The 72,089-nt window shown below is 37.8% G+C and overlaps 5 protein-coding genes across 5 annotated transcripts; 2 read left to right on the top strand and 3 right to left on the bottom strand.

Moving 5' to 3' along the window:
• On the top strand, positions 11,341-14,166 carry LOC109947407 (receptor-like protein 12). Its single transcript, XM_020557367.1, has one exon. The coding sequence runs from the start codon at positions 11,341-11,343 to the stop codon at positions 14,164-14,166; it is 2,826 nt and encodes a 941-aa protein (XP_020412956.1).
• Positions 15,910-17,342, top strand: LOC109947406 (protein FAR1-RELATED SEQUENCE 5-like). Its single transcript, XM_020557366.1, has 2 exons — positions 15,910-16,657; positions 17,308-17,342. The coding sequence occupies exons 1-2, from the start codon at positions 15,910-15,912 to the stop codon at positions 17,340-17,342; spliced, it is 783 nt and encodes a 260-aa protein (XP_020412955.1).
• On the bottom strand, positions 23,838-24,536 carry LOC109947405. Its single transcript, XM_020557365.1, has one exon. The coding sequence runs from the start codon at positions 24,534-24,536 to the stop codon at positions 23,838-23,840; it is 699 nt and encodes a 232-aa protein (XP_020412954.1).
• Positions 38,927-40,109, bottom strand: LOC109947404. The gene is made up of 4 exons (XM_020557364.1): positions 39,781-40,109; positions 39,611-39,695; positions 39,437-39,538; positions 38,927-39,337 (listed from the first exon to the last, which is right to left on the bottom strand). Exons 1-4 carry the CDS (start codon positions 40,107-40,109, stop codon positions 38,927-38,929), a joined length of 927 nt encoding a protein of 308 aa, XP_020412953.1.
• LOC109947403 lies at positions 41,305-41,987 on the bottom strand. The gene is made up of 2 exons (XM_020557363.1): positions 41,419-41,987; positions 41,305-41,329 (listed from the first exon to the last, which is right to left on the bottom strand). The coding sequence occupies exons 1-2, from the start codon at positions 41,985-41,987 to the stop codon at positions 41,305-41,307; spliced, it is 594 nt and encodes a 197-aa protein (XP_020412952.1).

Below are 72,089 nucleotides of genomic sequence, written 5' to 3'. Positions count from 1 at the left end.
GGTGCCAGGGATCGAAATAATGCCTTCAAGCCATCTATCCAAAGTCGAGATCCTTCAGGGGTCAACTTCGTAGGAGAGGTCTGAGCCAAACCACACAAGTTGAGTCCCCGGGCAAAGAAAAAGAATGTGCTCCACCGATTCTTCGAAACCTTCACAAATTGGGCAGATGGGGATCCGTTGCAATTTTTATTTTAAAAAGAGCAAATCTGGTTGAGATGGATCTAGATAGAGCTCTCCAAAGGAAAAGTTTTATTTTTGGGAGAGTCTCCACCTTCCATATGGTCTTCCAAACCCTTTCCGAGACAATATGAGAGGTGTGATTATGGCTTGCAATGTTGGTATTTTGTCTAGCATGAAAACGGTGGTACCCCGACTTGACAGTATACGAGCCACTTGAGTTCCATGGCCAAACAAGGCGATCCGGTCTGGAAGAGTGACCAATGGGGATGCATCCGATGCTCTGTAAAAAGTCATTGTTAATGAAGGTGGAGATACTATCCAGCTTCCAGGTGTGGTTCCGTTTGTCCATTAGTTCCTGTACCAATTGAGGGGCTTGATGAGGGATTGGCAACAAAGTTTGCACAGGTCCTGGCTCACAAGAAGGGATCCAGACGTCGTTCCATTTATTCATGTTTGCGCCAATAAAAATTTGGAAGCGTGCTTCTTTCATCATTGCAGTTATTCCCTCAAGAAGGCTGACCCATGCCCATGAAGGGCGAGAACCCTTTGTTGCATGAAGAAAATCAGTTGTAGGGAAATAACGCGCTTTCAAGATCTTAACCCAAGCAGCTTCAGGGTTCAAAATAATTCTCCAACTTTGCTTGGCAAGAAGAGCTAAATTAAAGTTGGACAAGTCACGAAACCCCAAACCTCCCACTTTCTTAGCCAAGCATAATTTTTTCCAGGATTTCCAATGAATTCCAGCATTCTCCTCATTATTACCCCACCAAAAAGAAGCCAAGGCACTGTTGATTTGATTACAGGTACCTTCAGGGAATCGAAAACAAGCCATAGGAAAAGCTGGCACAGCAGTTGTTACAGCTTTTAAAAGAACTTCTTTCCCAGCAAGAGAGAGGGTATTGAGTTTCCACCCATCCATTTTTTTGAGGATCCTCTCTTTGATGTAGCCTAAAGCTGCATTTTTGGATCTTCCCCAGATTGTTGGGAAGGCCCAAATAAGTTCCAGGGTTGTCAACTCCATTAATATTCAAAAGAGCACAAATATCACGTCTAGTTTCCACTAGAGTGTTGGAAGAGAAAAAAATGCTGGACTTTTGAGAACTGATGCACTGACCCGAGGCTAAGCAGTATTTGTCCAGCTTCGTCGGTTGTTTAATTATGTACGTCGTTGTTTTTGAACAGCCATTTGAAACTCCATTTTTTAGTTGTCTAAGGTTGTATTACACGACGGTGTTTTTAGAACCGTCGTCTTTTTATAAACCACGACGGTTTTCACTTAGACCGTCGTGCTTCACTAACCAGCAAGAACAGGTAAGGGGAAAGCGGATCCCCTTGTCTTAGGCCACGGGTTGGTTTGAAGAATTTACCAGGTTGGCCATTGATAATAACCGCAAAGGAAACAGAAATGCAGTTCATGATGAGGTTTATCCATACTCTAGCAAAGCCCATTTTAATCATTACAGCCTCTAGAAAATCCCACTCAATCCGATCATAAGCCTTGTTCATGTCGATCTTTAAACCCGCCTCATGTACACCCCCTGAATTCTTTAATTTCAAATAATGAAAGGTTTCATGTACCATGAGAATATTGTCTTGAATTTGCCTCTCTGGCACAAAGGCATTCTGGTTTTCAGAAATAATGTCAGGGAGAATCGTTTTCAGTCTGTTTGCAATGACTTTAGCCACAATCTTGTAAGAGTTGTTGCATAGGCCGATTGGCCTAAACTGATTGGTGTTCTCTGGCACTTGGACTTTAGGAATCAGAGCAATGAACGTCCTGTTAAGGGCTTCCAAACGGATTGATAAGCATGAATCAAAGTCAATATTCCAATTACACTGCTTACTAACTATTAGGAATCAGAAAGAAAAATAAATCTGATTCTCATTAAAACCGTTTACTATTCTAAAGAATTGGAATCAAAATAAATTTGATTACCAAAATACCCTTCTACAAAAAGAAATTTTATTTTGTTCAACTCCTTATGCAAGTTTTCAAATGACAAAAATTGTGTAATGTAATAATAACCAACTTTTTATATATCATAATGATAAAATAGAATTTAATATTTGTAAAAATAATATTTTTTATAGGTTTAATTATTTACTTCCAATATATCTAGATATATAAAATTATAAAAATAATTAAAAAAAACCAATGCATTCTTTTATTGCATGCAACATTCTATAACAAAAACATGAGATGTCATGTGACAAAATGGGCATAATGGCTGCTATTATTGTGCCTAAAAAAATTTGTTATTTTTATATAAAGGGCTAAAAAAATTTGTTATCTTTATATAAAGGGGTTTTTTATTTTTAAAATAAATTAAAAATTAAAATCTATGTGTGGGGGCAATTAGGGAAGGAAAATCTTATTCCGGTTCACCCTTGCCCAATCCCACCTCCCATATCAGGAATCAAATTTCCTCCATATCATGAATTAGGAATCAAATTTTATTTGGGCCCTACGTTTCTTTCATTCCCAATGTGTAAGTAAACAAAGGAGTAATCCGAAATGGGAATGACTCCCACTCTTTCTATTTCCATTTCGGTTATATAAAAATACATATTTTTTAAAGTGAGTGACATGGAGGGTAATTTGGACATTTCACACTGAATTTGTAACTAGTCTAGACCGACATGTGTGACTTGCAATCGTTTTAATTCAAGCAAAAAGAATAAAAATTCGAAAGATAGCTCTTCTTTGTGGTTACACCACAGTAGAGTTTAACTACCAAATTTGGGATGGATTGGTGTGGTGTTGTTCCTATACGGAAAAGAATTCTCCATATATAATGTCCATGAACAATTGCTCTTGAGCTGGAGTGGCTAAATACAAAAAAATTCACTACAACAAAAAAAAGAAAAAGGGCAGTAGTTACTATATTTTTTGTGACTATTGCCCCTATTAGTTACAATTTTTAGTGACAAAAGCCAATAGTCACGATGCATGACTCCTACAATAGTCACGTAACTTCTGAGCTTTGTTACGAATGAAAGAGTTTGGTGACACAAATTATTGACTTTCTATGGCTGCAATTAAGGGCTGAACATCATGTCAAATCATAATATTTTATTATTTCTGTTGATTTGACTGATAGATATTAATTCTCGTGTTTATATTTGTATTTGTATAATAAGTGGGTGTATAGCTTGTGTATTATATTCCTAAAAAAACAACAATTTCTAATTACCTTTCATTTTCCAAAAAATCATTTAAAAGATTATATTAGCCAATTTTACAACATATTGTTCAAAGTCAACAGTATTTTCATTCCTGAATCCAAATCCAGGCTCTGTCTCCGTGTAAATACATAAGGTAATTATAAGTCCTGAACTGCGAGCAAGTATTGAGCAATTCCATCCTTCCTTCCCACTAATCCTTAATATATATTGAAAGAGATTTTATTCACCCGCTACCGATATCAGTATTTTCAGTTTGGTATATAATGAAGGCTAGGAAAAACAAAGTCTAGAACAAAAATAACTTAACCTTTGAATCCAGCAATAGCAACATATCTGTACATCCATATTATTTCTCTCTCCAGTCTCATCTCATGTCTTCCTGCAAAGAATATATAACAACAAAACATTGAATTTAAAACTAAACATTTTTCTTCATTTTCTCAATAACCAAACAAAAAATAAATCATTTCCCAAACGAAAAGTAGATCTGAGATACATGTGAGTAAGAAAGTCTTAGAAAAGAGACAGTTTAAATGTGTATTGGAAAGTAAAATACATTTCTTAAATATTTTGTTGGGTTTAATTACTCGGGAAAATTGGAAAGTTACTTGGGAAATAGCTCAAAATGCCACCCATTTTATAATTTTTTTGTGAAAATACCACCCCTCCCCCCAAAATTTTAAACCTATCACCTATAAATACATTTTTATTGTCCATTGATTGCACAGATATCGCATTTTTAGAAATTTTGTTCTCTCTCACCTCTCTTGGCTCCATCTTTCGCTGTAGCTCAGCTCTCACTCTCTCTTCGCTCTATCTCTCTGTTGCTCAAGTCTTAGTCCGTCTTCGCTCAGCTCTCACTATCGGTCTTTCTCAGTTTCTCTCTCTCTCTCTCTCTCTCTCTCTCTCTCTCTCTGTGACGCAGTGGTCTTCCTCCCTCAACGGTATCTGTTTATCGAAGCTTAACTTCACTGTTCACATCCAAAAGGTATTGTTCATCATCATTTTCTTTGGGTTTAGGGGTTTCTTCAAAATTGATTTAGGGTTTAGGTGTTTGTCTGAAATTGGTTTAGGGTTTAAGGATTTCTCTGAAATTGTCGGATTGTGATGATTCCTTGTTTGAAACAGTGAAGGAGTGTGTTCTTTGTTCTTCGTTTGAAACTGCTGTTGTTTTGCTGCTGTTATTGGTATCGTATTGTTGTTTTATTGATGTCGGATTGCCATTTCAGTGGTATTATATTGGCATCGTAGTGCTGTGTTATTGCTAGTTTATTATTGTTTTATTCCCGTTCCATTGTGGTTTTAATGATTTTGGCGATTTATGCAATTGGATTATGTGTTTGTTTGTTGTTTTTGTTTCATCCGAAGAAGGGAAATTGTAGGTGTGCATTTATAGTCTCAACATTAAGCACATGAATCTTTATAGCTTGTTTTTGCAGTTGCAGTAGCTTTTGTTGGAATTTTAATATTAAGCAATATTTATTTTCCTATTTCAATGGAAATTAACAGAATTCATTGGACGATGGTGTCCTTTGTCAGTTTGTAGGAAGAGGTATCAAAGCACCTGTTTATTCAATGGATGCATTAGTTGGTTTTTTTATATGGTTTGCAGTATTGGTGATGTGCCACAACAACGTGATGGGTAAACTATGTAAATTTAGTGCAGTTTATCAATATTGTACATAACTGCAGTTCTAATTTCTATACTTATTGATCCGACAATACCTCGTGTGAAATCATAATGGTCAAATTCATTGAGCATCTTAGTGCCGGCATTTCGTTGGATAAAGTTGACCCTTCGAAGATTACATATTACCGACTCAAACTTGCAATTGAGGCTTTAAGGGGGAAAGCATATATAGAGGTAAATATGATAATGTCAGTGAATTGAGTTCGGTCTTCACTTATCACTTGGGAATTCACTGTGCTCCTTAATTATGTCAGGAAATCCTTTATATGAAGATGCAGACATCAAAGCTGTGCTGGAGGTGCTTTATATGGTCATCCATACATTTTAATAGAGCTATTTGGTTTAGGTATTTTGTGTAGCAAGGTGAAATGTAATATTGTACAATCGATGGCAGTGGCTAATTGCCTTACATGGCACATACATTGATTCCATTTTTGGGTTTTGTTTTCGAGTTGCAATCATCGTTAGCCTACTTATTATTTAGATTGTGAAGTTCAACTATTTCGTATTGCTTGATATATAAACATACTTGCTCTTTATGGAGGTATGACAGTTTACTTGTTTGAAACAATGTGTTCATTTCCACTGACTTTTACTCTTTTTTGTCCTTTTTTGACATTTGGTCTGTGTAGTTTTGTTTATTTTTCTGTGCTCAATCCAATCATATACATAACACAAAATTTGCATAATGGGTAGAAAACAGAGGACGTGCATAATTCATTTATGCATAAAACGGAATAAACTAGTGATACAGTGGCGATATAGTGGCAATAAAAGGGTGTTGGAAATTACTGTTTGTGTTTATTTTGGGTTTCTTGTTTTGTTTCATTTCATTTACTCATCTTGACCCATTACTAGTTAATAATAGGATGATTACGAGATTAATTTGTGTCACTTATTAATACAACAATTACATATATGAAGATTAAGCCGAACAACATATCATATCACCAAACATAATCATACCACCAAATACAATCATGCTTTTCTTCAACCCATTACCAAGCATTTGGACATTTATTCACACCATCCTTTTTTTCTAAATAATTTTTTCATACTTATAATTTTTAATAATTATTTGTTACAATGTCTTATGCTGTAATTATGATGCAGTTAAGTGCCTCTTTTTGAAAGGCACATTGTTCCTTTCTCCTCCTCTTCTTGTTTTCGAATAAAGTAGGCCCTAAATTCTAAACCTAATGACGAGTCCTAATCAATATACATACAATAGAACCACAATATTTGGGTAATATACAGACAATCTAGTACAATATGGGGGCAATATAATTGCAATAAGGTAGCAATAACTATCGCTGGGATACATGCAATAGGGTGGCAATTGGAGTCAGAAGTGGAGATGGGAACAGCACATGCCATGGCCGGTCTCCCGAGTAATTGACATCTTCGTTTGGAGGCCGTACGTCCGACATCTTTAACTATTGCTGGGGACAATTGACAACTGCAGTATGCAAAAACAAATTTCAAAGGTACATTCATTCTCACAATTGTATTTATTGAAAATTTGTAAACAAAAATACGGTTAGCTTTACTGGAGAATGTTTGTCTTTGAGTAAGTGCAGAATTTTCCCAAACCTCACATTAAGAAGCTGCCTATGCTTCAGTTATGTATAGAAATTTGTCTATTTTATATTGTGTTCAAGGAGTTAGTTGTATGTCTATATATGACGAAATTGGGTATGTAGTTGGTACATTAAATTGATTGGATTGAAATGTACACCATTTACTCATTAGCTGTAATTTAGAGCATTAGAGCATTACAATAATAGCAATAAAATTCGATTTCAGGCTAAAAATGGATTATGTAACTAAGCAATTTTTGAAAATTTTAAAAACATAGAAAACGAAATTGCCAAATTGGAAAATCGGAAAATTACCTTACTGGGAAATGCCCAATTTTAGAATATACTCAAATCACATAAAGATTGAAAATGACAAAATTTGAAGAACAACGAAAATATAGAAATGTGATACGGCCGAAAAGCAAATACAAAGCACTGCATATAAAATTGAAAATTTGAGAAAATACCAAATTTGTATTACCAATCTGATGCACATCTTCTTTGAGGTTGCCCATTTTCCATTGTAGCAAACCAGAATAACAATTATCTCCATTTCTGACCATGACAAAACAACATTTTATTACCACAATAACTAGGCAATACGAAGGCAATACAACAGCAATATAAAGGCAATATAACCACAATATAACAGCAATATAATAGCAACATAACAACAATACGACTGCAAAATAACATGAACACAACAGCATCCATTACATCAAACGGAAAATCCCAAGTTTCTAGATTCACATATCTAGATCAATCTAAATGCAATTGGTCAAACCCAGATGGATGAGCATGAAGATTCAGAAAACCTAACCGAAAGCAATTAAACCCAAAACCAATTTAACAGAATCCCAAGCAATCAAACAAAACCTATTTCACATAATCCCACAGATATTAAGAAAATAACCATCAACCCTACCTTTTCAAGATGGCCGATCCAGTAGAGCTTCAAGGTTGCAAGCATCTATTCAAAAGACATACCTAAAATACGGGGTCGAGGGAAGGGTTCGCGATTCAAAAGAGAGAGCGAGACAGAGCTGCTCGAGAGAGAGAGAGAGAGAGAGAGAGAGAGAGAGAGACATATAGCTGCGCCACAAATAGAACAAGAGAGGTGAGATATGTGTGCAAACAGTGAACAATAAAAATGTATTTATAGGTGATAGTTTTAAAATTTTAGGAAAGGGGTGATATTTTCACAAAAAATTATAAAATGGGTGGCATTTTGAGCTATTTCCCAAGTTACTTTTAGCTGTCAAGGACAATAAAGTGGTTTTATCTATATATATATATATAAAGCAAAAGGCAGAGAATGGTGAAACATTCAAAATACTAGAAAATGTCCTTGGTTAATTCAAACATTAAGAATTAAAATGATTAATTAAATCAGGATAATATAGTAAATTAAAAAAATTCCTATTTAAAAAATTAAAATTAAAAATAAAATCAGATAATAGGTCCTATTTTTATGGAACATAACTACCTATGTTATCTTTTCTTAATTCTAAAAATAAAATAAAGAATAAAACGAATTGGCACATGCTTGAGCATGTGCTAGGAGCTAGTATTTATTATATTTAAATAATATGTAATCAATAAATTGAAATGTGAGAGAGTTAAGCACAAATAATGGTGATAAGCAAACAAACCCACTGTCACCAAAATCAATTTGTTAACTCAAACAACGTGACTATTGCCTTCTTTTCTTGTAGTGATTTCCCTAATTTTTTTTAAGAAAAGAAAATAAGATTGATAAATAAATAAATAAATAATGATTAAAATAATTTAATACATAGAAGTCCCTTGCCGCTTTTGAATCTTCTTGTTAGGTTAATTCGTTTGTTGCCAACATGGGACTTGGCTCTTTTGGACTGAAGATTGAACTAGGCCACAAGAGGTTTGGGAAGAGATTTAGGGCCAGTTTGGCATTTGATTTGCTCGCAAATAATCATTTTTAGATTTGCTATAAGAGAAATTAACTCTGAAGGAAAGTAGTTTGACGTTTAATAAACTAAATACTAAATAGACAGGTGGAAGAGAACTTTCAAAATAAGTGATTTTTGCAGGTAATAACTTAGGGCTTGTTTGGGATTGCTTCTGTAGGAAGCATTTCTACTCATAAAAGCTTCTAGCAAAAGCGCTTTTATTATACAAATACTGAAATTTTCATAAGAAATTGAAATGCTTCATGAAGAAGCACATAACAGGTGCTTCTCCAGAAAGTGTTTCTACGGCCCAAAACCACTTCTAAAATTTTCTGCTAAACGCTGTTAAAAGCGTTTTTGGTTGTCATAAAACACTTTTAGCCCTTTCAGAAACACTCCCAACAGGGACAGACCTAGGAATTTCAAAATTGGGTAGGCTAAATTTACCTGACGTACAAACCTACTAAAAAGATAGAAAACTCGATGATACGAGTGAATTTCATTAAATTTATAACAAAAGAAATCTAAAGAATCTTTGATCTCTTATGTTTTTTTTATGTTGACCCGACATTATAAAAGTATAACCTATTAAATAATATATATATAAGGCAATATTTCAGCAACTAATTAATTCATTAAATCTCACTGATCAATATTATTCATATAAGCAAGAACACCAAAATTTATAAGAGTTTTCCCTATTTCATGACAATAAAAGCCTTTGACTGATTTTCTCATTGGAACTCTTCTGACAAAATGTAATGGAAGTAATTCTTTTAGCTATAGCCTGAAGAAAAGGAAAGCTAGTGATATGAATGGTTTTCCAAAAAATCTAAAAATAGTTGATCACGTGTCTCAGAATTGATGTAGAACATAATTCATCCAAGGTAAAGTTTCCAATGTTTTTAAAAATAAAAAAATAATTTCAAATATCATCTAACATTAATTTCACACTAAGCGGGGATTTTTTTTAAATTTTATTTTATGTTTACACTTTTTCTATTCTTTGCAAAGATTTGCCGGTCAACCTTCTAGTTAATAGAGGTGGGCTAAATGCAATTTTGAGTTGAAAGACAAGAAAAGTCACCTGGGCTATAGACCAAATTAGTTCCTTACTAGGTCCGTCCTTATTCCCAAACGGGCACTTAATGGTTGCTTTGTAGGAGTAAAATAGGCAATAAGAAAAATCGAGCTTAAAAACTAGGTTCAGTCATCGAAGGAAAGTGTTATATCTTTATCCAAAAAAAGAAAAAAGAAGTATAGTGTTATAAGGTGTAAAAATGGGCTTAACTTGATAAGAAAAAACATATGGGTAACCAATGCTTCAATTTTTATGTCTAATATAATATGGTTTTCACGAATAGCTACGAGACATTTTGTGATATAACTTCACACCTGATTAAGTTTTAAACAAATATCGCCGGCATTAGACTAATTAGTATTTGGTTTGGGATGTTGGCCGTCACCAAGTTACCTCATTAATTTAGAGGGAACAGCTAACAATACAAGGTGTCTAATTTAATTTACAAAACAAGAAGCTGACTAAAATATTTTGGAGACCAACGACAGAGTTTATATAATATATGATAATATGAATGTAGTCCATATACAACAGACAATTTTTTAAGGAATGCTTTGTTTTGATTATAAAATAACTGAATTATATAGTCGCAAGCCAGTTCAATATCAATCACAAAGCAAAACGACAGAACAGCCCAAAACCAAAGTAAACGTGTTCTAACCACACAGACCATTGCAGGCTCTTGCAGCCAATAAAACAATTCTCTGATGACTATTTGGTACTTATATCCATCGCATTGATCTTGATTCTTGATCGATGAGAACGAAAAAAAAATGTAGAACGAAAAAATTAAGGCAATAGTCTATGAACTTGTACCTGAGTTTCTCTTTCGTTCCTTAATTTAATTTCTGAGGTGTTAGTGAGTCTTGGGAGACTAGGGGAGGAGATCTGTAGGGTAGTGGGAGGATGATGTAGGGCTGGGGTCAGGGGACACTTCGGTTGATGAGGCAGTTGGAGTGGCAACTGAACTGTGGTAGGTAGGGGTAGGTGGTTGGGGTTGGGCATTGGTAAATTTTTACTTTTTTTTTTTTTTACTTTTCTTTAGTTTTTCATTTTTAAATCGTGTTTTATGCATCCTTTTTTTAATTTTTTTTTTAATTTTTATAATTAATCATTTTATATACATACGATATTGAGGGAGGAAGATTCGAACGCAGGACATCGAGTACAGGAGTAACCGTAAAGTTATAAGTCCTTTGCACAACTAACCATTTCCTAGACACTAGAATCTTGACACTACGGTAGTGTGTGCGAAACACCACCCCCCTCCCCCTCTTCGTAGTTTACACTATTGCTTGTAATAAAATAAAAAAATAAAATTTCTTTTACCAGTTCTTACTATATTGAAAATATTCTTTTGACTCAAATAAAATATTAAAGCTTATTGATCCCACTTGACTTGACCGATAAAAATTTTAGAAAGCTTTTGTGATTATTTCTGTTTCTTTGTTTGTTTGTTTCTTTTTTATTATTTCTGTTTCGTAAAATATTAAAACTTATTGATCCCTAGCAGCACCCGTATTGTTGCCGACCGCATCTTTCTTGTGATGTCATTGCTCAACAACTTGATCATGGCAGTCCATAAATAGCTAGCTCTCTACCTTTCACTTCCACAGATGTTTATTTAGCTAAGAGTACAGAGATTTTTTTTTTTTTTACCAGAACACTATGGGGTTATCCCATTGCTTATTTAACATGTCGATTCGCATGCTCTCCAAACTACTAGTTCTGGTGCTGTTTCATCTTGTGGTTGCGAACTTTGTAGACTCTTTGCAGCAGCCATCTTGCCATGCCGAGGAGAGCTCAGCCTTGCTGCAGTTCAAGGAGAGCTTTATTATTGACAAATCTGCCTCAAGTTATGGCGGTGCTTATCCAAAGGTTTTATCATGGAAACCAGCTGGAGGAGGAAATAGCAGTTGCTGCTCGTGGGATGGCGTGGAGTGTGACGAGATGACGGGTCATGTTATCGGCCTTAATCTGAGCAGCAGTTATCTCTACGGCTCTTTCGACTCCAATAGTAGCCTGTTCAGCTTGGTGCATCTTCAAAGGTTAAGCCTCTCTGATAATAACTTCAATTACTCTCAAATTCCATCTAGCATTAGAAATTTTCCAAGCCTCACTCATCTTGACCTCTCTGCCTCTTTCTTTTCTGGTCAAGTACCATCTGAAGTCTCTCACTTGTCTAAGTTGACATACCTTGATCTGTGTTGCAATATTGAAGGACCTAATTATGATCCTCAGCGATTGCTGAAACTTCAACCATCGGACATGAGAAGTCTAGTTCAAAATTTAACTAGTCTAGAAACTCTTTCTCTCAGTTTCATTAACATATCTTCAATCATACCCGTTTCCTTGACAAATTTATCATTTTTGACATCCCTTAACATCAAGAAATGTGATCTGTTTGGCGAATTCCCAGTGAGAATTTTCAATTTACAGAACTTAAAAGTTCTTAGTGTGAGATACAATCAAGATCTCACTGGATATTTTCCTGAATTTAATCAAAGTAGTCCTCTCATCTTATTGAAAGTTGCGTTTACTAGGTTTTTCGGAACAATACCTTCTTCGATTGGAAAGCTTAATTCATTGCAAGAGTTGGATGTGGCCCAATGTAATTTTTCAAAAGGGTTGGTTCCATCTGCACTTGGTAATCTTAGACAGCTCATTTATCTAGACATTTCAGCAAACAAATTTGGAGGTCCAATTCCTGATTCCTTGGCAAACCTTACCCAGTTGACTGTGTTTAGGATTAGTACGAGTTATTTAACTGGTCCAATTCCATCTTGGCTAGGTAACTTTACCAAACTAGTTTACCTAGATTTTTCTTTTAATCATTTGAATGGTTCAATTCCCGCCTCATTTTCCAATCTCACCAATCTCGAGATCCTTTATCTACAGTCAAATAACCTGAGCGGTGTAGTGGGGTTTCAAATGTTTCAGAAGGCACAAAATCTCTACCAACTCCAATTGGGTAGTAACAGTTTGGAATTTGTTACTGAACAATTTTCAAATATTATGGATGTAACTGTTCAACAGTTCACCGTTTTGGGCTTGAGTATATGCAATTTAAAAGAGTTCCCATATTTCCTAAGAAATCAGACAAAGTTAGAGCGGTTGGAAATAGCAGGAAACAAAATCCATGGCGAAGTACCAAACTGGATGTGGAACATAAGCAAGGAAACTCTGATATTAGTAGACATTACTGATAACTTCCTTTCGGGGGAACTTCCAGTTGTCATACCCTGGGTTAACTTGCTCTGCTTGAGGCTTTCAAACAACATTTTTCATGGACGATTACCGGTCCCTCCACCATCCTTGCTAGAATATGGAGCCACTAACAACAAATTTACTGGAGAAATTTCACCATTGCTTTGCAATATGAATTCTCTTTTGTACCTTGACTTGTCGAAAAATAACTTGAGTGGCACGCTTCCTCAGTGCCTTGGAAACTTTAGTGATGGTCTAATCCTTTTACTTCTTGGAAGCAACTCTTTTCATGGCATGATGCCTCAATCATTCAACAACAGAAGCAGTTTAAGGATGATTGATGTTAGTCATAACCAATTGCAGGGGCAATTACCAAGGTCATTGGCGAATTGTGTGATACTTGAGTATCTGGTTCTGTCAAACAATCAATTCAATGATGTCTTTCCCATTTGGTTGGGGACTCTTCCAGAGTTAAAACTTCTGGCAATGCCCCATAATGAGTTTTATGGTGTAATAGGACAGTCCAGAACAAATATTGACTTCCCCAGATTACGCATTCTTGATTTGTCTTACAACAGTTTCAAAGGTGAGATTCCACCTTTGTTTCCAAATATTACTGTAAACAAGTCAACATACATGTACACATATGTATCCTATGATCTCAATGGTGTTTCTATTGTACGAAGTGTTGCTTATTCAATCACATTAGCAATTAAAGGTTTGGATTTGCACTATTCGAAGATTCAAGAAGGCTTTGCAGCAATTGATATCTCAAGCAACAAATTTGAAGGTACGATTCCGGAATTTGTTGGGAACCTTAAGGAGCTTCACTCACTCAATATTTCCAGCAACATTCTCAATGGTTCAATTCCATCATCCTTGGGGAACTTAAGGAATCTTGAATCGTTGGACCTTTCACACAACATGCTCTCAGGACGGATCCCCCAACAACTGACGAGGCTTACATTCCTTGGGAACTTTGATGTGTCTCACAACAATCTCACAGGTCCTATTCCGCAAGGTACCCAACTTACTTCTTTCAATAGCACTTCATATGAGGGAAACCCAGGATTGTGTGGAGATCCATTACCAAAATGCGGAATTCAAGAGGCCCCTCAACCGCCACCTTCAACTGAAGAAGACAGTGATTCAGGCTCAGCTCAAATGCTTGAATTTGATTTGAAATTTGGTTTGGCTGGAATTGGAAGTGGGTTTGTGGTGGGAGTGGTACTCGCAGATGTCGCGATCACAAGATGGCATGAGTTGTTCCTTAAGATCGTTGGAATGGTGAGGCTAACTGTATGGAAAAGGTAGAGTTGGGGATGCAGAAATTCAGTGTGTTATAAAGTCATGCATTTGGAGTAGTTTTCTTGTTTCTTTCTTCCTTCTTCTTCCATGTAACTGGGCTCTATCTTTGAGTTGGCCCATGGGTAGAGTGGGGGATGCAGAAGTATGGGAGCTTCTATAGTGAGTGGGAAGTTATAAGGGGTGTTTTTGAGGGGCATGTAAGAGCCGTTGGATTTCATCCAACGGTGAGTTTTTAAAAGAGGGTGCATGTAGAATCGGGTTGAAATCTAACCCGTTAGAAACCCAACTTCAGTTGTTCCCCTCTTTCCCTCTCTGTGAAAAACTGAAGAACACAATCCTTTCTTTTTGAATGTAAAGCAAACCCACAATTAGAAGGATCCAAATCTCCCAAACCTTATAGTCACTCCACTGTCATTAGCTCGTTGGGAGGCCTGCGATCTATGGTATCCTGGGTATTACGAAGAATGGCTCTTACCTAGCTGTTGCCCTGTTTTGATTCTATGGCTCAAGTGAAAACCCCTTCTCTTTTTCATTCAGCTGACAAGATTCCAGATGAAAGCAAAGTAGCATATCTGTTTTTGTAGCTAGAAGCCGCAGCAGCAGTTGTTCCTCGATTTTGGTAGAGATGGAGTCTGAAATACCAAAGAGTCTTCTCTAATGTCCACCACATTCTTTCAAGCTGACTGACTTCAGAGCTCCCGATTGATTTTGAGAGGTAAGTTCACTTGCTGGATTGATTTTATTGGGTTAGGTTTATTTTTTGTGAGGGTGGGAAATTCGTCATTTGTGGCATCAATAATGTGTCATTTCCTTATGAATATTCAATATACTTAGTTCATTGTTGTTGGTCGGGGTGGAAAATTATGAAATGTAGGTAAAAGAACCTAAACTTAGGCTTAATGACATTAGGAGTAAGCAGTTGGAGAGGATATTGGGTGAAGTTCTGTAATTGGTGGTTTGAATTACATTTGTGTTCTTAGTTGAACATGTTGGTTCTAATGTTATTTTGACCAGATTATTTCACAAGAGATGACGTAACTTTTATGAAATTTTGCTTGTGTTTTGTGTAATCGGAAGTTAGACTATGCGTATTTTGTGTCAATTTGGGCAATGTTTTGTGTAAGTGGAATGCATTGATATGTTGTGATGCAGTAATGACTGATTAATGAATGAATAATTGCTATGCAGTAATATAGAAGTGGATCAATAATATACGTAGATAAAATGTCTGGGGGCTCAGAGAGTGATGAATGTGCAACAGCTAATGGGAGGGTTTATATTCCTGAAGTAAGAAATGAGGAAACACCAACAGTTGGGATGAAGTTTGACTCGCTTGACCTCGTTTACAATTTCTATAATAGATATGCATTCTTGGCTGGTTTTGGTATTCGACTTCATTCTAGCTTTTGGGGGAAAAACAAGAAAGAGATTTTGAGGAAAGAATTTGTATGTTGCAAACAAGGTGCATACAGGAAGGATGAAACTCGGGAGAGAAAAAGACAACGGGGAATAAGTAGATGCAATTGCAAAACAAAGATTGTGGTTGTGAAGACAAATGGGAGCAAGAAGTATACCATTTCTCTTTTTGCAGAGGGACACAATCATAAGATGACACCCTCAGAAAGAATGCATTTATTGAGATCACACCGTCATATTTCAGATTCTACAAAAGTACTCACAAAACAGTTGGGTTCAGTTAATATTCCCATTCATCAGAAGGTAAGTATTTTCGAGGTGCAATCCGGAGGAATGGATAAAATCGGTTTTATCAAAAAAGATATCTACAATCTTGAATGTAGTGTGAATGGGAAGCTGAGGAACCACGATGTTGAACTAGTGACCGAGTATTTTATGGCTGAACAGAAAAAAAATGAGGCTTTTTATTTCAAGATTGAGGGAGATGGGCATGACAGGTTTAGTCGATGTTTTTGGGCAGATGCAACTTCTAGACGGGCGTATGGGTTTTATGGAGATGTTGTTGTATTCGATACCACATTCAACACGAATCGATACGACTTGACATTTGCACCAATGTTGGGAGTTAATAACCATGGTCAGACAATTGTGTTAGCATGCGCATTTTTGAGTAAGGAAACGACTGAGTCGTTTGTTTGGATGTTTGAGGAGTTTAAGAAAGCCATGCCAGGTGGGGAACCTAAAACGATCATTACAGATCAAGATGCGGCAATGGCCATAGCGATTTCAATAGCCTTCCCGAGTACATTTCATCGACTTTGCATATGGCACATCACATCAAAGTTCTCTGTTAAGTTACCACGTGACGCTTATAAGGAGTATTGGCCTGAATTTCAGAAAGCCATATGGGATACTGACAATAAGGATGAGTTTGATGCAAAATGGAATATTGTGGTTACAAAGGCTTGTTTGACTGACCATCCATGGCTAAGTTCAATGTTTGATTTAAGGGAATCTTGGGTTCCAGCCTACGCACGACAATTTTTTGCCGCTGGAATGTCAAGCAGCCAAAGAGCGGAAGGTTCTCATGGTTTTTTCAAGCAATACATATCAAGGAGAAATTCGTTGATGGATTTCATAATACGATTTGAGAGGGCACTTTCTCATCAACGTGAAAAAGAGTTAGTTGCTGATCACGTAGATGCATTTGAAGTGGCTCAATGTCTTCTACCGATGCCAATGAACAAACAAATGGCTACCTTGTACACAAGGACAATGTTTCAAAAGTTTGAGCAAGAACTAATACAAAGTACAGCATGTTTCCTAGAGCTCAAAACAGAGGATGCTTGTAAAGTTGTGTTCAACGTGAGCGAAAGGAAAAATTGGGAAACAAGAGTGGCAGAAGTCGTATATGTCAAAGATTCTGACCACGCATCGTGTAGCTGCAAAAGATTTGAATTTGTTGGAATTATTTGCAAGCACATCCTAGCATTGTTCAGAAGGGACCAGATTGAATATATGCCCGATAAATATATTTTGAAGAGGTGGAAGAAAACTGCGAAATCTGGATTGGTGTCAGATGCAAATGGCAATGAAATTAAAGACTGTGCAGATCCTGGCCTTCTAATAAAGCGGAGTACAATGTCTCGACTTGCTTCAGATGTGGTTGAGGATGCATTAATGAGTGAAGAAGGATGTGAGCTACTGTCAGAGACTCTGAAAAGTTTGCAGGTGAAGTTGAAGTTGCTGAAGGATGGACCAAGTAATAACGAAGTTGGAGGGTCCAGCTCTCAAACACAATATATGAAAGACCCTAAGAGAGTGAGGTGCAAAGGAAGGTCGAAAGGAGTAACGGGAGCAAAGGAAAAGGCAATGAAGCTGTCAGGAGTGTGGACACATTGGTCATGATAGAAGACAATGCCCAGCCTTGAACACACCGTAAGATGCTAACACTATTTGTAATAACATCTAAAATATGAAAAGGTAAAATTTTTATGTGCTTGTGTTTGATGTTTATGCAGGACATCACCGTCGAACAATGACGAATCAACTCCAATACATCGTAGTGGCCCATTATTCGACGATTTTGACAGGATGCACGGACCAACTGAATGATTTATATTTGTATTAGACGAAATGTGATTGTTATGAAGATTAATGATCAAGTGAAGTTTTATAGATTCAGTTTTTGAATGTTATTGTGTTTTTGTTCATGTCCACCGATGAGCTCTTACTATGTCCACTGGTAATTGAAATGAAAATTTGCTTGGTTTCATTCTTCCATTAAATTTGGAGACATGTTAATTTTACGTCTTCTCCCTATTTATAAATTTTCATAGACAATTGATCAAGTATGAAATTTGTAGTTATGTGAAGAAGCAATGACTTTTACCATGTAAAATGGGCAGTTTAGGGTGAAATTTGTTTTAACAGAGATTCATTTTTCAAATCCTCACGGCAATGCAGCAATTACAGCAGCCAGCTGTTGTTTCCATTACCAGTAATCATTTCCAGCAGTAGCCACTTTTTCCGACTGGTTATTAGGGGCACGATTTTGTACACTTTTGTAAGTGAAGGATACTTGAAGCACTTTGTTGGAACAGAGCAAATAGAAAGCAGCGGGTAAAAAAAAAACATAACATTCAAAAACTGCATTTCGATACTTAGGTGAAAAATATTAAAGGGTACACTAACTTACATAAATACTCATAATTCCACACACAAAAGAACATTTGATTGCAAAACATATTATGTGCTTCCTCATAGCAATACCACGATCTCCCCAACCAACTGAACAACGGTAGCCACAATCACTGGGTCGTACTCGTCAGCTTCTTCTTAGCAGGTCTCACATGCTTATGGCCACTCATATCCCTAGTGATATACACGAAATAAATCTTCAACAATATTTGGAATTTTATTATATATAAATAAACCATAAACCATTCAGTAAACAATGTATAGCACATGTTATGTTACTTATGACTCACGTGTTATTTTTTTTTGAACACATTAGTACTCCAGCTCTTTAATGTAAATGGACATGATAAGGAGCATTTACTGATTCCCGGCTTTCTGTGATATTGACTGCTTCTTGAATAATATTTCCATATTTGCAAAATATAATGTTAGACATTATAACACATGATGACTTGCAATACATAGTCCCAATAATTATATATGAAGCAAATGAAACTGATATTTGTGTTATTTTAAGTTAGATAATGACATTAAGGGAGTATATGTGCAATACCACGGTCACCCTCAACCAACTGAACAGCGGTAGCCGCAATCACTTAGTCGTATCGGTCGGCTTCTTCCGAGCAGCTTTGACGTGCTTATGCTCATTCATGTCACCCCCATCGTCTAGTATCTCTCTCACAGCATCAGGGGACACATAGTTCCAATCATAACTTGTATGAGTAGTTGCCGCAAATGCTCGGAATTTGTCGAATCCTTCGTTGAATGCCAACTCCAGTTCAGTATGGTGCTGTTCGCATCGCATATGGTTCATCAAACAACCTTTCATTTCATCATTCATTACTGTATCCAACTCCTCAGCTTTCAGCTTCCTGCTATGACTCAGCTTCAAGTACTTGTTCTTTTGGGATAACGCTTTGTTCACCCTAATGTTAAGATCAGCCAAAATTGCCTCGTCTTCAACACATTTCTCGTGCCATGAATTGATCAGTCTGGAATTATAATCCAGCTTGCCACTGACTGCATGTATTGCCTCTAATGGATCATCGGAGTCCCCCTCACTCCCAAATGATGTTGAAAAAGGAAGGGGTCGGCGAGTACAATGTGGAAATAGAACCTGCGACTCCAATTTGTCATGTTCGATTGTGTTGTTGGCGCCTGAAGAGGTTGACATGCTTGAATAATCCTCTTTGTTTTGGGAGGATGAGGATTGCATATGCAATTTCGTTTGAGAAAGGGAACATAGGTTTATAGACCAACATACCAAAGCTTGTGTGTAGTCAACATATGTACTTTTTGGCGGGAATTTTTTAAAAATAGGTGTCAGCTTTTGCTTTTCAAGCATGCCAACCTCACACTCTCCTTACACCACCGATAGTGGTTGAAAGAAAGTCAATGGAAGTGACATCTACTTAGTTAACTCAACCAAACTAGTTAGGATTAAACTTAGATTGTATCAGACCAAAAAATAATTTCTACTTTGTCAACCAAATATTTTTTGGCGGGAACCCTTTTCTTGGTATTACTATCACCCCTTTCATATAAAATCTCCTTCCACACAAAACTCACTCCTCCACCGAATCTGTCTCCATCTACCGATACTCTCTCAAGCAAACAAACTCATTCCCCCCAGAGAATGAGCATAAGCACAACCAAGTTTGATGTGAGCATAATAAACACCTCTCCAAACAAAGACCGGCTTCGACACGCAAGTGAGTCACCAGACAAGCAATGTGACATTGGTAGACAAAATGACCATTTTGTTGGAAGTTTTGAGTCTGAAAGAGTTGTTGCTTTTTGGAAGGAGAGGCATCTTCAACTTGGTGATGAAATCCAAAGGGCAAGGGCACGTTTGGAATTTGTGGAAGGCCAAATTGAAGATGACAAAAGGCAGGCCAATCTGGATAGGGCGAAGTTGCAGCGCATGAAGCGTAGACACAAACGACTTCAGAGTGTAGCTGTTCAAAAATACAAGAACTCATCTAATGCAGTGGAGTCAAAGAAGCGTGTGATGCAAGCTGGATTCGACTACTTCCGATCCTATGCAAAACTCGTCGTACTCGGGTTTGATTGGTCATCTATTACCGTTTCCGACGTCACCAAATATACTCAGCAAGGGAAGTAACCATTTTGGTTCTCGTGTTTGAGCAGAGGCAAATAAGTGGAATTGGAATTTTCGTTACACTCTGCTTCAAAGCTATTTTGATGCTAACTACTATGGAAGATTTAAACCTTAATATTTTGATGTCTTTAATTACGAAAACAGAAGATGCAAAGAGCCCATCTACTTCAGTCATATGTTGCTGCCATGTCCATTTGTTTTTTATCACGTATCAGATTTGGACATGGTTGCATCATATGCAATGTTGCCTTTATTTATTATATGTTAGGACAAGGTTTATGGAAAAGCTTTTGTGAGTGCGTTTGTGACAAGGTTATGGAATTATTATGTACACTTTATATATTATTTTTTGTACTGGTTCATTTCCTACTACTTCTTGCTTTCTTTATATTTTATGTTTGTGGAATCCCTCTCAAAGTTAACATATACTGTGAAAAAAATATTATGCAACTGATTATATAATCACTCATATAGACTAGGACAAATATTCACTAAGGGTTTTAAAATTGCTTCACTTGTGTGAGGTTATTGAGAAAAAGTATGGCATTATTTATGTGATTGGACATGATTGAAAATGTATTACTGATTCCCAATGCGGCGTCATATGGACAACTTATTGAATACCTGTGACGTGTTAATAACTCTAGGTGCAGTTGCATGTGGACAACTTATTGAATACCTCTGACGTGTTGAAAACTCTAGGTGCAGTTGCATGTGGACAACTTATTGAATACGAACTGACGGCTTCAAAGCTCTAGGCGTAGTTGCAATGATGGCTTCAAAGCATGTGCAATTATTATTTATGTACATTATTATAACAAAACATATTATTGTATATAGTGAAACTAAATATTGTATTATTAGAAATTATATTTCGAATATTATCCGAAATATACGTGTTAACGTGAATTTGGGTTAAGAGGAAAGTGAGTTATGTACAAATAATTTTCATTTTCTCATTTTCTGGGCATTTTTTGGATTTTCGTAGAATTTATTACCTATGTCCACAGATTGTTGCACTAAAAAAGCCAAAATAATAGCAAGAGGACACCTGGCCCGATCTCAGCCCGTCACTGATAACTACTTGCACAAGTGTACGTCAGTCAACATGGCCACACCCTCCCATTTTACCATAAATTATTATTTTATTACTTTTCCTTACAAAAATCAGAACTAATTACACACAAAATAAAAAAATTATCCGAAAATTGCTACGAACTCATTGACACTCCATCTCCGTTGCTGAATTCTCCGATTCATTGTTACGCATTTGTAAAATTAATTCCCAACATTAACGGGAGATGCTTGTTGAAGTAGGTTATTGAAGTTGAAGTTAACAAACATCAATACTTAGGGTTAAGAGGAAAGTGAGTTATGTAACACAATTTGGATTATTTCATTGCGAGACGAATGATTTATAGGTTCTCCTAGTTTTATGACGTCACAAGTAGGCCGGAGTAATTTTGGGGGCATTTTTAGGATTTTCCTACTATTTTTTACCTAGTTTCAAAGATTTTTGAACAAAAGAATCCAAAATATAAAAGAAGATGACACCTGGCGCGATCTCAGCCCGTCACTTTTCACTACTTGCACAAGTGTACGTCAGTCAACATGGCCACATCCTCCCATTTTACCCTAAAGGATTATTTTATTACCTTTTTTCTTGGAAAATTCATAACTAAATACAGAAAAATTCAAAATTATTTCCGAAAATTGCTACGAACTCATTGACACTCCATCTCCGTTGCTGAATTCTTCGATTCATTGTTACGCATTTGTAAAATTAATTCCCAACATTAACGGGAGATGCTTGTTGAAGTAGGTTATTCAAGTTGAAGTTAACAAACATCAATACTTAGGGTTAAGAGGACAGTGAGTTATGTAACACAATTTGGATTATTTCATTGCGAGACGAATGATTTATAGGTTCTCCTAGTTTTAGGACGTCAAAAGGAGGCCGGAGTAATTTTTGGGCCATTTTTACGATTTTCCTACTATTTATTACCTAGTTTCAAAGATTTTTTAACAAAAGAATCCAAAATTAACAAGAATATGACACCTGGCGCGATCTCAGCCCGTCACTTTTCACTACTTGCACAAGTGTACGTCAGTCAACATGGCCACATCTCCATTTTACCCTAAAGGATTATTTTATTACCTTTTTTCTTGGAAAATTCATAACTAAATACAGAAAAATTCAAAATTATTTCCGAAAATTGCTACGAACTCATTGACACTCCATCTCCGTTGCTGAATTCTTCGATTCATTGTTACGCATTTGTAAAATTAATTCCCAACATTAACGGGAGATGCTTGTTGAAGTAGGTTATTCAAGTTGAAGTTAACAAACATCAATACTTAGGGTTAAGAGGACAGTGAGTTATGTAACACAATTTGGATTATTTCATTGCGAGACGAATGATTTATAGGTTCTCCTAGTTTTAGGACGTCAAAAGGAGGCCGGAGTAATTTTTGGGCCATTTTTACGATTTTCCTACTATTTATTACCTAGTTTCAAAGATTTTTTAACAAAAGAATCCAAAATTAACAAGAATATGACACCTGGCGCGATCTCAGCCCGTCACTTTTGACTACTTGCACAAGTGTACGTTACCGAACATGGCCACATCCTCCCATTTTACCCTAAATTATTATTTTATTACCTTTTTTCTTGGAAAATTCATAACTAAATACACAAAAATTAGAAAAACGATCCGAAAATTTGTACGAACTTATTGCGATTTCATCTTCCTACTGCATTCCCTGTTTAATGGTTATGCTACATTAGTATTTTATTATTATTTATCCACAATTATTATAATTATTATGATATTACTTTTTAGGCTGTCCATTTGTTAATTATATTTAGTCCAACTTGTTGAAAACAATTTTATTTTCCGTGCGAATAGGCCATTTGTAGTGCTCATCGGTTTCTCTGTTCTTCAATTTGTTAATTTTTTTATTTTTTAGGTTGAAGGGATGTTTTGAAACATAATATGGAAATATACAAGTCATCCATTGTACTCCTTCCACACAAAAAAATAGTCTACGTCATTCACTGTTCAACCCCCTAGGTTAAGAAACGTGTAACCAAATCCTTTCGGATATGCTAAGTGGGAAAATGTCATTCCCAAGCACTGGTGAAAAGACACCTATTTACTCCATGCATGACTTTTCGTTTACCAAATATGATGTAAAATATCTGTGTCAGTAAAATGTCATTCCTAGCCGTCTATGATGTAAGTAATCATTCCGCTATATAATAAATATTATACATTTATATATAAAACGGTTTATGACAAAATACCAACATTTGAACAACATTTAAACTGAGATAGGTATAACGTAGCCAGCCAACCTAGAAGTGAAGAGAAGCAAGTCCACAATGCATCAAAACCGTAAATTTGTACTAAAACTAATGCAAAAATACGTGATTCCCTCACACAACATACTCACGCAGGATTTTGCACCAAAAAATACTCTCACGGTGCCATTTGCATCGGTTGCAACAAGTCCACAACGCAGGATTTATCTTGTCTTCACTAGGCCAGCCTGGAATAACAAAATACCATTCATTGTTGTTACAAGCGCTGCACCGATTGAACTTAATCTTCCCATAGTCAAACATATCTACGATATGTCTTGCAACAAATGCTCCGCGACATCTTCCTGTCAAAGCATCCCTGGTTCCTTTCATATCAATGTTGTTACGTTGATTCAAAGAACACAAGAATTGTAATGCATCCTCTTTTGACTGACCAATTCCGGACATACCAAGTAGTCCAACTACATATGCCGCTTCCATATGGCCTGCCGTGGCTGCAATGCGCATCCCATACAACGCTTCCACCTTACCGTGCCTGAAAAAACCTTGGAATGCTTCTCTAAATATGGACTCAGGGTTATCGCAAGCCCTGCATTGTTGCAAGAAATGCTGGACCGCAGGTCTGGCACGGTACCAGATAGGATGGTATGGGTACTTTGCCATTGAAATGATGTTCCACACTTGTGGACTGTTTGCCAAAGTTCGGAACAATCGGCACACAGATGCCATACGGAAGAGATCTTCCGATGATTCGGTTGCCACGTATAACATGACTTGAAACCAAGCGGACTCCGGGATGAAGGCTTCGGGCATATCGAAATGGACATGCTTCCTTCTCTTTCCTCCGACTGTAGTGAAGTGTTTCGAATTCATTGAAAAGTTTTTGGAATGGAACGATTTGAGGAGTGGCAGAGGGGATAAATGATAATATTTGGGGTACACATTTTGTTTTAGCCTCTGTTTATAGTGTTTTGAAAAGGTGTTTCCAGTTGGGGTTTTTCCAAGTTGACCATTTTGAAAGAAACTGAACCCCAGTGAATTAAAACTTAAGACAAAAGAAGGGAAAACGTCATAACGGTGCATACAGAGTCAGACAGTCAAAAAGTTAATTAAATGGCTATTTGCATAGCCATTTTTGGGTTTATCCCACTATCAAATTCATTGATACAAATGTGATGGATTACTGACTAGTGACAGAAGGTCCCATCATATACTTTTTCATTTTCCCACACCCAACTACCCCTAGTAATGTTATTAAAATGGAACCAATAATGACGGATTCTTATCCAACTAGTTGCCTTAATGAAATATAAATAAATTAATAAAATTGAAGCAGTGTCCCGTCATTATTCAGAAAATATATTTGGTAGTGAAGTAGTTTATATTGCTTTTCGGGCTAAAAGATGTCACAATGCTGACGGTACAGGTGTCGACATCGTGACCAACCCACCAAATGATCCCAAAAAAATGAAATATAACTCGATTTGGGCAGAGATGAGAGAGAGCTGAGTGACAAGTTTAGGGTTATGAGTGAAGGGGTATGAATGACAACTATGAGTGAGAAGGTATGAGTCCGAAGAGGTTTCAGTGAGAAGATCTGAGTGAGAAGAGGTACAACTGAGAAGATTCAACATGTCTTCGTCTTCATCTCCCGCTCAAACAAAGAGGTGTCAGTATTATGGAGCTACAATGGTGCTTCGGGTTTCAAAATCTGACAAAAATCGAGGGAAGCCATTCTGGAAGTGTCTAACCTCCTATGTAAGTTTTAATTTAAAGAATATGTATGTGGGTGAAAAAAAACCTATGTCTAACTCTGACAGAATTATATTCCATATATGATGCCTGCAATTAGGGAGCCACCAGTTGCAATGGATTCGAATGGGTTGATGTAACCTCCGCTGAAGCAGAACATCAAGATGACACGTATGATGCTAGAGTGATGAACATGCTGAAGTCCATTAAGGACTTGGTATTAGTTTTATTAGTTGTATCAATTGTCATTTTATTTGTTCTTTTAATGATCATTTAACTGCACGGTTTAAAAGATTGTGAAAGTTCTCCCGCACAAGACATGTTGCACGCACCACCAATGAGACCCTAAACCCATTTTGTAATATTTGGTAACTGCATGTATTTCGCATGTTATTGAATGTTTATTGAAGGTTTATTGATAGTTTGCTGCATGTATATGGAATATCATTGCCCCAAAATTGGATGTTTATTGGGGCCACAAGTATCACTCAAGTAAGAAAGAAGGGGGGAAACGGACCTTATTCTTTCTTTTAGTAGGAAGAACAACTGTTAAGTTTAATATCCTATTCAATACGACTTCCCTATGGTTGGTGTACTTGGGGACTGAAGTATATTGCATCATTATTGTGGGCAAGGGCATGTCTATTGTGTGTGTTAAGGGAGTATTGTGTGTATATTGCATGTCTATTGTGTGTATATTGCATGTCTACTGTGTGTATATTGCATATCTATTCTCTGTATATGGCAGGCCAAGTTTGTGTATATTGTTTGTCTGTTGTGTGTGTATTGCTTGTCGGTGCGTTTGTGAATTGTTGTTCATTTTGTGTATATTGTCTTTGTTTCTACTTTTATGCTACTGAGCTGCGGAAAACCTTTCGCATGTTTAGACACCTATTATGATGCAACACATTGCGATTAATGGTGGCTTGCATCAACAATGACATATCACTTTGCAATGATGTAATACACTTAAAAAGCCATCTTCAAATCCCAATTCACATATGCAGTCTTAAAATTCCAATTCAATGCAGTTTGGTTAACAAACATGTAAATGTCATGAAGGAGTTAGCGGTAGAATTCGATAAGGACCCGTACGTCTCTATTGTGTATTTACATTAGTTTGAGAATGGACATTCCCAAAACCTTCTCATGTACCATTTGTCATCTTCAACCAATATCATGGGAAGTAAGCATCTCCCCTTGTTATCTCCGCAGCCAATTTCAACCGAAAAAAAGACATGTTGTGCGAGGTGCAAGTAGCTAACGGAAGCTCAGCGCTGAAAAGCTCACACTACTACAAAAAGTGAAAAAGACGACCAGAAAACAACGACGGTCTAAGTGAAAACCGTCGTGGTTTATAAAAAGACGACGGTTCTAAAAACACCGTCGTGTAATACAACCTTAGACAACTAAAAAATGGAGTTTCAAATGGCTGTTCAAAAACAACGACGTACATAATTAAACAACCGACGTCTATTTGAAACAGATTTTCGCAGTGTAAAATCAATGCCAACAAAGAACGGCAGAAGTTATGAATCGACCGACGTAGAAAGTAAAGACGACGATTTCAATAAAAACTGCCGTTTTTACTCATAAAATAACACGACGAGGTTTTCGTATAAGACGCCGTATAATTACAAACAAATCCACGGCTTTAAAATACAAAATATCGCCGTATTAAATTAATTTACAACGACGGAAAATATAAATATATCGACGTCATTCTCGTATAGTTCTACGACGTTATCTTTAAATCGTACAATAAAATTTATCGTCGTATTTATTCATTTTATACGTCGTACCTTTAATTTTAACGGTCGTCTTAATAAGAATTTTTGTTAACAATTTTTTTCTTTGATTTTCTTATCCTACGTCGGTAGATCTACTTAATGACAAGAATTGAAATAACCACGACGGTTTATATAGAACACCGCCGACATAATCAGTTTTGTCTGAGATCCCAAGGGTTACGAAATCTTACCAGATGGAACTCTGTTCCACATCATAATCTTAACAGATGACACAGATTTGCAAATATTGCGTCATGTTAGTTTACAAATTCTAGAACATTAATTTCCCTCATTTTAAATTTCCTCGGGAAAGAAAAATCTATTTATCACGCTTTGGAATTGAAAACTAAAACTGAAAGAATACGGGAAAAAAAACTCCATTTATAATTTAAAATTAAAATCCACGTCGGTTGTAGTACACTTAACGACGTTTAACAAAATAATCTACGTCGGTAATTATAAATCTACCGCCATCGTAACTTAATATAGACGACGAGAAAAGACGACGGTAGAACAGAAAACCGCCGTTGTTTCAGTTTCTTTAACATATCTTTCTGCAGGACTTGTGTAGTTCAAAGCATTGACAATGTCTTCATCATATCTCCCAGAAACTACTGATTCAATTGCTCAAGCTTTAGAGGCCATCTGAAGCCATTTCTATTCTTTATCGCATTCTTGAAACCCATCTTCTTCTTCTGAAGCTCTACGGATAAAGGAAGAGGCTATCACAATAAATCCGACGGATCTTCTTAGGCAAGAAAATCAAGCAGAGGATCAGGCACATCTGATCTTCAGATTTCCCTGAGAAGCGAACTTTCCTTCGACAGCGAGTGGAGGCCAGGCTTGCATCTCTTTTGATGGAAAGCAAGGAGTATTCAGAAGCACTAAGTGTCCTATCAGGCTTGATCAAGGAAGTGAGAAGGCTAGTTGACAAGCTTCTTCTTGTGGACATATATTTGATGCGAGTAAGCTCAATTTCTCTTTGAGAAAACATCCAAATTATTGTCTTTGAGACATGAGAGACTGAGAGAGGAAGAACTTGGAACCTTAAATGTAAACCGAAAATGAATGAAAGCGACAAATTTATAGAATAAATTTTTAAAACCAACGGCAGTCCTTACAAAAAAACCGCCGTTTAAATTGTAAAATCAACGTCGGTATGATCGACGTATATTACAGAAATCCACGTCGGTAAATTAATAAAAACGACGTGTTAAATAATATACCATGACGCGAGTTATTACTTATGTACTTTAATTTTTGAGTTTACTACGACGGTACCTACAAACTACTGTCGTATTTATTTACCACGTCCGAAGTTAAATGTACCGTCGTATTTTGTAATTTATACGTCGTAGTTATATGTAACCGCCGTATTATTTTTTTGAAATGGTTTTATATGTAAGCAACTTTTCGTCTACTTGACTTACACATTTGTTGTTTTTATATTCTTATTTTATTTAAATCTGTCATCCAAAAAAGAAACTTTACATATTGCAGAATATTAATTTCCTTCGTTTTAAATTTCCTCCGGAAAAAAAACTCTATTTATAACGCACTGTAATTGAAAAATAAACTGAAAGGTCACGGGAAAAAAAATTCTATTCATAATTTAAAAATTAAAATCCACGTCGGTTATATTAAACCTAACGACGTTAAATGAAATGATTCCACGTCGAATGAAAAATATTGCGTCGTTTTAGTTAAAAACGACGTAGTTAAATGTAACCGCCGTATTATTTTTTTGAAATGGTTTTATATGTAAGCAACTTTTCGACTTACACATGCACTGTTTCCAAACCCGATTAAAAATTTCAATCTCCCAGAGAAACCTTTTCGTCTTTTTTCCTTGTCAGAGCATTGTCAGAGTTTCTCATCGTCTTCCTCTCGTCTTCTTCGTCGTCTCTGAACTTAAACATCGATCATCTTCCTCTTGCTTTCATTGCACGCAAAAGGTAAGCTTTCATTTTCACTATTTTGGTTACTGTTTTGCATGCTCATACGTTTTTTGTTTGAAAAATCTTTTTACCTTTTTTCTGGCCAAAATCATTTTACTTCTTTCCAAGTTTGATAAAATATACAGACAAAGAGAGAAAGTTTCCAACTTTGAAGACAACTACATCAACTAAATAAGACGACGGTAGACCACGACGGTTCGTCAGTTGTTCTAGCGTCGTCTGAAAATTGACAAAGTTGTTTTTAAAATAATAGTCTTTTTTTATATGCTTGTTTAATTGCAGGCTAGCGTCGTCTGAAAATTGACAAAGTTGTTTTTAAAATAATAGTCTTTTTTTATATGCTTGTTTAATTGCAGGTTTGATTTCGCTGAACAATGGTTTTTGTTTTTCCCTTATTTGATAAAATATAAAGAAAAAGAAACTAGGGTTGGTATCTAATATAGACGATAAAATATAAATAATAGTTTACCACGACGGTGTATTACTATTGACGTCGTGTGAACATATATACCACGACGTTATATAAATAATGGTTTTAAACATTTATTACGTCTGAGATTATTTCATTGCGTCGTCTAAAATCATATCATACGTCGTATTTTTTTAATACCGTCGTTTGTGTTCTTAATGTTTTCCTGAAATATTTTCACTTGCAGTTTTGTCTGTTAAAATGGTTTCTCAACAACAAACTAAGGATTCTGGCTCCAAGAAGCTTGGAATGGTAGCTCCTCAAGACAAGTCTTCGAAGGAGATGAAGTCTTCGAAGAAGATGAAGTTTGCTTCATCATCTGCTGAGACAGAACAAACCAGCTAGACAACAATCTCAGATGATTCAAAGACTGGTCGAGGTATGAGCACAATGCCTCGTGTTGTGAAGAGAAAGCTTCAGAAACTGAGGCCAATTGTTGAGTACAATAAAAGGGGGAAAGGTGTTGGCCAAGCACATATTCAGATGCAGTCGTATATTGGTGTGTTGGCACGCTCCAGGATCCCACTTGTGGACAAGAAATGGTCCCAAATCCCCAAGGATATAAAGGAGCAGATTTGGGAAGCAGTTGACATGGCTTTTGTCGTAGGCCAAGGGGGCAAGACCTCTGTTTTAGCTTCTGCTTCCAAGAAATGGAAGGATTTCAAGTCTACACTAACGAGGCATTATATCCTTCCATACACCAATGACAGGGAGAAATTAAGCCAACCCCCTGAAACATATAAATTCATAGAGAAAGCACAATGGGATGCCTTTGTAGCTTCAAGGCTATCCAAAGATTTTGAGTCTGTGCATTCTCAACATGCACAGATTAGGGAGAAACTCGAATACAATCATCGATTGTCTCGAAAAGGATATGCTGGATTGGAGGATCAATTGGAGGAAACCATGCCTGGGGTAGAAATTGATCGATCTACCTTATGGAAGAGAGCTAGACAGGACAAACATGGTAACATCCCTGATCCAAAGGTGGCAGAGAAAGCAAAATTAATTGTAAGCCTACTATCACTCTGTTTTAAATTTTTATTAAACTGTGAATTATTCTTATTACGTCGTATGTTATATTTTTCGTCGTGTGAATGATATTACCACGTCGAAAAGTTTTTAAAAACGTCGTTAACGGTCTAAATAGGAATCACTACTATGTTTTCTGTAATTATAGCATAAGACGTCGGTGGTTCATTTTCGCGTCGTGTGAATGATATTACCACGTCGAAAATTTTTTAAAAACGTCGTTAACGGTCTAAATAGGAATCACTACTCTGTTATCTTTAATTATAGCATAAGACGTCGGTTGTTTATTCATTTCGTCGTTTTAAATAAATAACCACGTCGGTATAACTACCGTCGTGATAAGTTATAATAACGTCGGTTTATACGTTATTGCGTCGTGTGAAATTATATAATACGTCGTTTGTACATAAATAACCGTCGTGTGTTTTTTTGTTTATCTTTTTTTAGGATGAATTGCAGAAACAAGTCTCGGAAGGCAAAGTCAGAGTAGATGGCAGCAATGATGTGCTGACCATGGCTTTGGGCCCCGAGCATCCAGGCAGACTGAGGGGAGTTGGTGCTGGTGTTTCCCCAAGGCAATATTTCAATTTGCCCAAACCACAGAGGGTGAGCTTTGACGACCGTTTGAAGGACAGTTTAAGAGTTCTCCTTCAAGAAGAGACTAAAAAGATGGAGGCTAAGGCAAGGGAAGAGGCCTTAAGGATGGAGGCTAGGACAAAACAATTGGTAGAGGCTGAGAGGGAGCATTTCCTGAGTCAGCTTTCCCAATTAATTCCCAATTTTGATCCAAGCATGCTTAAACCAAGAATTAGCCAAAGCCCCAAAAATCCAATGTCTGACAAAGCTAGCTGCTCTGGAGGTGATGTGAGATCCCTACATTTGGAGGATGATACTGCCAAAATGGGGAAACATCAGCCAGATGAAGAGAAGGAAGAAGGAAAAAGAGATGAAGAGAAGGAAGAAGAAAAGGAGAAAGAAGATGAAGAAAAGCATGACGACAAGGTATGTTCACATAACTTTGCCTTTTTTATTTGTTTTTCAAAATTTCAGACGTCGATATTTTTATTTAATCCGTCGTTTGTTTAAAACTTAGACGGCGGAATTTTTTTAAGACGTAATAAAATATTTAAACGACGGTTTTTGCACCGTCGTTTAAATGGTTTCAGACGACGCTTTATTCATAAAACCGTCGTCTTTATTGAATTACCACGACAGTTTTTTCACCGTCGTTTAAATACTTTTAAGACGACGTTTTATTACTTAAACCGTCGTCTTTATTGAATTACCACGTCATTTTTTTTATTTCTTTAAACAGGTTATTGAAGTTGGTGCTTATTCAAATATGGAGGCGCCATCTTCTTTAAAAACCCTTTGTCGTTTTGTGGAAACGACACTCCTGCCTGAGGATAAGACACTCCAATTTACAATTGATAAGGAGGTGTTTGGTGGTGAGCGCGATACCTTCCTCCTGCCTGAAGATATTACACAATTTGCAGGCATGGAAGAAATTGGAGCTACTGTATTGGCTGTATATATGAGGTTTGTACTTCTAAAATAATACCTCGTTGGTTTATATATTGCGTCGTCTTAACTAACTAACCACGTCGTCTTAACTAACTACCGTCGTGATAAATATATTATAACGTCCTCATCTATTTCAGTACGTCGTGTGAAATATTATAATACGTCGTTTTTTTATACATAACCGTCGTGTTTGTTTGTGCTGACTTGTTTATATTATTTTATGTATTTAGGTACTTACACGATGTTTTGAAACAAGCCAATATGTGCAGCATGGTTGGCTTTATCGACCCTGCTACAGTTAGTGCCAACTCTGGCACAATAACTGAAAGATCACGACTGGTAGCAGCTCGACTTCAGAAGACAGACGGTGAACAGATTTTCATGATGCCTTACAATCCAGGGTTAGTCTCCTTAGGATTTTGTTTTTATGATTTTCAATAAATGACAGCTTATAAACTAACCACGTCGGTGTTTTATTTTATTTAGTCGTTTGAAACTACTAACCACGTCGGTATTTATTTATCGTCGTGATAAATATATAATGTCGTCGTTATCTACTTTATTTCGTCGTGTGAAATACTATAATACGTCGTTTTTGTAAATAACCGTCGTTTTTATATTAATTTTGTGCAGCCGTCATTGGATCTTGCTGATTGTAAGAGCAAAGAAGGAGACCGTCTATTTTCTGGATCCTCTGCCAGGTCATCGTGTGGTCGACGAAGAGGCGAAAAACATCGTGAACAGTGCTTTAAAAATATATAATACCCACATAGGCCGAGCAGGACGTAAAAATGTAATTTGGAAAACTCTCTCAGGCACACCAAAGCAACCCAGCAATGTCGAATGCGGGTATTATGTGATGCGCTTCATGAGGGACATCATCATGGATCCTTCCTTGGGGTTTGAGAATAAGGTAAGAAGAAATTACCTTCATACATTTCACGTCGTTTTTTGTATTATCAACGACGGTCATGTAAAATTAACGTCGTTGAATGGATATACTACGTCGGTTATGAAAAATATCGTCGTCTGTGATTGAATTTCTTTTTATTTATAAACCCTAATAGTCATTGTTTATGCAGTATGCCAAGGGAAACCAGGAAGCTTCATACCCCCAAGAAGCCATTGATGAAGTCCGGAATGAATGGGCAGAGTTTGTTTTCCAAATTATTAAACAGGGCAATTATTGAACACTTGATATTTATGTATAATGTACAAATTTTCTCTATAATATGTAATGTAAAAATTTGTTGAGGTTTTCTTAAATTAAAAAAAAAACAAACATACAAATTGCTTAACCGACGTGTAATACTTTTCCAACGACCTAATAAAGTCACAAACCGTCGTATTTTGTTGTTTCGTGTTTTAAACAAATACGACGTAAAAATATAGTTAGACGACGTTCTTTGAACAATTGAGTCGTTTATGGTTTACAACATCTTCAATTTCTTAAGGGTTCAGGGTATCATCGACGACGTTTATGTAACGACAGCGGTTAAGTCGTTGATATATATATTTTACGTCGTATAGTTAAATAGCCGCCATGGTTTCTCATTTTAACGACGTCATTTTAACGACTTAGTAGTCTATTACAATTTACAACGTCTACAATTTATTAACACCGACGTGGTTTGTTGTTGTGGTAAGAATATTTTATTATTTTTATATCAAAATATTCAAAATAAATTTAAAATAAATCAGAAAATTGAAAAGTCAACTCCTATGAAGTCATTGATATATTTTCTTCCACATAAACCTTGAAAAAATTCATTTTGAATAACAAAAATTTAAAATGACCATCCAAAACAAAATTATTTTGATGAGTCATAAAATCACTTCTAGTTGTATGGTTTAGGGTTTAGAGTCTAGGGTTTAGAGATTAGGGTTGTTATTTATTGGGGTTTATTTTTAAAGTATAATTTTTGGGTAGTCTAGGGTATATGTTAGGCTTTAAAACCATAAAACCTTTTATAAACTTAATTTTTTAAATTGTATAATTTAGTTTTATGGGTTTAGGGTATTAATTTTTAACGACGGTGGTTGCGTCGTGGAATACATATTTTACGTCGTACAGAAAAACATACGACATGGTTTACGCTTTAAACGACGTCATTTTAATATGTAAGTCGGTTTATATAATTTACAACGTCTTTAATTTCTTAACACCGACATGGTTTTTCAGTCGTCGTTATATAAAAAATTCAAAATAAATTTAAAATTAATCCGAAAAATGAAGCTTCAAAATGAACGGCCTTACGTTCTTAATCCGAAAAATGAAGTTTCCGTCGTGGAATATTAAATTTACGTCGGTACGTGTAGAACTTTCGCCTTGGTTTTTCTTTCGACGTTTTAAAACGCGCGAACTCTAAAAATTTTCGCGCGACCTAAATTTTTTTAGATTTGGCTCTTATACCCTGAAACCTAAAATTTTCAGATTTCGCGCGACATAACATTTCGCTCTCTCACTTATGCTCTAATTAAAAGTTGCACTCTCCAGGCTCCGTCGAATCTGTGAGCTCGTCCAACCTGTAAGTATAAACCCTATCTTCCCCTTGTAAATTCATTGAATGATATTAGGTTGTTTTGTTAAAGGGTTTTATGTGTATGCTTTGCGATCTGTTAATAATGTGCTTATAGGTATGGGTTCATGGATTTTTTGTTTAATGGGTTCATGACAAGATCAAATAAAGGTGTACTTTTGCTGGAAATCAACACAAAAAGACACAGATCACCAACTTCCAAATGATTTCCAGCAAAAGTACACCTTTATTTGATCTTGTCATTTTCCGCTATGGAGAAAATGATGGGGAGCAAATAGTACCTACGAAGGAAGAAACTGATAATGAAGATGGGGATTCGAGTGATGATTCTAGTAACGATTCGAGTTATATTAGGTTGTTTTGTTAAAGGGTTTTATGTGTATGCTTTGCGATCTGTTAATAATGTGCTTATAGGTATGGGTTCATGGATTTTCTGTTTAATGGGTTCATGGATTACATTATCTGTTATGTTGAATTGGGAATGGATTTAATTTTGTCGTATCTTTTAATCACCCTATGTTATGTTGAATTGGGAATGGATTTATTGTTTTGATGCTTGGTTTCATGTATATGTTGGTTTCTTGCTTGGTTTCATATATATGTTGTGTTCTTAATGGGTTTTGTGTTCTTGAAAATAAACTGAGACACGACGAATTTTAAGGCATACGACGACGATTACACGACGGTTTTTTTAAACTACCGTCGTTGTATTACTTATACACGACGGTTTTTTCATAAACCGTCGTTTGTATTACTTATAATAGACGACGTCTGTTGAAAATCCGTCGTCTATATATGCCAAATACGTCTGTTTTTGTTTAAAACCCGTCGTCTCTGTTGTGTATTACTTGCGATTAGATCATTGTATAATCTGCTATAGTGATGGTCATTGCCTGTATTTTCACTTTATTATAGATAATAGGTTATAGTGTCGGAGATGGATAAGTCAAAATAGTGGAGAAGCCTGCAAGGTATGCAATAACTCGTTTGTGCTTCTTCTTCAATGCTATATGTGCAAAGACTGTTGATGTTTCCAAGCTAGATAAGTTGGAAGAAGATGTAGTAGTTACTCTGTGTTTGCTTGAGAAGTACTTTCCCCCTTCATTCTTTGATATCATGGTTCATCTAGTAGTACATCTTGTCAGAGAAGTTCGTCTATGTGGGCCAGTATATTTTAGGTGGATGTATCCGTTTGAAAGATATATGAAAGTTCTGAAGGGGTATGTTCAGAATCGTACTCGTCCCGAAGGTTGCATTGCTGAGCGGTATATAGCTGAAGAAGCGGTAGAGTGTTGTACTCAACATTTATCTGATGTTAGTACAGTTGGAGTGCCTTCAAGCCAAAAGATGGGACTTTCAAAGCCATTATCAGGTTGCACAGTGAGCGTAGTTGATCAGGACCTGTTGAATCAAGCACATCTATATGTCTTGGAGAATACGGAGGAAGTCCTACCTTATATCGAGTACGTATGAGCTTTATTCTTTAAGTTTCCATTTTAAATTATTTCTTATGTTTATCTTCTATATTTAGGACCGTAACGCTTGAATTTTTCGTGTCATGTAGGCAACATATGATTCACATCAAGACTGCTTATCCAAAATTTAGAAAGAGAACAAAGTGGCTGCAGGATAAGCACAATAGCACTTTCATTCAATGGCTACGCTTCAAGGTATATATTGTTGAATAACATATTTCTCTTTTAATTTTCTTCTTATTTATATGTTAGATTGAATTAAGATATGATTAATTTGCAGGTTCAAAGTGAACTTGAGGAAGACAATCATGGCGTATCAGAAAATTTAAGGTGGCTAGCAGCTGGTCCAAACATGTCAGTGCCATTATATAGGAGCTATCTTATTAAAGGTATTAAATTCAATATCAAGGCACAAGATGATGTACGGACAACTCAAAATAGTGGAGTTTATTTACTTGCACATACCATGCAAGTTGCTAGTGCCAAGGATAAAAACCCAATTCTCTCAAATATGGGTTTCTATGGTGTCATTCAAGAAATTTGGGACCTTGACTACCAAAAGTTTACAATCCCAGTCTTTAGGTGTGATTGGATAGATAGTTCTGGTCTTGTAGTCGACGAACTTGGATTTACCCTTGTAGATTTGAGTAAAATTGGACATAGGAATGACCAATTTGTTTTGGCTTCTCAAGTCAAACAAATATTTTTTGTTGACGACCCGATGCATCGTGGTTGGTCGGTAGTGTTATCAATGCCTAATAGAGAATATAATGATGTTATTGGTGATGAAGTCTTAGGTGATGTGATAATTGAGTGTGAGCCATTTACTAGAGGGATGCCAAATGTTGACACATTTGATGAACTGGTGGGTGAGTTAGGCGGTCAAAATATCGAGATGGGTGTGAAGATATATGGATTGAATGATGCTTATGTAATTGGCAGTGTATGACATTAATTTTGTAATATATTGTAATGTGATTTCTTCACTTTCTACGTTCAAATAAAACACGACGTTATTGTGAACCAGTTATTCAGCATATTTACCGACGTCTTAAAGCAACGTAACAATGAAGAACCACGACGCAATTGTGAAGCAATTATTCAGGATATCACGTCGGGGAAGGATTAAGAACCGCCATGTAATTCAAAATAACACGACTCCAATCCCATAATACCGACGTCTAAAAAACGAGATATATAATCTGAACGTTAAAAAATACGACGTCATCATACATTTTCCACGTCGCAAGTTCTTTTATAAACGAAGAGAAACGAAATGAATTCCGACGGAAATTCATTATAACCGCCGTCTAATAACAATCAAACGACGTTATTTGTAATACGGCTCTCATCATAATCAACGCCGTCTATATGTTCTGTAATACGGCTCTCATTTATTTGGAACCGACGTTGTTTAGAAGTTCAACGTCGTCTATATTATTAAGTGCGTCGTGAGTAATGATGATAGATATAAATACAACGTCGACTATATAAATGCCACCGACGTTGTTTCGCATTTCAACGTCAACTGTATAAATACATACGTCGTAAATAATGACACTGACAACTATTTCCACGTCATCTTTTTTAGAAAAATCGAAGTGGAAAATTTATTTCACGACGGTTGTTTGTAAATAAGAGACGTAGTATATTTCAATAACGTCGTCTTCTCATGTATTTAAAGACGTCATATTTTTTCTTGTCGTGTAAATTATATTTAACGGCGTAAAATTTTAGTTGTCGTCGTTGTATGTATATCTTGCGGCCTTTTTCTTTTAACATGTGTCATATTTTTCCTTTTTAACGACGATGATTTGTTTGAGTTGGTCGTCTATTCTCATCCTCGACTATTTTCTAGAACTTTAGCAGACTAAACACGTCTGTTTTTATTGTTTTCCGACGTTGTTTTATTTAACAACGTCTAATATTTATCGTCGTTGTTTGTTTCTGAAAATATGACGTATAAATTTTGTAATACGACTCTCATATATTTGTAACCGACGTTGTTTCGTTTTTCAACGTCTACTCAATAAATACATACGTCGTAAATAATGACACTGACAACTATTTCCACGTCATCTTTTATCGAAAAATCGAAGTGAAAAATTAATTTTACGACGGCTGTTTTTATATATGCGACGTAGTAGGTATCAATAACGTCGTCTTCTAATGTATTTAAAGACGTCAAATTTTTTATTGTCGTGAAAATGATATTTAACGGCGTCGTTTTTTTATTTCCGTCGTTGTATGTCTATCTTGCGGCCTTGTTCTCTTAATATGTGTTATATTTTTCCTTTTTAACGACGGTTTTTTTAGAGAGTTGGTCGTCTATTCTCATCCTCGATTGCTTTTTTAGATCTTTTTGCAGTACAAAGACGTCGTTTTGTATTTGTTGATGACGTTGTATATTTTAACAACGACGGTGATTTAGCGTCGTGGTATATGAGGGAAAAGATGACGGTGGATTCCACGACCATTGAAAAATCGAATACACGACGGTGATTTACCGTCGTCTTTTTGCTTTTTTGTAGCAGTGTCAATGTACTTTAACACAAACATGCCACAATCGCCTCTGAAGCAAAACAAGAACTCGATCAATTCAACTAATGACATTCTAACGTAATTGACAATTGAAAGTAATAAAATTAAATTGCAAGTTGTGCTTACTCATTAGACTGTTGTGGAACATCCACACGCTCTATTGGCCACGGACACCACCAATCTCGGCTGCAATTGTTTACATAAACACCTTCTTCATAAAAGTCGATGGTGTTGAGAAGATTTGGAAGCGTAATTGATAGCGGGCCGAGTTCTTCCTTTACGATGTCATCTGGAATTAGTGAAACCTTCGAATCGTACACTTTGATTTTACACAATACCAGATCAATCATTACAGCCACCCAATGCTTGTACTTCGTCAACATAAATGGGGTATACACCTTATAGACGGTCTGCCAATCCAACCCACACGGAGGAACCTTCCCATTTACAACGTTTAGTAAACTTTTTCTGATTTTCCACCCAAGCTGCTGTTTTTTTCTTTTATTATCCGCAAAGCAAGTACGAATGTGATTCTGTGAAATACAAAACAATCAATGGTTAAACACCTCCACTAGTGTGTGTATGGAAAATGTGTAATTATTAACGGCACTTGGTCAAGGCCAATGACATACCATAAAAAAAACATCGGTCGTTGTCCAGTCCGCTACTTCTACCGAATCTGTCTCCAATTGTTGTTGTCGCTTCCGGATGAGATACAACCCCAAATCAATGTGCTGCAACATGTTTTTCTTGTCAATCTCATAATGTATGTACATTAAAACAAATGCATAATCAATTACACTTACATCTCCTTTCAGCCAACCATCAGCTTTCACGAGGGAAGCGAAGAATTCAATCTCAGCTTCCACGTTGCCAAATTGCATCACCAAACTATGAATATAAAACAGTTTTAGAACACTGTATATAAAAAATTATATACAGTCATGCTTCTATCTTATAATTGCAAGGGACTTACTTTGGGTCCTGGCGCCATTCCCAACAAAGTTTCAGCAATTTCACCAGATCATCATGCGGAATCGCCTTCATTGGGTCTAACATCTTCAGTCCGGTTGTCTGTGCCCCAGTTTTTGGAACCAATTCACTGCCTTCAACGATCTTCCACAAAGGAATGATCCTCTTCCTTTTTCGTAATTGGACCCCTTGTGCCAGAGCTTTACCTTTATCATTCAACCACACGTTCAACTGAGATAGCACAGCTGTAGGTTCATCCAAATCAATGTCCCCGACAGTAAACTCAAGCAGTGTCCCCTCCGTGCTCTCGCCAATGTCACCCCCAAGCAACATAACTTCATTATCTTCTTTCTCACATTGGTTTCTTTGCACTTCCTTTTCCTCAGTTGTTTGTGTTTTCACTTCCTTGCCCTCCCTTTTTTTCCTTTGCAGTTTCTCTCCCTTACTGCTTTTTCTTTTCACTTCCTCTCCCTCACTGCTCTATCTTTGGGCTTCCTCTCCTTTGCTACTTTTTACTTGCACTTGCTCTCCTTCACTTCTTTTCCTTTGCCCTTCCTCTACCTCACTTGGTTTTCCTTGCACTTCACCCCCTTCAATCCCCTCCTCTTCCTTTTCCTCTCCGTCAATCCCCTCCTCTTCCTTATGTGCTCCCTCATTTCTATTATTTGGCCCTTCACCCCCTTCAATCCCTTCATCTTCCTTTTCCTCTCCCTCATTTCTGTTACTTGGCCCTTCATCCCATTGAATGTCATCCATTTCCCCATATCCCTTAAATAGATGTGAGACGACACAACGATTCGTCCTCTGTTTCAGTAAAGCTAGGTCCCTCCTTACTTCCTGCTCAAACTGAGGACCTAAACATTGGTCCAACAGTTTTTCCATCCGTATGACCTTTAAGTGAAGGACGTCTTTTTCCCGCTTTACTTGAAACAACTCGGACCTCAACAAGCTTACCACCTTGTTCAACTTATCAAGATCACCACATGAAGAAGGAATTGACTCTGCCGAGACAACAGCAGGGCGATCCTGTGGCCAACTCCAATATGGCTGTCTCATTTCCTCTTCACTCGGACATAGCGCCCGCAACTGAACTGACTGTTTCAGAATACAGACAAGAGTCATATTAAATCATTCTACTTCATAATTTCATTCAATCTTATCAATAGTTCCAAGAGCTGCAAACCAAACCTCTTTGCTCTGGAAAAAATAATTGTTCAACTTTCTCATCTCTGGAACAGACGTAGTAGTTCTCCATCGCAAAATACGCGGGACAACGGTCGGATCAACAACCCTGCAGTAATTCAGGTCCGCCATTCTAGGAATTAATTCATATACCCAAATCTACACAATTCACAGGACAAAAGTCATTATTTATGTTTTAAAGAAAAACAAAACATGACTGACATGAACATTATTACCATGTACCTGGAAAGCATACGTGAAACCTTTAAAACTCCAGCCACTCCTTTGCGCTTCACCATGCATATCCTTCTTGCCCTTCTCATTTCTCCGGCTTGTTCCCGTTACCTTACTTTTCCCCTTCCCTCTTCCCTCTTCATTTTCCAAGCTTTTCACATACTTTGTTGGTGCAGAAAATAGACTGTCTTGGGTTTTGTCAAAGGACACCGAACCCCACGGATACCTGTTGAACGCATCCAAGTTCTCTACAAGGGTCAGGTAATTTAGATTGATGTTCAAATGTTTGTCCCTTCCCAAAACCACTAACTCAGCAAAGTAAACAAGAGCTAGCTTGTAGATGTCATCTTCCTCTGTGCACCTCACAAATGCTTCTTCTAAAGCATTGCATGTAATTCCTTCGTCTATAAAATATCTTTTCTGAAGTCTGATTTCATCACTCTCTCCACTGGAAACTTCAGGCACTTCCCCAAAATGAAGCCCTGTGATCAAACAGAAATCCTGACGAGTGAACTGAGCAACGTCACACCCTAATAAGAAACTCAGTCCATCCAAGTCTTTCACACCCTGCCCCGCTACTCTACGCAACACAACCCCATGCACAATCTGCCCGATAAACTGAATCTTATCTATATTCAGAAGATGTCCAAAGCATGATGTCTTGAATTGTTCTAATTGTTCCGCACTCAACTTCGCTCGAATTGCAGCTAGAGATGAATTTGCATGTGAGCAGTTGTTCACCCGTGACGAATATACCTCTGCCTCTGGCCATACCAGCTCCACGTTGGATCCCATTTCCTCAAATACAATGTGAAATAACGTGAACATATATACTACTACGTATTTGCACAATCACAACTAGTCAACCAGGCACATTACAACTTTTACAAAGTACATGAGCATAGGGATTGCTCATCACAGGCTTTAACATCATCAAAGCAATATGACAATTTTTGTGCAAATACCTGTTAATGCAATGATTATGTGAATTACAAACAATTTCACGTGTTTTATTTATGGATCCATACTCATGTGAGTGCAATGTAGGCAAGTTCTGCACTTCACACACATGACAATTACTGTCATCTCATACACAACCCAAAATAAATAAATAAGAAATATAGTAGAAGGAAGCAAAGCAAAGCATGTACTTTGCTATCTGCTTGCTAAGCAATTGCCACATCCTTCTTTCTTTCTACCTTTTTCTTCAGTCACCCACAATCGTCATAGATCAACCTTCATTTCAAATGCTTTGCACTTTTATTCATGAGTTTATTATTATCTGTTCTCATTTCTCATAGGCAAATTTAGTAACAAATGAAATAATATTTATTTCACAAAATATATAAATTCTAGTGCCAGAGAGGTACTCTTCACTCTGCACTGCTTCAAATGTGGAAGGTTTTGAGCGCCTCCTCCAATTTAACACCATTATCTTATTCATATCATTACTAACATGTTATTGACATGTTATTGAGATGTTATTGACATGTGATTGACTTTATTTTCATTCGTTTTTTAACATATACCCAAGCAAAAATTAACATGCAATTGAAGCACAAATAAGAGATGCCAAATCCAACAACATTGATGGTACAAATTGGGGAAAACCATTACTCTAACCCTAAACTCAAATTCCTTACATTACTCATCAAATGCTTTGCAGTTCTATTCATGAGTTTATTATTATCTGTTCAAATGTTTCTCAGGCAAATTTAGTAACAAAGGAAATCATATTTACTTCATAAAATATATATATATATATATATATTCTAGCGCCTCTTCTTAATCTGCACTATGCACTGCTTCAAATGTGGAAGGTTTTGAGGGCCTCCTCCAATTCAACACCATTATCTTATTCATATCATTATTGACATGTTATTCACTTGTTATTCACTTGATTTTCATTCTTTTTTTAACATATACCTAAGTAAAAATTAACATGCAACTGAAGCACAACGAAGAGATGCCAAATCCAACAAAATTTATGGTACAAATTGGGGAAAACCATTACTCTAACCCTAAACTCAAATTCCATAAATTACTCACCAAATGCTGGTTATTGCAAGGTGTCTGTGTGGGGTCTTTCTGTTTCTTTGCTCCACAAATGGAACCTACCACTTCCAACGAATACAGCTTCTCCCCTTCCCTTTCCACTGCTTCGCCCCTTCACTGATTTGGAATCCACACCTTTGCCCCTTCTACTCCAAATAAATACTTTTTCGGGGTCTGGAGAACGGAGTGGCGAATCGTTGCCTTCAACTGTCGTTAGCCGTTGCCTTCATTGGGTATCTCAGACCTCTGTGTTTTAGAGAGATGAGTTCTTTCTGTTCAAACTTCGAACTTGCCTCTTCTTCTTCTTTTTCGGACGTGTTTCCCTCTTCTTCTTCTTTTTGGACGTGCTGGATATTCAATTCGGGTTTGGGTTCCTCACCTACCCAATTGTGAAACTTTATCTCAATTCTCCCCAGCCCTTGGATTAATCTGATGGCTATAAAGTGAACCCCTTATAACTTACCCCTTATAACTTTCCACTCATTATAGTCTTGGCGCAGAAGTATAATTTGGTCATGCATTTGGAGTCGTTTTCTTGTTTGTCCTTCCTTATCCTTCCACGAAACCTTGCTCTGTCTTTCTAGTTGTACTTGTGGTTATGGTAATTAATGCAAATAAAGGTGTTCGAATGTTGCATGTTTTTCTTTATTTGGATTCTCTGCATTCATAAAGTTTGCAATTTTCTGTATGTAATACAATGATTTTAATCATTAATTGATCACATAGTACATTTGACGAAATGAAATTGAAGCTTTCCAAGCCTCAGATATACCTACAATGGTTTCTGCTAAGTGCAAAAGGCAAAGTCAGTTGACTAATTAGGTCTCGTCAATGGGTTGGGGACTAGGCTGGGTCGGGCTTTTAAAGAGGAGAGAAAAAATAAAGGGGCGGTCGACCTGGGTTTTTATGGAAAATTCGAAGTCCAAGCCCGACTCATGGGCCGAGCTTGAGAAAGCCCATCAGCCTAGGCTGGGCCGAAATGGGCCTACTTCATTCGAAAAGAAGAATAAGGAGAGGAGAAAGAAACAACGTGCCATTCAAAAATAGGCACTCAATTGCATCATAATTAGACCGTAACACGTTTTAAGAAATAGTTTAAAAAAAATAATAAGTATCAAAAAAATATTTTTTTTAAAAGGATGGTATGAATAAATATGCAAATGCTTGGTGATGGGTTCAAGAAAAGTATGATTATATTTGGTGATATGATTATGTTTGGTGATATGATATGCTGTTTGTTTTATTCTTGATATATGTAATTGTTCTATTAATAATTTACACAAATTAATGTGCTAATCATCCAATTATAAACTAGGAATGAGTAAAGAAAAGTAAATGAAATGAAACAAAACAAGAAACCCAAAATAAACACATACAACAATTTCTATCACCCCTTTATCATCACTGTATCGCCACTGTATCACTATGGTAGCACCAGTTTATCACATTTTAGGCAGAGACGAATTATGAACTTCCTCTGTTTTTCACTTTCGACATCTGTCCAGTTTTTGACCTATAACTTTTCAACCATTTATGCAAATTTTGTGTTCTTTATATGGTTGGATTTAGCTCAAAAAAATGAAGATAATTAAATGGATACAAAAATGTAAAAAATGGATACAAAAATGAACATAATTAAATGGAAACAAACACAATGTTTCAAACAAGTAACACACACATAAATGAAAGAAGGGGGTTTGTGATTCAAGTGATATAATCCTAATCATAAACCCTTATTTATACATAAGTATCTATGTATGCGGGCCTAACGAGCCTGGCTTTTGTGGGCGGGCTGGGCTGGGCTTTCTTCAGCTTAATCGGGCTGGAATTCAGACACCCAAGCCCAAGCTTAGCCCAGGCCATCCCAAAGCCCATATAGGGTCGGGTCTGGCTATTTCTTGATGGGCCGGGTGAGTCCCCGTTGGCTCTTGTGCCCGTGGGCCAAATGATGAGGCCTACTGTCAATGTAGACAAATTCATGTCAAATCCAGCAGTTGCTTAATAATGAAGGCAACAAATTAATGTTAAGGATTTGGCAAGGGGCAGTTTAACTTTCATTTCTTTGGGTGCTACAATGTGGCATCGTTCAAACCTTGCCATAAAAATCCCTAGTGGAGGAAATCCAGTCAAGGAAAAAGAGACAGCACCACAATACAGAAAAAACTATCCCCTATTTCTGCCATTTTCTAGTAAAAATTGAATCCATATCTGAAAGGACCCACCCCGAATTTTTTCAAAAATCCGAGACGAACCCTTTGGAATTCCTGACATCACCCCGATGCCAGGCCCACTTACTAAAAACCGAGACCTCCTGCCGAAATTTCGGCAGAGTCTCCCCTATAATTTGTACATTTCCCAAAATTTCAACCTGCATAAAAACGCATTTAATATCCACAACTGGCAGCATGCACAATATAATTTCATGCAATTCACACAAATGGCCTTCGGCCTTCCAATAAATCTCAACCAACTACCAAACCATTCAAATACAAATTATGACTAATATTTAGTTTGCGGCTGCACCTAATAACCTCAGGCTGCCTACGTACCCTCCTTGAGGGATCAAGCCACACGTAGTTCTTCCATAAAACCCAATTTCACATTTGGGCGATACCTTATTTCATTTCTCTGTATTTCATATAATCTCCCCATACGCCGGTACAACCAACGCCACGTATGGGGCCTGTCAACACGCCGGATAACCTACGCCACGTGCGACCATGCCATACTATCATAATATCTCCTCATACGCCGGTACAACCAACGCCACGTATGGGGTCTGTCTCAACGCCGGATAACCTACGCCACGTGAGACCTGCACATCATATCACATAACTCCCCATACGCCGGTACAACCAACGCCACGTATGGGGCCTGTCCCAACGCCGGATAACCTACGCCACGCGGGACCTCAATATCATATCACAAATCTCCCCATACGCCGGTACAACCAACGCCACGTATGGGGTCTGTCGACACGCCGGATAACCTACGCCACGTGCGACCTCCACACAATATCACATAATCTCCCCGTACGCCGGTACAACCAACGCCATGTACGGGGCCTGTCTCAACGCCGGATAACCTACGCCACGTGAGACCTAACTTTCACTTGGTGGTGCATGTAGTGAATCCAACATCCAGGGAGGTACCTAAAGTAGTGCGTATAGCACTCCAAACTGACATTCTAGACTCTGTTGTACCCTTGTACAACCATATATAATTATAATTATATAAATAAATTCTAATATTGTGTAATCCTCCACAATGGTCTAGCACCCGATAATCCCCCCTTAAAAAGGTGAGATTACTCCGGAAGACTCACGGTCAACCAAGGGTCAAACTACTCTAACCCTGGTCAACCGGACCTGCAGAACCCACGACCTCCAATTTCCGATCCGGAAGTCCCTATGGGTTCTACCAGGTATAGGACACTTGTCCTGCAAGTTTGGTTCAGATCGGACGGTCGGATTGCTCACGATCGCCGATATGACGGTTAATATAAAATATAAACTTAAAATTATTATTCAGAACATCCGGGGCTCCGATTCACGATCCGTGAATTCCTACACGATTCCAGAAATACCTAGATTAACATATATTAAATTTGGGACCACCCGACGGTCCCAACCTATCGAACCCAGATAACGCATGATATGCGATTATCCATTCGATAGTCAAACGACGTCCGAATTGAGATCCGCGAAATCCTACGCACTCGTGACAACCTAAGGATCTCATCGGAACACATTGCTACTTTTTATACAGTGCCCACGCGCCGCCGCAGGCGCCGGCAGCGCGTGGGTGCCCAAAGCGATAACGGTTCGCCGGAAAATCTCGAAACCATGGCTCCAAACTCCTACCCTAGGTATAACACCCTATTTGGAGCCACTTTTGTTCTTGGACCTACCCCAAAAAGTGGCCGGAAATGGCCGATCACGGCAGCCGAAGTTTCGGCCAATTTTCAATTCGAAAATCGAGTGATCTACGCTAAGAATCGATCTAATCCTACCCAACCATCAGCTAGAGCAGCTTGAGAGGTTCAAAATCCATACCTGGGTCGACGGAATTGGTGGCCGGAGGAGGGAGATCGGCGGCTTTGAAGTTTGGACGACGTCGGCCGCTTCAGCTCCAAATTCTGGCGAATCCACGGCGGCTGGCGGCGGGAGGTGGCTGGGGTAAGAAGAGGACGACGGCCCGGTCATTTTGGTACCGGTCCCGTCGTCATTGGTGGCCGGAGGAGAGTACGGCCGGCCAAAACGTGGCCTGCTGTCGCGCGCGAGGGAGAGGAGAGAGAGAGACCCGCGGGGGAGAGAGAGAGAGAGAGAGAGAAAACCAGATTTTTATAAAAATCTCATTTCGAAATATTTATGATTGTGCCACTGGGTTTCTTTTGACCATAACTCTCTCGTTACAATTCCGATTCGAGCCCACTACGTGTCTATGAACTCGTCTCAGTACGACCTATCCAAAAATACAAGTCACGGTCCCAAACTCTCTCCGGTTAAAAATATGACTAAAATACTCTTAAATAATTAATTAATTAATTAAGAGTCAAATTTGGGGTCGGGGTGTTATAATATCAAACCCACCACTGGAGTCGTGCTTAAAAAAAAAATCTCCTTATCGTGCTTCAGAAGCAAGGAAGACTAGGAAAACAATAGCAAACCCTATCCGCCATTGGAGTCGCTCTAAACCCTAACCAAAAGGGACTCAAAAGGCCATTCAACGTATTATTTTTGTTATTATTTATTTTTATCTGTCTATTTTGTATTGTTGGCCATGGGTGAAATGGAAATGGTGTTATGAAAATATTATGGATAAATGTTTCAAAGAGAAATGGGTAAAGGGTCATTTTACGAAGAGGGAAACTTGTCTTTAAAAATTTGAAGATAAAGTGGGTAGAAAAATAGGACATGCGAGTGGAAATAACAGCACTCTTTTAAAAAGACTTATATGTTTTCAAAAGACTAAAAAAAATGTTTTTAATGCTTGTTTAATGATAAATTTAATGGATTGGATCACATTGGCTACCAATCCTAAACATAGGAACTAAATTGGCCAAATTGAAAATACGGGGACTAAATTGATCAATGTAGTAAAACACAAGGACCATTTTTACATTTAAGCCAAGATATTAATTAGAGTGCTGCATATGTTGCATGTGTTGCATGTGTTGTTGAAACGAAATTGAAATTGACACTTTCCAATGTCTCAAATAAGAATATTCCTACTACAGTTGCTGCTGCTAATTGCAAAAGGCAACACCCAAGTACAAAATTTAAGTGCATCATCCACTCAAAAGATAGTGGCCAACTTTCTTTTTAGGTTCCTTTGAACTGTTTGGGTTTATCTTTATACATAATTTGACAAATTGCTTTGCAGTTTTTTGGTCATGACGAATTTTTCTATGATGAAGTGATAATCAATAGGTTGGAAGTTTTTCCTTTACAAAAGAGTAGCCAAGCTATATAATATTTTGGCTATATATTAAATAAGTTTATGACTTTGACTTGGAAAAGTTAACGTGTGTTTGTCCAGAGCGCCTTCTTTCCATCGTGTTCAATATAAAACCAAACCAGAAAAAAAAAAAAAAAAAAAGTGTTTTAGATCCTTTAGTTTAGCTTCTATTTTGACTTTTGGCCTTGAGCCACTCAAAAGTCAAAGTCAACATTGCTTGGGACCTCATAATTTAAAATTTACCAAAATTTCTTTCTAATTCCAGAAAAGTCGACGAAAAGTGCTATGTATTATTTTGAACATGCACTTTCATTCTATGACATCAAATTCACAATTTGACGCAAAGAAAACTTCCATTTCGAAGATCCATATAAAACTTAAAACTGAAAATAGTTACCAAATAAGTTTCGTGTTTTTCAGTTTAAAGAAAATAAAAACTAAAGATTGAAAACTAAAAAGTGAAAACAGAAATGGTTATCAACCTGGCAATGTTCAGGGAGCTCTCAGGTTATTGTGCTCTTCTTCGAATGCTGGGCTCTAGTCTTGTGTGTCCTCCTCCACCGTGCCAAAGAGTTTCAACTAGAATGGAACATATGTACCGTTTTATAAGACCAAACCAAAAAAAAAAAAAAAATAGCATTTTAGGTCTTTGAGTTTAGCTTCTATTTTGACTGTGCAACCATTCCCTCCTCTCTAGGCTCTCCTAGATGGCTACATTTTTGTCTCTGCTTCAAGGTACGTTCGTGCAGTTCTCTGTTTGTGTAGTTTGCTATGGGTTTTTGACACACTTTTTTTAAATTTGATTACTTGGGTCTTTTTCTTTTCAGTTTTTGTTTTCTTGATGTTCTTTGGTCCTTACAAGTTAACAGCTCATATAGAATTGGAATTTTCAAAATTCTGAGAAAAAAAAAAAAGCATAATTATTTTTTGAGGATCTTTTCTATTGAGAGAAGCGATAATATACTAAACTCACACACACACTACATTGATACTAGGACTCGAACCAGGACCTTGTCTCAGTGAGCAATTGATCCAAATCCTACACTAGTAGTGGGTCCTTTGCACAATTAGCATAATTATATGCATCAGTATAGGATCTGGTTGAGTTTACCCCACTTTCTTGTGTAAGGCTATAAGCAATCCACTCATATTATAACACGTATACAAGACATACCACATCGCCATATTATGGTAATATTCTATAATTTCTTGTAAGCAATGCCTTGTGGAGATTAATGAATATCAATTCAGCCATTATTATGTTTATTCACAATCCCCAAGTGGAGTTTTTAGTATGTTAAATCCCTATAAGAATAAATAAGCAAAAGGGTTGGAAACGATATCACATATAAACTCCAACAGGCTTTTACAAAGTTAATGGCAAATTGAGTTGAAGTTTCTTGGTCTTTTTAATTGAAAATATGAGAAATCGAATATATGTAATTGACTAGGGATCTTTTTTCTTTTGTTTCGAATTGACATCAGTGTTTCTTAATTGCAAGGATGGAATTTTCTGTAGTGAATATTTGGCTGCATTTACACTTGTTTATTAATGAGATCTGAGTTCTTGACTTAAGTCATCTGGAGTCTTAAAATACTTCTTTATTGATCAATATGTCAATAAATATTATCCCTTCAAGTATATGCAATGCCACTGTTGCGTCCACATCTTTTTTTTTATTATGAATCTTGTGATGTTATTGCTCAACCATTTGATCATGGCAGTCCATAAATAGATAGCTCTCTAGCTTTAACTTTCATAGAAAAATATTAAGCCGAGAGTGCAAAGAAAAACCATATATCAAAACATTACGGGGAACGTGTCTACTATGGGTTAATCTTGTGGTTGCTAACTTTGTATGCTCTTTGCACAGATTTCTTGCCATGATGAGGAGAGCTCTGCCTTGCTTCAGTTCAAGGAGAGCTTTCTTACTGACAAATCTGCGTCCCGTGATAATGGTGCTTATCCAAAAGTTTCGTCATGGATACCAGCTGGAACCCAATTTGCTACCTTCGACATCATTTTTCATGAGGAAAACAGAGGATTGGGTGGAGATCCATTGCTATTTGTTTTGGCAGACATGGAAAGTGGGTTGGTAGTGGGAGTCGTTCTTGCAGACTTCGTGATCACAAAGAGTTGTTTATTAAGATAGTTGAAATATTGATCAGACTAATAAAGGAGAAAGGAGAATTAAGGTTGATAGGTTATGCATGCATCATGATAATTTTTTTTGTTCTTTTCGTCTTGTTCCTTTCTTCTACCTTGGTCCATGTCTTCTCTTTCTACTATTTTTTTCCCCTAATTCCCACTTGATCGAACATGATTTGTTTGGCAGATTGAACAATCAATTCACTGTTTGACAATAACAAGAAAACTATCACAACAGAACCCATGCAAAACCAACAACACACTATACAAGGTTAAATGAAAAGACGATTGTTGTGAGATTATTGCAAGAGCACAATCCACACAAGTAATATAGAGATAAGTGAAGAGTCATTCCCACGAAGACTGTAATTTCCTTTTAAGTATTATTTGAACAATTGATTAATAAGAGTGATTGATTTATTAAACTAAATTAAAACAAATATGAAAAATAGCAATTTAATTAACGGTGGAAAATCAAGTTGATGAGACATTAGAGCATCCAATTTCACCATAACCAATTCCACTTAATTCTTATAGCCAATGAATCCTAATTACTACCCACGTTGATAGTTGGTTTCTCATAATTCATTCGATATCCCCTCTCGGACTCAACCAAAAGTATTTCTAATTAACAACACATTCTCTCTCGAGCAACGGATTTAGAAAAATAAGAACCCATTAAGTTCTATGAGAACCTGCAAGAAAACTGCATGAGTCATGTTAGTCCTTCTCGTGCATTCATTCAAGATATGGTATTTGTTACGAGAAGTAAACACCAAACATCTCTTCTCAGTCTCCACTTGGATCATCAAATTAATTAAATATTGGCCAGATATTCAAAGCATTAAGAGCAATAACAAATACTCAACATGGAATAGTAATTAGAAATTAATATAATTATAAAAATTAAGTATTCATAGTTTGGCTACATCGTAGCCCTAACAAGGAAAATTAGTTCATGACAAATGAAAAGAGAAACAAAACTAGGAAAGAATCCCTCTTTGACTTGGAAACACGTCAGCCAACTTACACGCATGTTTTGGGTCTTTCCACTTCCTAGAAAATTCTGGAAAAATATGAGAAATGTAGCTTGATCTCTAAGCTTGCCAAGAATATATCACACGCCACTAGGAAAAATCGAAAAAGTATTCAAATCTTCAACAGCAGTGCAGTTCTGATGCGATTTCAACTTGTCTTGAGTTGCAAGTCTGGAGCATTTGGCTGGGTAGAAAATTATGAAACTTTGATAAAATAATCTTCAATGTATTAGCTTTCTTTTCCAATTGGTCTTGCACTAAAATTTATTCGAAAAGTCGATTTTTAGTCCAAATCCTTCCAAGAGCGTTGAATAGTTGAAAATAAAGAAAGTAAGGTAATAATACTCTTTTTAATTAACTTTCCCTACAAAAACCAAATAAAAAGTATAAAAATATAGGAAATCATGCACTTATCAGCGATGTCTAAAACCAAATGGCTGCCGTCAGCGATATAACGTGGAATTCAACTTGATCAATTAAAGACCAACCTTTTTTATTAATTGATTTTATTCTTTCTTTTGACGGCTTGGAAAATCAATTTTTATCACAAAGCATGCAAAAGGGCACACAAACCAAAACCAAGTACAAGCACAAAAGATCACTGCGACCAACCAAAACTAGAGTTCTAAGAGCATCTATAATCATCCGAACCACCGAAACCCTAATAGTGCTAATTAATTGCCCTCAGCAGGCTCTATACTCGGTCCGTACATATATGTCTTGACTTAAACAAAGGGGCAGGCAGCGTCCAGAGCGATTAGCAAAGACCAAAGCTCAGATGGCATGGCCCAGCGGAGACATATATATGATATGATTAAGTGTGGTACTTAGTATAATGATCTATTTGAATGCCTTTTCTATGGGATAATTGGACGACTTCATGATGAAGACTAAAAAAACACACACTATGTACTGATTCAGATGGCATGACCCCTCAAGGTTATCGTTAAATTGTACCTTCTCAAGGTAGTTACATCCCAATTGTTCTTGTTTCTTCCCCTTAATTATCTTGTTTCCAAAATTAATTCCATAAAAAGCCAAATGCAGAGAGATATAAATTTGGTAAATCTCAGATACATAATGCTCATTACTTTATATGAGTCCTCCAGCAATAGGAGATGGATACATACAATGTGGATAAACGACCCTAGATACAACTCTAATAAGGAAACCCAAAGAACCTGATAAGTCCATATTTTACATGTATTTTATGCCTCATTTGCTTATTTATTTATTGATTTTCTTGCATTAAATTGTTGGGTTTAATGTATTTTGTGAGAATTGTGTTGTTGGTCCCTAATTAGAGGAATTGGACAAAAAGTTGTCAAATTGGACTCCAAAACCATTAAGATTTATGACAAGGATTAATTGGAGACAAAGAAGATGTTTCTTAGAAGGCAATCAACCGGTCAAAGCTCAAAGGAGGAAGTTTGGTCAAATCCTTGTGGAATTTGGAGAAGCAATCAAAGAGATATTGAGAAAGATATTGGGAAACCTATTTTCGGTAGTATTTGATTGTAACTAGGTTAAGGATTTGTGTATTATAAATAGCATAGGGCTGGCCTTATAGAGGGGATCCATACTTTTCACTACCTGAAAATACCCAATTCTTGCAAAGAGAAGTCCTGCTGCCGCTGGCCACCTTGGAGCTTTTTGGGAGTTCTCGAGTTCATCTTCATGTCTACCATCAACCACTCTGCGATTCTCAATAAGTTTATCATGTTCTAATTTCCTTTTTGCTAGGGCTACGATGTAGCCTAGCCATGAATACCTTATTTCTGTGTTTATGATAATTTGATATTATTTTCCATGTTAAGTATCTTTTACCGTTCTTAATGCTTTGAGTGCTTGATCACCACTTAATTGATTTGATGCTTGAGTTGACGATAGGAATATCCAACTTAGGATTTTGCTTCTAGTAATTGATACCACAAGTTACTTGAGTGAACTAGAAGGTTAATCAAGGCTTGTGTGGTTTCCATAAATTTCCATAGAACTTAATGGGTTTCTACTTCTCAGTTCTTCATCTAGGCATAGAGTGGGATGGTTGTAGGAATACTTTTGGTATAGACAGGCATGTCATATTGAATAATTAAGGAAAATTTACGATTAACATGGATAATAATTAGGATTAACTGGTTGCAGGAATAGGGTAGAATGGGCTATGGTGAAATCGGAACCCTAGTGCTCATACCATCAGTGTTTGCCGAATTTTATTATTGTTTATGTTAGTTCGTTCTTGTTAATCAAAGCCTCACCATTTGAACATCCAGATAAAATTTAGGATTAATCATAATCAGTACTCAGTTAATTAGTCTTAGTCTCTGCGGAACTGTCACATTCCGGGATCAACTCCACCGTAGCACGATATTGTCCGCTTTGGGCCCCCCTCTCTGCCCACACGATTTTGTTTCTGGGAGCTCACGAGCAATTTCCCAGTGGGTCATCCATCCTGGGATTGCTCTGGCCTCCAACTCGCTTAACTTCGGAGTTCCTACGACTCCGAAGCCAGTGAGCTCCCAAAAGGCCTCGTGCTAGATGGATGCGGGCGTGCACATATAAGGCACATCACCCCCTCTCCGTTGGTTGATGTGGGATCTTACAATCTAACCCCCTTAAGGGCCCGACGTCCTCGTCGACACACTCGCACCACACGGCAGAGTGGCTCTGATACCAAATTGTCACATCCCGGGATCAACTCCGCTTTAGCACGATATTGTCCGCTTTGGGCCCCCCTCTCTGCCGGCACGGTTTTGTTTCTGGGAGCTCACGAGCAACTTCCCAGTGGGTCACCCATCCTGAGATTGCTCTGGCCTCCAACTCGCTTAACTTCGGAGTTCCTACGACTCCGAAGCCAGTGAGCTCCCAAAAGGCCTCGTGCTAGATGGATGCGAGCGTGCATATATAAGGCACATCACCCCCTCTCCGTTAGTTGATGTGAGATCTTACAGGAACGATACTCACTTACCACTACACTATTTTGCTACGATTTTGTGCTCTACAATTTCGAGAACAAAACCCAGGCAAGCAAAGACATAGCAACAAAAAGCTTACAGAAATATACAAAAGATATTAACATAAAAAAAAGGATCACCAAGGGGTGCCTAGAAGACCATCTCTTGAAAGTAGAAGCACCATAAAGGGAGGAAGCTGGGAAGCCCATTACATACCTTGAAAGCATAAGCACCCTAATTTGGAATACAATGCATGTATGGTTTAATAATTCCACTTTTTATAGGCTGCTCTGCTTTTCAAATATGTGTGTGTGTTTACATTCTCCCGCCTGCTTTCAAATTTCATAGTCAAGGTAATAGGAGCCAGCGGGAAAATATGGCCCTTATTTTTGGACCTATGTTGCCAATTACTTCTGTCATCAAAGCCCTTTGGGTGGGACTACCCTAAAAGTCAGGAACTAATTTAAGCCAGAAGAAGCTCCGAGTCAAGGGAAGGCCAAGCTGAATTGGGTTGTTTGTAAGTGGAGCCGATTGGGAGTGGGTTGACAGCTTCTTTCAACATCATTTGGGACTGATAAAGAGGTCTAAATATTAAATAAAAGTCTGAAATTCACTTTAATTGTATTAGACACTCATGTCTATGCCTAATTACTCTAATAGGCATGGTGGTATTATTAGTATATATCCACACAAAAAATTAAAGGCACTTATTTGAATTTGTCTCTCTATATCAGTGGCTAGTATGTGATTTTCTAGTAGTGTCACTTCGAGTCAAATGAATTAACTTATACTTGAAGTCAAGCACATGTTCTTGCAGTGCAAGTAGATGCAAGTTTCCATCATTGTTCCCCATCTCCATCATATTTGAAATTTATTCCAAGTCCCTTCCGCTCTCTCTCCCTCTCAACTCTCTTTTTTTTTTGGGAGATTCACTTTTATACCCAATATAGGAGCCCAAATTATAAAATAAATCATATATGAAATGGAATTTAGAAACACACCCAAAGCCCGTTTACAAAATAACAAAAAGGCTTTTTACTTATTTTAAATTACAAAACTGTCATTGATTTCTTAAAACATACCCAACCCAAAAACCTCATAAAAAAGCCTAAAACACTCAATAGGGCATCAAAGTAATTTAATAATCAAAATTAAATTAAATATGGCTAGTTATCATTTTTTGGGTTTGTTTATATAAATTAAATAATGTGGGGTTTATTTATAATTTTAGTGCTAAAATGAGTACATAACTAAATATCTCTTTCTTTTTTTCTGAATCAGTCTTCCTCCCTTGTTGGTTTGCAGCAGCCGTCTTGCCATGCCGAGGAGAGCTCTGCCTTGCTGCAGTTCAAGGAGAGCTTTATTATTGACAAATTTGCTTCACGTTCTAAAGGGGTAATAATATACTAAACTTACACACACACTACATTGATACTAAGACTCGAACTCAGGACCTTGTCTAGGGATGCAATTGCTCCAAATCCTACACTAGTGGGTCCTTTGCACAATTAGCATAATTATAAGCATCAGTATAGGATCTGGTTGAGTTTACCACTTTTTTATGTAAGACGGCCGGTAAGCAATCCACTTATATTATAACACGTATACAAGATGTACCACTTCGCCATATTATGGTAATATTCTATAATTTCTTGTAAGCAATGCCTTGTGGAGATTAATGAATATGAATTCAGCCATTATTCTGTTTCTTCACAATCCCCAAGTGCAGTTTTTAGTAAGTTAAATCCCTAAGAATAAATAAGCAAAAGGGTTGGAAATGATATCACATATAAACTCTAATAGGCTTTTACAAAGTTAACAAATTGAGTTGAAGTTTCTTGGTCTTTTTAATTGAAAATATGAGAAATCGAATATATGTAATTGACAGGGACCTTTTTTCTTTTGTTTCGAATTGACATCAGTGGTTCTTAATTGCAAGGATGGAATTTTCTGTAATGAATATTTGGTTGCATTTACACTTGTTTATTAATCAGATCTGAGATATTGACTTAAGTCATCAGGAGTCTTAAAATACTTCTTGATTGAACATGATTTCTTTGACAAATTGAACAATCAATTTACTGTTTGGCAATACTAAGAAAACCAAATGGCTGCCTTCAGCAATATAACGTCAAGCACATGTTCGGAGACATATTGTCTTGATGCTTAGCAAATATCTTGACTTCTGATCTGAATGCACTATTTATTTCCAGTCTAATGAATTAACTTATACTTGAAGTCAAGCACATGTTCTTGCAATGCAAGTATATGCAAATTTCAACCCATCATTGTTCCCCATCCCCATCTTGTTTGAAATTGGGAGTCCCTTCCGTTCTCACTCGCTTCCAACCCTCTTTTCTTTTCTTTTTTGAATCAGTCTTCCTCCCCTGCCGTTTTAATTAAGTCTCTCTCTCTCTCTCTCTCTCTCTCTCTCTCCAAATCAAGCTACTTTTCTGTTTTCCTGGTTCAACGCTTATCTAATTTCTATGGCTGGTGAATTCTCAGGAGGTAATTGAGAATGGGGAGAAGGCCACGACAATGAAACCGACCTCAAAAGTATTTTTATTTTAACTTCAATTTTGTGAAGATGTAGGTTAAAACTATTGATTTACACTTTAGAATTCACCAAAAGGATTGAAATACGAAGACTTAAAATTGATTACCTGAATTGAATGTCTAAAATGAAGCTTATATAGGTGCAAAAAGTGATGGGCAATTCCCATTATTAATCTATGCTGATGACATGAATGCTAGATTGCAAACCTGTAGACACTCATATTATTCAGAATCATTATCTTGGACAATACCCGGATCAAGTTCCAACTAACAAAGAAAGATACCAAAGGTTAGTGGGAAGATCTATATGTCACATACTCGATCATATATTGCTTATGCGGTGAGCGTAGTCAGTCAATTTATGCATTCTCCAAATGAAGACCACGTGAACGCAGTTCTCCGAATACTTAGATATTTGAAGTTTGCAGCTAGAAAAGGACTTATGTTATCTAAACATGGTCATTTGAATATTGATGGTTACATATATGTAGATTGGGCAGGTAGTGTAACATATAGAAAATCCACATCTGGTTACTTTACATTCTGGAAGGTAATTTGGTAACATGGAGGAGCAAAAAACAGAAGGTAGTAGCTCTATTTAGTGCAGAAGTCGAGTTTAGAGGTATGACTAAAGGAATTTGCAAACTCCTTTGGCTACATAGGTTGCTTACCAATCTTGGATATAGACCTACATCTATAATGAATCTCTTTTGTGACAACAAGACTGCAATAGCTATTGCACAGAATCCGGTTCAACGTGATCCCACAAACCGAATCCAGTTCAACATATTGAGGTGGATCGACACTTTAACAAACAGAAGCTTGAGGCTAAAGTGATTCAGTTTTCTTTCCAAAAGTCCGAGGATCAACTGGCTGATATTTTGATAAAGGAAATATCCAGTAAAGCGTTCCACAATTCATTGGACCAGTTGGGCATTAGCGATATCTATGGACTAGTTGGGCATGACTTGCCGCATTTACTTTCTTTACATGCCAAGGATTCCTATATTAAATTCATTTACTTTAATTCATGATTTCCTACCGTAAATAGAATTATGAGTTATTACTTTTCTTGACCTACAAGGATTTATTTTATTATAAATATAACCTCCTACTGCAAGGGGAAGAATATACAGAAAATTCCCACAAACAATATTCTCTAATAAGTTTCATATTTTAGCACTTTCTTCTACCTTGGTCTGTGTCTTCTCATTTCTCCTATTTTGTTTCCTAAGTCCCGCTTGATTGAACATGATTAGTTTGACAGATTTAACAATCCATTTACTGACAATAACAAGAAAACTATCACAACTACCCATGCAAAACCACAGTGAACCAACAACACACTAGGTAGTATATTGAACGGAAAGGTGATGTCGAAAACCAAATGGCTGCCTTGTATCGTACTTATGTCCAAGGAGATGTCGTCTGGGGTGTGTCGAAAACCAATAGCTAATACATATGTTCTTGACTTAAACAGAGGGCCGGGTAACATCCAGAGTGATTGGAGGATGACTTGACTATTAGGCCAAAGCACAGTTGGCATGGCCCAGCGAGACATATGATATGATTAAGTGCGGTACTTATCTCTTAACATATTACTATTAGGTCATTGGAGGATGACTTGACTTCAAGTCAAATAAGTTTGGAACTATATATGTAGTTTTGATGCATAACAAAGATCAAATAACATGTATCTGAATCAGAATGCCTTATTTACGGAGTAATTGGACGACTTGACTTGGAGGCAAATGAAGCAATAACTCACTTGAAGTCTGCACATGTTGTTTCCCATTCCCATCTTGGGTCTGAATCAGTCCCCCCTTACCTTTTTAATTAAGTCTCTCTCTCTCTCTCTCTCTCTCTCTCTCTCTCTCTCTCTCTCTCTCTCTCTGTTTTCACTTTAGAATTCACCAAAAGGATTGAAATACGAAGATTTAAATTGATTAACTGAATTGAATGACTAAATTGAAGCTCATATAGGTGCAAAAAATCTACGAAAATTACAAAAATTAACCCCCTATTAATTCACTTGGGGCTCGGTACACTGTTGGATAGGAGTAAATAATCTATGTCATGTGTTTGGTGTCAACTTGTATTATTTAATTACCTGATTATTTTATACAGGTTGGGCTTTTAATACTCTCCTTACCTGACTAACTAATACAACCCACACACCCCGGTTTAGATAATACACGCTTAATTATACGGTTAGGGAAAAAGAACACGCGTTCTACGAAAAAAAATCAGACGCTTTTTTCATCTTCTTCTCCCTAGGGTTGTTCTCTGCTATCTTCTCCACATGTTATTTTCTTCACTCTTCTCCAGGTATCCATCTCTCACTCTCTCTCTTTTTCATACTCTCTCCAATATGCTTTATATATTTCAAATTTTTAGTGGAAATTAGGTTATGAATTTTTCTTTTTTGGCATTTTTTTTAATCGAATGTTTTCTTTGTATGTGATATAGTGATTCGACATTGTGGGAATATTTAGATTGTTGGTATTAAACAGAGTATTGCCAGTTTTCGTCCAAAAACAAACAACTGTGCTAGTGTTGATAGTTTAGTTGAATACATACATACCTGACGACTAGGAGAGCAAAATTACAAAATTAAAATTGTATGAACCTGAATTCTAAGAACCATTTTTTTTTCTTTGTCAATTGCTATTAGAAAAGCAAAGATGGACTTGTCTATTAATGACCAAATTAAGGCACTACGGCTAATTTTGGAGAAAGCAAGTGATGAAAAAACATTCCTGACATTGGATGGTGCTATAAGAAAAGCATTTGTTCTTCTCTTACTTGGGGCGAGGGAGTTGTGATTCACTCTTTGATGTAGTTTGGTTTATGAACAACTTTCTCTTTTGCTCTTATCACCTTAATATGTAGTCACTTTGAATTATACATTATTTGGTACTGTTTTTATTAACGTATGCGAGTATGTTGGAATTTTTATGAGATATTACAATTATGATAATGCACTACTACATTTCACACTTTGCGCGACGAAGAACAAAACGTCGCGCAAAGTCTCATTTAGTCGCCCCAATTTCAGCGCGACAAAAAAGTCGTCGCGCATATTCCGTCGCGCGAAGATCGTGAAGAAAGCCTTTGCGCGACGAGGCACAACCTTTCGTCGCGCAAAAGTGTGCGACGGGTAAACCATCGTTGCATCAACGGTGTGGAGACGAAACAACTGTTCGTTGCAAAAGTATTTGCGCGACGATCAAGTATGCGGCGCACGTATATTTGCGCGACGACGAGAATTGCGCGACGAAACATTATTCGTCGCGCAAAATGTGTTCGCGAAACGTATATGTTCGTCGCAGAACAATTCGCGCGATGAGAAAGGTTTCGTCGCACATATAATTGCGCGACCAAAATTATGTCGTCGCGCATAATGTTTTGCGCGACGACGAATTTCGTCGCGCAAAACGTGTTTGCGAGACGTATGTGTTCGTCGCGCATGAATTAAAAGCGATAAAAAAAATTTGATTTTTTATTTTTTTTTTGTTACATGATGGTTTGCGCGACGAAATATTGTCCGTCGCGCAAAAATAATATTACAATTATTTATTTATTTATTTTATTTTTTATTTTAAATAAAATTGGTTTCTTTTTATTGATTAAACAATGAAATTGTAATAAAAATAAATTAGAATAAAATTTTGTTATAAAATAAAATAAATGTATTACAAATAAAATAAATACACTAATCAAATAATGAATCAAAATCAACCGAGTCGTCGCCAGTATGCGGCTCGGAGGGCGGGGCGTTCACCGGGGCAGTGGTCTGGTGGGGATGCCCGGGATGGACGGGCTCAGAGGTCGGCGCATCAAAATGCGGGACTGGAATGCCGGACTGTGCGAGGGACTGTAGAATGACCGACATCTGGCTCTGAAGAGTGGCCACCTGTGCTGTCAAAGCAGTGACCTGACTGTTTGACTGCGCCGATGAACGAGGTCGAGGTTCCCTCCGCCGGGCATTCCCCATCCCTCGACAATATGTCCCCGGCCTCCTCCCGAGAGTCTGATCCAACGTCTCCGTCAAGATCTGAAATCCAGCATCCTGTGGAGGAGCCACAGACTCGATCGGAGTCTCGGGAGGAAGCTGGGAGGCGGACTCCTGAAGAACAAGCTGGCTCCTCTCCACCATCGTCGTCTGTTGAACATAACATAAAATATAAATTAAAACATGCATATAAATTGAATGCGTAACATAAGAATTAAAATTAAATAATACTTACATGAAGGGACTCGGCCAACTCATTCCCGGGTCGAACATAAACGTCACCAAAGACGTCGATCTCTGGGAACTTGGACCCCTCCTAAATTGAACAAGAGAAGAAAAATATTAGTATGAAAAAAATAAATTATTAAAAATGACATTAAAAATGAAATAAAAATTTTGTGATTATTACCCGACGCCGTGCATCCATCCTATACGAAAAGGGTCTGGAGCCGGAATGGTGGAGAAGGGTCTTCTTCTTCCTATTACCCTTATTCACTTGGGCTTTATTCTGTTATACAAAAAATGAAACGTATTAGTTAAAATATAAAAAATTAAATAATAATGAAATAAAAAAATAAAATAAACATTAATAAGTAATAAGTAATAATTAAACAAATATAATTAAAAAAATACAGCAAATTCGGGCGCTTGAAAATGAGCGCAGAGCCACTCCCAACTATCCTCCCGCCCCTCAAGCTCCTTCGGGCAACCCTCCTGAAGAGCGACTTGCGGATCATCATAGGCCTGAAAATGGTGGTGCAAGTCGCCCTTCCACTGCTTGTACCTCTCAGCGAAGAGTCTGTTGACGTACGTCAACGACTCTTCGTCGAGATCCTCCAAGTTATAGTTCGTCTGCAATCAATTAATTAGATACGTTAAGTAATAGAAATATACACAATTTTAAAGAAAAATAATGAAAATGTAAGGTACATACCAACAACTGGCCGCGAACCTCCGCTGGATCTCGTCAGGCATGACCCTCCAAGACTTCCATTGCATCGGGCAATGGGTCCGCACGACGTGGCCAATGTCGTGGGCCAAGGAGCTATGCAACTCCGCCGTCGGTGCAGCCCGATGGCGCTCGTCGTATCCGATGCTGATACGACTGTTGGTCACCCGGGTGACCTTCGCCGTCTTCAGCTGACGACACGGTCCTCGGGTGTTCCTCTTCGCTGCAAAGAAATAAGGTATTAATGTTAAATAAAAAAACATTGTCAAATTTCAATATAAAATTAACAATACAAAAGTGTAGTTATACCTGGCTGTGATCCCGAGACACCAGTACCGTCGGTCGATGTCGTGTCGATGGTATCGGTGGGCCGGTGCCGCCGCCTAGCACTAGCTGGCTGCGCCACGGATGACGCAGATGACACAGGCGCCTGGGGCGCCCCGGGACCAACCACCATGTGGTCCAGCAAAGCAGGAGCAGTGGCAGCAGATGCCGACTGAGCCGGGGGATCCGAACTCGGTGCAGTCGTCATCGACCTACCACGTCTAATCAAGTCTGACATCTGCACATATAATTTCATTCAGAATTTAAACTAATTAATTAAAAGCATAGCCTGACCTAGGGTTTGGAATTTCGGAGTATCCGGGACTCCGATCAACGATCGGTCGAATCCTAAACGATCCTAGAAACACAAAGGTACAACTACGTGAGTTTGAGTTCGATCCAACGGTCCGAACATATCAAACCTGGAAATCGCACAATAGGCGAAATCCGATCAAGACTCAAACGGTAACCAAATTCAAATCCGAGCAAACCTACGCGCTCGTGACAAACAGGGGATTGCTCTGGGACCCAATGCCCCACTGCCACAACATCCCACCCGCCACCACACGCGCCGGCAGCGCGTGGGTGTCCAAAGCGATAACATTCGCCGGAAAATTCTAAAAACTAACGGCCAAGGTTCCTACCCTAGGTTGAAAATATTAATTGGAGCCACTTTTGTTCTCAGACGGACCCCGAAAAATGGCCGGAAGTGGCCGGATTTGACATTCTCAAACCGGCCAAAACCTAGGTTTTAATTCCTATTTCCTACAGCAAAAATTCAGTAAATCCTAACCAACCATCAGCTAGAGCACAAAAAATAGTCGAGAAATCATACCTCAAGCGTCGGAAATGGCGGCCGGAGGAGAGAGAAATCGGCGGCGAAGATTCGGGACAAAACCGACGACACGCGACGGCAGGGAGGCGGCGACGGCAGGGAGGCGGCTGAGGTGACGGCAGAGAGGTGGCTGAGGAACGAACGGAGAGAGAGGGCGGAGGCGACGGCGGAGAGAGAAGGGAGGAAAACCATAAATGGGGAAGAAGGAGGCTCGGGTCGTTTCTGCAGATTTATGCGACCTTGCGCGACGAACCATAACTCCGTCGCGAAAAATTGCATTAATGAATCTTGCGCGACGGAAATATCGTCGCGCAAAGTGGCCCTAATGAACCTTGCGCGATGGAAACAACGAGATTCGTCGCGCAAAACACATTCTGGCCGCCAAAATTTTGGGATTTAGGGTTTAGCGGGAGGCTGAAACTGAAGGGTCTGTGCCTTTTGCGCAACGAAGCAAGCAAGCGTCGCGCAATATTATCATTGCGCGACGCAAATGTTCCTATTCGTCGCGCAAAACACTTTCTGGCCGCCAAAATTTTGAGATTTAGGGTTTAGCGGGAGGCTGAAACTGAAGGGTCTGTGCCTTTTGCGCGACGAAGTAAGTGCGCGTCGCGCAATATCTGTCGCGCAAAATGGCATTAATGAACCTTGCGCGACGGAAGCACCGTTTTCGTCACGCAAAACACCTGTGGCCGCCAAAATTTTGGGGTTTAGGGTTGGGCTGAAACTGAAGGGTCTTTGACTTTTGCGCGACGAAGGAACTACGCGTCGCGCAATATCTGTCGCGCAAAATGGCATTAATGAAGCTCGCGCGACGGAAGTAGTTGGGCTGAAACTGAAGGGTCTTTGACTTTTGCGCGACGAAGGAACTACGCGTCGCGCAATATCTGTCGCGCAAAATGGCATTAATGAAGCTCGCGCGACGGAAGTACGCGTGTTCGTCGCGCAAAACACCTCTGGCCGCCAAAATTTTGGGGTTTAGGGTTGGGCTGAAACTGAAGGGTCTTCGCCTTTTGCGCGACGAAGTTTATTCGGTTCGTCGCGCCAGTTCAGAATTTCATTCGGTTGAAATTTTCACTAAGTGTTCAAAGGGGATGGAGGGGTGAACTGTGTGTCCCAGATTGCGCGACGAATGAGAGAATATCCGTCGCGCAATCTTTATGACTTTCACTTTGCGCGACGAAAGGAAATTATTCGTCGCGCAAAACCGAAACCCTAAAATGTAAACCCTAAGCCGTAAGCCCTAAGCCCTAAACCCTAAACCCTAAAATAGTTTCAATGATCCAACCGGCAAACTTATTTTTTTATACTTGGAGATCGTATACGCCAAAAATCAAAACGACCAAACATTCAGATATCAGAAAACGGGACAAAATATTTCGACGGTTATAAATGAAAAGTCATGATTTAACGGTTATTTTAATTCCGATTTTGATCATTTTTTGCAGCAACATTTGTTGACCCTATATGAATACAATGACTGAATTTGATCTTCAATTTCAGATTTTTACACTAGGGGATACCACATAAAGGTTAAGTTACATTTTGACAAATGTATGAACAAATTTTTGAGTTTTTGGTGAATAGACGATTTTGATAGCACACGCAGTCTACGAAACTAGTTTCACCCATCCAGCCGTCAAACTTGTTTTTTTATAATTCGAGATCATAGACAGCAAAATTCGGCCCAAAAAAACATTCAGAGATTAAGTAACGGGGTAAAACTTTTCGACGGTTCTAAATAAAAAGTGATGATTGAACGGTTATTTGAACTCCGATGTTGATGATTTTTTACACCAACAGTCCTACACTCCATATGAATACAATGAAATACTTCGATCGCCAATTTGAAATATATATGTGTGTATATATTATACTATAACGTAACCTAATATATATTTGCGCGACGAAGTTCTTCTTATCGTCGCGCAAAAAACCCATACGCGACGCATTCATGTTCGTCGCGAAAACTATTGCGACGAGGTTGGTTCGTCGCGCAAAATTTACGCGACGCATTTTTTTACGTCGCGTATGGTATTTTTGCGCGACGATAATGTGTCTTCGTCGCGCAAGGATTTGGCGCCATAACTGCTCCTTTTATTCAAATTGTGTATGCTTTGTATTTTTGGGAAAGGTTTTGTATTCATCATTTTTTATGCTTTGTATTTTTTGGGAAGGCTTTGTATTTCCTCATCAAAACCAAACTAAATTGATAATTAAGATTTGAATCGACCGAATTTATCGGTTTGACTAGATTGATGCCACTAATCATGAACCAAAGTGAAGAAAAATAAGTGGCACACAGCTAATATTGGAGAAATAACTTAAATTTGTTTAAACATGAAGAAATAACTATATCTCAAAAGAAAAAAATAATAATTGAAGAGGCCTTAAGGCATGAATAAATAAATAAATAAATAAAAACCAATCAACAAGCATGGGGTCGTAATAAGTACTGACTAAAGTATTGACATTCCAATGAAGTTTGTGATGAAATATGGAGAATGAATACACAACTACATATGGACAACTACATATATTCAAAGATTTGTATTACACAAAATGAATACACTAACATAATAAATTTACAAATAAATTCATTATTCATCATCTGAACTATAATAACTTTCGTTATCGTCGCTATCATCACTCTCGGTCTCCCAATCTTCTTCCTCCTCCTCCTCTATAACTGCATCATTGGCGTTGCTAGGGCCCACTGCAACATCGTATCGGGGAAGATCACCGAGGTCAATTGTAATTGACTGAATCGGTATTTCGACTGAAGCCACTCCTTTTATTTGAAACGGTTCTTGTATAACATTTGTATCTCGAAGTGTTTCCGCATCATTTTCCATTGAAGATTCTAAACGTTGGTCAGCCACATTGTCGACGTCGTTGTCACTTGGGTCTAGTTCTGGTATATCATACACGTTCCTATGATCCATCTTCTGCACAACTTTCCACCCGTTCCCGGCTTTAGGGTCATCTAGATACACAATTTGGGACGCCATGTTTGCCAAAATGTACGGGTCGTCATCATACCAAGTTCTGTTAATGTTCACAGACAGTACTCCATGGTCGATTTTAACACTTCCCGCCCTATTTGGGTTGGTATCGAACCATCGACACTTAAACATGATGACTTGGTATCGATCTTTGTAAAGCAATTGCACGACAGTTGTCAGTTTGCCATAGAAATCAATGTCCGTACTTTCGCCTCCACCTGGGACATGGACACCGCTGTTTTGCGTACACAACTTGTCATCTCGTGCGGCCCCCAAAAATTTGACGCCGTTAACATTACAACCCGAGAACAATTCAGCGCGAATTGGGCCGAACGCCAAGTTATATAACTCATCACTGTAAGTGGGGGAATTCGATGATTTCAATTTATTCACCTAATAGTATACAAAACCAATTACATGTTAGTCTGACAAAATTAAATACTACAATTTATATTTGTCAATGAGAAAACACTTATAACTTACAGAATCCAAAAACCATTGCGGAAATAATTCACGGTGTTTCCGGGCAACCAAATGTGATGGATGTTCTCGCTTCATCATCTGTTCATGCTCATCTAAGTAGGCCATTATCTCATCACAATTGTTTAGTACGAACCAATGCGCTACCTCCATGTCATTTCTAGAAAACGACTCTCCTCATCCAGGATCTCCAAATGGTCGTGCGCTTTGGGCAAAAACAGAAAGTTTTTCATTTCTCATACCTCCGTCATTATTGCGTTGAGGACGATTGAAAACCGTCTCCACATCTTTTAAATACATTCCACAGAAAGTAAGCGACTCATATTGAACCCAAGCCTCTATAATTGATCCTTCGGGCTTTGCCCTGTTGCGTACACTTTTTTTCAGCTCTCCGAGAAGCCTGCCAAAATAAAACGATATGATACAAATTAGCAAACTGTCGATAATGATGCATACACAAATGATAAAGATTATATACTTTTCTATTGGATACATCCATCGATAGTTGACAGGACCAGCAAGCAATGCCTCTTCTGGCAAGTGAACCATCACGTGCATCATACTTGTAAAGAAAGCTGGAGGAAATATCATCTCAAACTTGCATAGGACTTGGACAATGTCATGGCGCAACTGAAACATGTCTGTCCTTCGCAATGTTTTTGCCGTCAGTTGGGAAAAAAATCTGGATAACAACATGATTGGCTTCACCACATCTTCCGGCAGTAGGTGTCGAATACCCACAGGAAGTAGGCGTCGCATGAACACATGGCAGTCATGGCTCTTAAGTCCAGTAAATTTACCCCCATCGACATTCACGCAACGTGCGATATTAGAAGCATACCCATCGGGAAATTTGACAGACGATACAAACTTTAGAAACTCCTTTTTGTCATTCGGTTTCATAGAAAAGAATGCAAGATCCCTTCTAGCTTTATCACTGTCCTTATTCATCCATAAACCCCTTCGTATGCCCATTCTTTCCAAATCAAGACGAGCTTTGATCGTGTCCTTCGTCTTCCCCTCGATATCTAGAATCGTGCCCACCAATGTGTCGAATACATTTTTCTCAACATGCATCACATCTAGATTGTGCCTCAATTTCAGTTTCGACCAATATGGGAGCTCAAAAAACATAGACTTGTGCGTCCAGTTCAAATGTGTAGAAGGTCTGGTCCGACTAACTGTTTTCCCGAACGGAGCAAAATCCAAACGGTTCAGCTGTTCCAAGATCTCATCACCGGACCATTCTCTAGGTCTGAGGCGACGCTCTGTGTTCCCGTCGAACTCTTTATCTTTTTCTCGCCACTCGTGGTCCCATGGCAACCATCTCCGATGACCAAGGTAACAAACTTTTCCCGCGTGCCAACCAGAAGTTACATCTTCCTTGCATACAGGACATGCCATATAACCCTTTGTGCTCCACCCAGAAACCATTGCATATGCTGGAAAATCATTCACAGTCCACATAACTGCTGCTCGCAAAGTGAACATCCTCCCAGTTGATTTATCGTACGTGCGAACACCGTTTGTCCATAAATCCTTCAGCTCATCAACCAGAGGCCTTAAGTACACATCAATTGACCTGCCAGGATCCTCAGTTATCAAAACAGTCATCATCATGTATTCTTTTTTCATGCATTTCCAAGGCGGCAAATTATATGGGAATGCGAAAATCGGCCAAGTGCTGTGGTGTTGGTTTAAAACCCCATACGGATTGAATCCGTCAGTGGCAAGTCCCAATCTTACATTTCGGGGATCAGCAGCAAACTCGGGGAACGTTCGATCGAACTCTTTCCATGCCTCCCCATCTGCAGGATGCCGCATCACATCATCGTCTACCCGTTTTTCCTTATGCCATCTCATGTCTATGGCAGTATGCGTCGACATATACAATCGCTGCAACCTAGGTTTAAGGGGCAGATAACGCATGACTTTTTGTGGTATCTTAGTCGTTCTATTCTGGGATGTCATTTTGAACCTCGACTCATTGCATATAGGGCATGTATCCAACGTTTCATGCTCTTTGTAGAATAACATGCAATTGTTTTTGCAAGCGTGGATTTTTTCATAACCCAATCCAAGACCGTGCAACACCTTCTGTGCATGTTTATGGTCTTTCGGCAAACAATTGTCCGTCGGAAGCATTCTCTTGAAAACCCCCAAAAAGTAATCGAAACACAAGTTCGACATACGATACTTTATTTTTCCGTGCATTAGCTCCACAATGGCAGTGAGAACGGAAAAGCTCTCGCACCCCGGGGTATAACTCTTGGTTGGCATTTTTTAACAGTTTTTCATACTGTTCAAACTCCGCACTGTCTATTGGTGTAGGCACGTCATCTTCCCCTTCCTGATTGATGTTGGTCGATGCGAATGGAAAAGCATCATGTATAATACCCATGACTTGATCATTAGGATCCACAATAGGTTCAACATTGTCCACTCTTGGGGCATTTGAAGACGAAGCATGCTCTACTTGTTCGCCGTGAAGGTTCCAAATGCTATATGTTTCAATCATTCCATTCCTTACTAAATGAAATCCAACATTTTCAATTGTCTCCCACAACGTGTTGTTACACCTCCTACAAGGACAACGGATTCTAGTTGCACCCGGGTTGTGTCTACGTGCAAACTCAATAAAATCCTCGATTCCATCCAAGTATTCGTCTGCGCATCTATTCGGATTCTGTATCCACCTTCTGTCCATAATTCCTGAAACCACAATCACGACACAACAATCACAACAACTTCATACGAAGTTATAATGTCACCTTATGCCTCCGGTAAGGGCCCTATCCCATTCGGGAATGCATAGTCCTGTCACGTCACCTACGGCTACATGAGATTAGATTTCGACGTGGATTAATTTCGGCAGCATCTCGACACAGTTTTTGAAGTGGGCATAGGTATAAATACCTACGTACCACCCGAAGAACGTACCGAGATGACACCGAAATCTCCACAATCGAAACCTAATCCTGTAGCCGAAGATTATGTGACAACACTATGCATTACCAAACTGTCCAAATAATGGGACAATTCAAGAATTAATTGGACCGCAGTCATGCATTACGCATCCATGCACGAAATCCAACTAATCTCGAACGGGAAACTACGTGTTACTAAACATAAAAATAAAAGTACGAAGTTAATTTCAATTAACTTCGTACATCACAACACATTGTGCTATGTCACGCACAATTTCACAACATTATACACATATAACTTCACAAAAAAATTACAAACATAACAAACAAACTTTTACAATAACATACCTTCTCAATCGTTCTCCACCAATCACCAATCACAAATATCCCTAACGATAACAAAATTAATAGCGTTACTACGAATTTACATTAATACATTTAAACTAACGACAAAAAATACATACCCAATGAACGTACTGAATTCACAGCAGAGCAACGGCATGGAGAGTGAGAGAGAGGCAAAATACAGTGGGAGAGTGAGAGAGAGGCAGAATGCAGAAACTGCATTCTGCCTCTGCAATGGCAGATACTAAAATGAAGAAGAAGGACTTTGCGCGACGAACAACCCAGTCCGTCGCGCAAAATGCCGTCGCGAAAACCCACTTTTCCGTCGCACAAAAAAACATTTCCGTCGCGCATTTACCTGCCGACATCAGGTTTTTTGCGCGACGAATTAAATTATCCGTCGCACAAACATCCGTCGCGCAAATAACATTATTCGTCGCTCAAGGTTTCGATTACGTCGCGCAAATAACATTTATTTCGTCGCGCAAGATAGCACCGGCATTACACTTTACGCGACGAAGCTAATTCCGTCGCGCAAAAAAAGTTTTCCCACCCTGCTTTTTACCACCAAAATTAAGTAACCCTCGTTTTCTTATGCGACGGTACATATTTCCGTCGCGCTAAGGCGTCTTTTGCGACGAAAAAGTTCGTCGCGCAAAGTTTTTTACAGCAAAAAAAATTAGACAATTTTCTGTCCATCTTTACGCGACGAAACATTTAGATTGTCGCGCAATATTGTCATGCGCGACGATTGTTTTCGTTGCGCAAGATTCTGGCGCCAAAAAAAGAACCGGGGTTTTTTCCCCGACCTTTGCGCGACGAAATTAGTGTTGGTCGCGCATAGAATGTTTGCGCGACGAAGATTTTTCGTCGCGCTAGTGTTCTGCTGTTTGCACTCCGGTATTTTTTTTTCGTCGCAATAGTGATTTTTGCGCGACGAAAATATGTTCGTCGCGCAAACTTCCGTCGCGCAAATAGTAAATCGTAGTAGTGATGGGTTATATGAAAAAAAAATCTTGGCAAAAACAATTGAAAAACAAATCTTGTCATATGAATCTTACCCAAAAAAATTTGTGTCATTTAAATCTCAATTTCCATTAAAATTATCAAAGATTTTTTTTATTTTTTATTTATAAATAGTCTAATATGATGTTATCCGAAACATCACCAAACACAGTATAACTTAGTCAGATTATTTATCCGGAACAGCACCAAACGCCTTATGTAACACCCCGACTCCAAATTAAACCCCTTATTTTAATTATTTAATAATTTAAGGGAAATTATAAATTTACCCTTGAGATAAGGGCATATTTGACAATGATACCTTTAAGTTGGTAATATTTGATAATGAGTTTGATATAGATATTGTTATCAAGCTGTCTTTCCAAACTGTGCACATAAGGTTTTGATCCTTGATCTTTAAAGAAGAGTCTTAAATGGATGTTTTACTCAAGTGGGAGAATGTAAGAACTCTATTTGAGTTCACATCCATTTAGGAATCCAATCTGATCAGGGATACAAGGGAGAGATAAGCTGGGTATACACGGATAAGTATGATAGAGTTGAAGCTCTATCTCACTTGTGGAATATCTATTATATTAGGCTATGTATTCGGGAGGTGATAAGGATAAGCTTTAAGGATTCCTTTGTGGGCTAGGAACCTCAAGGCTCTCACCTATAAAACTAAGGCTTCGGTCCCCACTCTCATGCACAAAAAACAGACTCATATTCCTACCCATATAGGAGAGATTTAGAGTGCATAAAGAGAGGAAGACCAAGGCCAGTTCGTGTGGTATTTGCTGCTGT

The sequence above is a fragment of the Prunus persica genome, chromosome G2, assembly GCF_000346465.2.
Source record: "Prunus persica cultivar Lovell chromosome G2, Prunus_persica_NCBIv2, whole genome shotgun sequence".
NCBI lineage: Eukaryota > Viridiplantae > Streptophyta > Magnoliopsida > Rosales > Rosaceae > Prunus > Prunus persica.
Note: the sequence above shows the minus strand (reverse complement) of the source record. Positions and strands in the feature narration are given on the sequence as shown.

Bases quoted from the DNA above. Each gene is read 5' to 3' on its own strand.
- LOC109947407 (XM_020557367.1), top strand. From the start codon at position 11,341: ATGTCGATTCGCATGCTCTCCAAACTACTAGTTCTGGTGCTGTTTCAT.
- LOC109947406 (XM_020557366.1), top strand. From the start codon at position 15,910: ATGGATAAAATCGGTTTTATCAAAAAAGATATCTACAATCTTGAATGT. The intron at 16,658-17,307 runs GTTCTCATGGTT...AAAAGTTTGCAG, and splicing joins AAGCAGCCAAAGAGCGGAAG to GTGAAGTTGAAGTTGCTGAA.
- LOC109947405 (XM_020557365.1), bottom strand. From the start codon at position 24,536: ATGCCCGAAGCCTTCATCCCGGAGTCCGCTTGGTTTCAAGTCATGTTA.
- LOC109947404 (XM_020557364.1), bottom strand. From the start codon at position 40,109: ATGTTGCTTGGGGGTGACATTGGCGAGAGCACGGAGGGGACACTGCTT. The intron at 39,696-39,780 runs GTAAGTCCCTTG...TTATATTCATAG, and splicing joins GAATGGCGCCAGGACCCAAA to TTTGGTGATGCAATTTGGCA. The intron at 39,539-39,610 runs GTAAGTGTAATT...AACATGTTGCAG, and splicing joins ATGGTTGGCTGAAAGGAGAT to CACATTGATTTGGGGTTGTA.
- LOC109947403 (XM_020557363.1), bottom strand. From the start codon at position 41,987: ATGGGATCCAACGTGGAGCTGGTATGGCCAGAGGCAGAGGTATATTCG. The intron at 41,330-41,418 runs GTATCCGTGGGG...TGGAAAATGAAG, and splicing joins AACTTGGATGCGTTCAACAG to AGGGAAGAGGGAAGGGGAAA.